We start from the raw sequence: 72,089 nt of genomic DNA, 5'->3' as shown, positions 1-72,089 counted from the left end.
TCCGGGGCCTGTGCTCCACGGCCGGAGAGGCCACAGAGGTGAGAGGCCCACGTACAGCAAAAAAAAAAAAAAAAAAAAAAAAAAAAGTATTCCTTTAAAATCTTTTCTGAAACTGAGTTGCTGGGCATAAACCTTGGGTAATATAAAACCCTTCATTCAGGGAAATGCATAAAGTTACCTGAAGAAGCGTATGAGTGCAGCTACACCTCCTCCAGCTTCCAATTGAGAGGCGCCTCACAGATTCTGACCCGCGCCTGCCTCTCTTCCGGGGACGGAGCGTCCAGTTCCCGGTTCTCGCGAGCTTACGTCACGGCTCCCGGTAGCGTATATGGGTAGCGTAGTCCTGATCCTGGGCGAGAAGCACCGAGTAGGGGCGAGTGTAGGCCGGCAAGTGCACGCGCGCGAGCGAGGCTCTGCTACCCTCAGCCCGCCAGGAGGATGTGTGCAGAAGGTGGCCCGCAGAGGCGCCCTGTCACCACACACCGCCACAGAAGGCCAAGCAGGCTGCACACGGCTGCCATTCCTCCTGAGAGCCCTGTGGCAAGTGGAGTCCCAGGGCCAGTCACTGGCCAGGTGGGCCTGTTGGAACGTCTGCAGTACGGCCACCCAGCACCGTACCCGGCTTTAGTTCACGAACTCTTTATTGACAGTGTCTATACTGCCCTCTGTCACTGCTCTACTTCCGTGCCAGTGTTTCCTTCAACCTACAGAATAAGCTACTCAAAACCAGGTAGGAGGATACGTTTCTTAGCTTACTCACCAGCACTAAGATATATTTTTAAATATTTGTTTACTTGCACAGATGGCGTAGTTTAAATCAGTTAGTTGAATGTAAATGTGAAATCTGAAGTGTTATTCTGTTGGTCAGTGATAGAACCTTTTAACTCTTGGCAGTTTGGGGCTTGTTGTTGTTTAAATAATTCCTAGGATAAGAGATAACTAAGAAAAATGGAGAGTGTTTAAAAATAAAATCTGTAGGAATATATCAGAAAACCGTCAAAGCAGAGAGGATATGATGGGTCGAGATCCTGGAGTAAAGAGTTCTTTGGACTAAGCACAGCTTATGATGTGACTTTTCTCCTTGTGTCATTTGCCAACTTGAAAACAGGGCCTTATAAGTCTGAATAGGATTTTCAGTCATCATCTGGGGCTTGGAGAATAAAAGTTGGAGTTCAGGATCTGCTGGAAAAGGGCACAGCATATAATTAATAGTAAACCATACAGTAGCATAACTCTCACAAATATTGAACTTCAGCTTTAAATCAATTCAATCATTGATGTAATAAGTTTATCTGACCCTGATGGTCAAAAGAAAATATCACTCCTATTGGAAAGCATATAACGTCATTCAGTCTTGAACAGGACACATGTTTAAACAAAATGTTCAGCAACGGATAAAAATAACCAGGTACACAAAAGACTAAAGTATAAAAAGATATAAGAGAAACAGACCCATGTAAGACCAGATATATGAGTTTAGGTAGACTTTAAAACACATGTGTTTTATCTGTTCAAAAGAGCAATTAGCGATTTCAGCTGAGAACTGGAAACTAGAAAATAAATAGACATAAAAAATTAAAAAATGTGATAGTAGAAGAACCTAGTAGAGAGATTTAATAATATGTTAGACAAAGGTGGAAAGAGCCTTAATGAGCTGAATGAAAGATCACAAAAATATCCAAACTAGAACAGTGAGAAAGAGAGAAAACTTATAGAAAATTGCAAAAAGGGACTTGGAGGATAGTTTTAATACTGAGACCCCAGAAGAACAGGAGAAAATAAGTGGTCAGAAACAAGGTTTTAAGTGATTATGGCTGGAGAAGTTTTTTAAAAAGATAGGATACTTAGCCACATATTCAAAAACATTGCAAACTCAAAGCAGAATAAATACAGAGAAAACCACATATAGACACATAATAGTAAAATAGCTATAATTTAAATTTTAAAATCTTAAAAGTAACTAGGGCAAAAAGAAAACCTTTTATGTATTGATATTTGTAGAAATAATATTAAATATTCACATTATTTGTATTACAATTTTAGTACTCATATTCTGCCAAAATCATTTATACATATTCAGACACACATTGCTTCTGTGTGTCATACTGATTGCTATGAGATAGCTGTCAAAGACATTGCTAATGCCCCACCTCTATTCCCAGCAACCTGACAACTAGAAGCAACTGCATTTCTTTCACTGAGCTCTTTAGATTGTATGTGCCCGGGATTTAATTTGTTTTAGAGACGGTCCACAACCGAGGACTGACCCAAAACACCAATTCCCTTGCCCCTTGGAGAAAGTTTTTAAAAAGATAGGTGAGTGCTCTAGTCTATAGTGACTCCTGGAGTTTTTCCTGCAGTTATAAGTTCAGACACCCAGAGTGGTACCTGACTTGATTCCACACCGTTTGTTGCCTGTGTCTCCTGACTTCTTTCAGTATTTGCCTTTCCTTTATGTAAGTAATAAACTACTCACTCAAAATCAGGTGAGTGGGTGAGTGTATACTTCTAGTATAGTAAGTAAACTAAGACAAGGATGATTTTTCTTTATTGTATCAATAATAAGGCAATCTAAAGGACATACATGTAGCATTTTTGCTATTCTGATGTCAAATTACTAGTCTAGTGATAAATAAATGATGCCTTATTGAAAGTTTAACAGTGGTTGGACTTTCAGTTTGAATTGATTTTAGTTTCAGTTCTAATTTATCACAGTGATAATGATACCTATAAATGTGATATCTTTACTTTTGGCTTATAGAGTAAAAACAGCTATGTAGAAGTTTGTTCTCATTAATAATTTAATAATAAACAATACATTATCACTATATATGTATATACTGAAATATATAGAGATATATACATACATACACATAGATAAGTGTATATATATACTTTAAAATGAACTAGTGCCACTGCAACCAGTGTTTCTCTATTAGCATTGTAATTATTCCTCAATAATTTAAATTTATGCTTTACATTATTTTTTTAAACATTTCATTGGAGTATAATTGGTTTACAATGGTGTGTTAGTTTCTGCTTTATAACAAAGTGAATCAGCTATATGTGTACATATATCCCCATATCCCTCCCTCTTGAACCTTCCTCCCACCCTCCCTATCCCACACCTCTAGGTGGTCACAAAGCACCCAGCTGATCTCCCTGTGCTATGCGGCTGCTTCCACTAGCTCTGCTTTACATTTTTAAACAATATTTTTTCAGTATGCTTTTAATGACTACACAATCCTGAAAGAAAAGCAATTGCTTTTTTCTACTACTTTTACCCAACTATTTTGTCAGCTATTTATGTACACATAAAGAAATATTGTCTCAGTAGTTTTTTAATACCTTATTACATTGGACAAAAAGTCTAAAGATATATGAAATTGATATGATTATAGAGACACCCTTTTCTCATTCCAAATGGGATATTAAATATTATACAGTATTTTGTTTTATCATTTAATGGATTTTTATTAATGTGTGTCTTTATAGAGTTTTAAAAATAAGTTATGAAATTAAGTCACTGAAATGCCTCTTTGGCATAATTGCTTTTACAAATGGTATGAAACTACCATGAAATATTCATATTTCATAAAATGGTTGTGTAAAGGCAATGTACTGTACAGGAGTGGTGTACAGAGTCTAGTGATATAATACAGAATAAAAAGCAAATTTAGAGCTTTGTTCTGATAATCTAAACAATCAATTCTCCAGAAAATTTAATGAGAAAATTGTATTTATAATGAAACAATATAAAGTACACTGACAATCTAATATAAGTTATAGTGCATCAACATATTTTCACTTTTATTAAACAGTAGAAATGAAACTCAGTTTGGGAATTTTGAGTTCTGTACCTAGGTTATATTTACTAAACAGAACTTTGGTTTTTTCCCTCAAGAAAATTTGATCCACAGTAAAGTCTTTTCTAAGCAAAGGTTTGATTAAGGTACGTAGATAGATTAATTCTTTCTGGGATAGAGGGAAAAAGACTGATCAACCTTTCTTTGCTTCAGTTTCAGTAATGTGCACCATTGAAATACGACTTCAGTTAATTTATAATAAAATCAAATAACAGGGGAAAAATGAAACAATAAAAGTGTCATCATTTGATTATTTGTCTCAAGTCATCAAACATTTAGCTCTGTGCTGGAGTATTTTATTTTTTTTATACATCGTGAGCATGAAGTTTTTATTTTTTCTCCCCTTTATTCACAATCTTAAAATCCCTTAAAATCAATTGTTTATTTCATTTGTTTCTTTTAAGTAAATTAATTTTTAAAATTTGTATTGCTCCTACAACTTAAGCTTAATTTAAAATTAAACTTATTTTCTTTCATTAAAAATAAAACTATTATCTAGCACAAATAATCTATGAATCCACTGTTAGGTGACAATGATGCACTTAAAAGTTCTCAAAGGTAAACCAGTTAAAATTGCAGTTTCAAGATATGACTTCCAAAGTTACCAGCTAAGTTTTGTATCAGGAAAAGAAGGATATTTGTAGTGTGATAATTTTTAAAATAATTTTGAATCCTCTGCTAAAGATAACATTTAATTTTGTGTAGTCTCTCTAATTATATATTTAAGGATCATAAATGAAGAATGATAAAATAATATAGGATGAGTTATCAAGCATTCAAAAAATGCTTCATCCAAAAAGTAATAAAAAATGACAAATATATTTAAGAGGTGTATCTTTTTTAGTCTTTAGGAGTATGTTGGGTATCATATAAAAATAATATTAAATGTCTTTTGTATGTATTAATGGCAGATGGAGGCTATAAATTCTAATAGAAAACTATTATCTTTTTAAATTATGGGAACATGACTTCTGTAAAGTGAGAATAACCAGAAAAATTGTCAACTGACCAATAAAACAAAAAACAAAGCAAAGTTTTGAATAATATTGTCAGATTATGCCTAAGATTCCAGCTAAAGTTTATTGAAATTCTAGATTTTTTAACAGCTTTATTGAGGTATAATTGACATATAAATATTTCATATATTTAAGGTGTACAGCTTGATATTTTGATATGTGTACATTGTGAAATGATCACATAATCAAGAAAATTAATATATCTGTCACATTCATGCAGTTCTTGTTTTCTTTTTCTTCTTTATTTTGTGGCGAGAAGACTTAATTTAAGATCTACCCTTTAAGCAGATTTGAAGTATACAATACAGTGTTGTTAGCTATAGGTACCACAATATACATTAAATATCAAGAATTTATACATCTTGCATATCCGAAACTTTGTACACTTTGACCAACATCAGCCCATATCCACCTCTCCCCAGGCCCTGGAAACCACCATTCTGTTCTGTGATTCTATAAATTTGACTATTTTAGATTCCACATATAAGCAAGATCGTGCAACATTTGTCTTTCTGCATCAGACTTGTTACACTAAGTATAATGTTCTCCAAGTTCATTCACGTTGTTGCAAATGGCATCATTTCCTTCCTTTTTAGGCTAAATAATATCTCATATTATTACAATAAATTTATATAATATGTAATAAAATATTATATATAACAAATAAGATATAATACATAATATAGCACACTTATATAATATGATAAATTTATTATATAAGTAATATTCCATATAGACCACATTTTCTTTATCCATTCATTCATTCATGGATATTTGGATTGTTTCCTTATCTTAGCTATTGTGAATAATGCTGCAGTGAACATAGGAGTGCAGATACCTCTTGAAGACCCTGATTTCAATTCCTTTGGATAAATACCTGGAAGTGAGATTGCTGGATCATATGTTACTTCTTTTTCAATTTTTTAGGAAATTCCATACTGTTTTTATAGTGATTGAACAGGTTACACCCTCACTGACAGTACACAAGGTTTCCAATTTCTCCACATCCTTGTTAACACATATTTTAAAATTTTATCTTTTTAAATAATAGTCATCCTAACAGATATAAGGTGATGTCTCATCGTGGTTTTGATTTTTGTTTCTCTGATGACAATTGATATAGAGCATCTTTTCATGTACCTGTTGGCCATCTTATATCTTCTTTGGACAAATGTCTATTCATATCTTCTGCCCATTTTTAAATTTACTTTTTGCTATTGAGTTGTATATATATACTTTTGATATTGGCCCATTTTCAGATATTTGATTTGCATACATATTCTCCTGTCTTATAGGTTGCCTTTACAATTTGTTGATTGTTTGCTGTGCAGAAGCTTTCTAGTTTGATGTAGTCCCACTTGACTATTTTTGTTTTTGTTGCCTGTGTGCTTGGTGTTATGACCATGAAATCATTGCCAAGGACAATCTCATGAAGTTTTTCCCCTAGGTTTTCTTCTAAGAGTTTTCAGGTTTTTTGGTGTTAAAGAATATTATTAAATACTGGACAGTCTGGGAAACTACTGAATGTTGAAATAATAAAACCAATGAATAACATTCTATGTTTCTTATTACTTGATTTTTATTTCATTTAGTAGTAATTTCTCAGGAAACTTCATTATATTGTGTTTAGTTCAATTATCACTAAAGCTTCATGTCATTATAACAATCCCCCGTCAATTAGAACATTAAAGTCGAAATAGCCTGAATTCTCCTCTGTACTTACAAGGATGGTAAAAACAGCAATAACACATCTTTCTGTTGTTATAGTAGCAAAGCAACTCTTTTGGAGTGTTAAGAATGTTAGAACTTTTTCAAGGATCCTATGGACATCTCATCCCTCAGTTATTTTTCTTCTTGACTACCCTCTTGTTTGCCCAGATTGGTATTAGTTCCTCAGGCAGCTGATTGTTTTTGATAAATGCTCTGAGGATAGGTCTTTTGCATCAGAGGTAACTCTCCTGAGGCAGATCAAATAATGATAAGCCCAGTGAATGGGGTCTTCCAGGGAACTTCAATACAAGTCAGAGAGTGACAGTACTCTGGGGATGGAGTTTTGGGGAAGTTCCAAACCATCATCCACCCTCCAGTGTGTGCTGAGCTTTTGGCGTATAGGCTACTATATACCTGAAGACAGGGAGGATAAGAGATAACTAAGCTCATTGTTCTAACTGAAAATCAGCAGTTTTTTGTACTTATATCATCCTTGGATTGTTGCAATCCTTTGGTAAATTTCCAGAGTTTTGAATAGGTCAACTTGACAAATTTTCCTGGTGTTTTTGCTTTTGTGGAGGAGCAGATTTTCAGTTTTTACTCTCCTATTCCAAAAATGCTTCTCTGTGATTATATTAGGATATATTTAAGCTGTTAAGGAGAGGTGAAACTAATGAATTCATTTTAATGTCTCACATCTTAAATTTGCAGTTGTTATTTGGGCAGAAAGAAAAGCATTAAGGGTTAATTTACCCATTTATTTTTTCTTTTACATAAAACAAAGTATAGACATACATTTCTGAGATTCTGGTTAAATAGGTGTTGACGAATTTGAATAGCAAATGAGAAATCTCATCATATTAGTATCATAATTGATTTAAGTTTATTTTGTGGGTGAGGAGAATTTTTAAAAGTTACAGTGTTCTTTACTTATGGAATGAAAAAGAACCCAAGCATCTACTTATTTATTCATTTCAGCTGAAAATTCTGTGACAGTTTTATTAGATTCTAAAACTCCCGAAGGAAAACATAGATATATAATGAATACATAAATATTCAAACAATCCCTTGTAAACACATGAAATATTAGTGTAATTTAAATATCCAAAGCACACACATTCTATATATAGTACAATAATAACAAAGAGATCATTACAATTCGATGCCAATTTTTCCTAAAAAAATACTACTAACATTTATCCTTGTGTGATGTATCTTAATTTTCTTGGTAATAACCAGGATTCATTATGAACGTAAGTAGGGAGAATCTGGAAAATCAAATCATCAGTAAGTTAATAAGTACTTGAAAGAACATTAATAGTACTGACAATCTAGATTATTATGAAATAAAAGTCTGTGAGAGCAGTTTATAATTTGGAAGCTATTTTTTTTCCCTAGCACCAGAATCCTTCAGTAATCAACTAGCCTACAGAAAGTTGATTTGGTTTGCCATGCCACATCAGATATGGATATGGCTTTATGTCCCCCTTACTCCCATATGCCTTTTCCCTACCTGCATACACTTTTTAAGAAACTTCAGAGCTTTCCAAGTTACTGAATCTCATGGATAATTTTCTCCAAGACAGTATAATGCAATCTTGAAAATACATTACAAATGCTACAAACATATACTAGGTACAATATGTGATATATGTTTAATTCTTTATTATCAGCCCTTTTTCACAATTCTTTTTAGCAATAGCTACATGCTTAAAAATCCACTAGTGTTCCTTTTCCAATTGAGCATTCATTTTGAAACTAAAATTCATCAGTAGTCTAGGATTCTTTCTTCTCCTGAATGGAAAGGTCTTCAGCAAGTAAAGAGAAATATGTAACATAGCGTGAATTAACATTACTCTATGTTAAAATCTATATTATGTTTTAAAATATTTATTTTAAATGTTTAAACATATTTTACATATTATTAGATTTATCATTAGTATAGCTTCAAATTTATATTTCTATTTAAGATATTTAAATCATATACACAGAAACAGTTGAACTACTATTTTATATCCATATATATAAAAATTTTCCTGGCTATTCTTACATCATAGCAAGTATTTAGCATTTCCTTTATATGTATTTTTTTTTAAAATTAGTATAAAGTAATATATTAAAAAAAGCTTTGTGACTTTTGAAACAATATATTTGGTTAGTGGGTTCCCCCATGTTTATACTAGCATTTAGGGCATGAACTAAGTGGCTACTTGATCAAGACACAGAATAACTTGTAAATTGACAGAGCAAAAAAAAAAAAAAAATTCAAGGCAAATATTTTCCTGCATTAAATAGTGAAAAAAAACAAAGCATTATAAGACAAACATTATAATGAACAAGTGAACATATATAATGTCTTTGTTTTAGGCCACATACTCTCAGACTTATTTTCTACTTGGAGTATGTTTTCTGATTTACACATAAAACTTGAATCATATCACTCGATCATGAAATCATTTTACATACAGTATTTACATACGTAATTTAAAGTAAAATATTGTGTTATGTGCTTGCAATACATAAATTTGTGTTCCACAATGCCTTGTCAAAACTTCAGAAATACAAAAGGCTCTGAAAATTATGTATTTTTTTCCATAGTTCATTTGGTAACTAAATCTAATCTCACCTGAGATTAGACCACTTATAATCTTTACTTACCCATTTAGGGTGCACATTCATAAACTTTGCTGCAGAAAAATTAATTGGTTTATTTAGTGGTAGCTCTCTGAGTTCTGATATATACATGATTTATATATATCTGAATCACTGTTCTGTACACCTGAAACTAACACAACATTGTAAATCAACTGTACTTCAATAAATATATATATATACCAAAAAACAGTATCCAGGAGTTCAGATTTCTTCATATCCATGGCAGCAGTTGTTTTCTTTTGTCAATTTAATAGACACTGTAACAAGTGTGACGTGATAGAGGTAGCTCATGGAATCTTATAGTGCATCATAAGTACTATATGGACTCTCTATGCTATTGTGAGACACTGATGCTCCTGCTTGTATCAGCAGTTAATTTTTATTATTGATATAGCTTGTAGACATCATGATTTCTCAACTGCCTCCCCCACTGCCATTAAAGCAGAGCACTTTAAAACCTATGGAAATTAGAAAGTACTTCTATAGGTATCTCAGAAAAGCAGCAGGTGTCTGTTGTGCTGAATGTCATTCAACATTTCTACAAGCGACTAGAAGTTCTGAAATAACCTCTTCTTACTTTTTTACCTCTTTAAGATTTGGCTTTTACTAACCTGGAAAATTCAAGATGTTGTTTATTTCATTATAAATAAGAATTTGAGCAAGATAATTTGAAATTATACAAATGAAACCCCATCACATTTTTAAGTTACAGTAAAATAATTTATAAGCTTATCCACTTGCCAAAATTCACTGTGGTATTGCTTAACTCTTTGAAGTGTTCTTGGGTTTTCTCTATTGTTTTCCTCCTCAGAACTATGTAATTCTAATTAGGATTTTTTAAAAGTTGGTGGGGGGGGGGAGTTATCACCATTGCCTCATTTGCATTTTAGAGTGAGTAAAGGGGACATCCCATTAGAATTACAAGTATTTAAAACTTCATGGACAAATCCGAATACAATATCATCACTAGTAAATCATAAGGACAGCTTTAGGTTACCAAATGTTTTCAGATTATTATACTTTAAGTTGTACTTTCAGTAATATCACTGGAGCCCAGCCTAATACTAACTAACTCACCTTTATTTCAGGATTTTACTTTTTTAAAAACTTTATTTTTTTAGAGGAGTTCTAGGTTTGAAACAAAATTGAGAGGGAGGTACAAAGTTTATCCATATATCCCCCCTACTGTTTCCACTTTTTGGGGAATTATGACTAATGCTTCTATAAACATTCTAGAACAAGTCTTCAATTGTGAACGTATATTTTCATTTCTTTTGGGTAAATATCTAAGATTAGAATTACTGGGTCTGTGGTGACTTCATGTTTAACTGCATAAGAAACTGCAAGACTGCATTTCAAACTTTTTATATTATTTTAAATTTCCGCAAGCAATGAATGAAAACTGCACCATGTTCTACACCATTGCTTTATATTATTAGCTTTAAAATTTTAGCAACTTAGCAGTAGTATTTCAATGTGGTTTAATTTTTATTGCTCTGATGATTAACAAGGTTGAGCAATTTTCGTTTGTACATCTTCTTTTGTGAAGTATCTAATTAACACCTTTGCCCATGTTTTATTAGGTTGTTTCTCTTGTTACTGTAACATAACATATTTAAAAATACATTCTGAATGAAATTCTTTATCAGGTATTAGTTTAGCAAGTATTGTGTTTTTCTTGTATTTTTATTTTCTGATGAGTATGTTTTAAACAGCTAATTTTAAAAATTTTGATGAAGTCTAGCTTAATGTATATATATATATATATACATACAACTTTCTGTTTATGTTATATAATTGGTATATACTATTTAAGAAATCTTTGACAAACTCAAGGTCACAAAGATTTCTCTCAGGTTTTCTTCTAAAAGTTTTATAAGTTTAATGTTCACATTTAGGCCTATGATTTATTTTGATTAAATTTTGATTATTTTGTTGAATTTTGATGTTAGGAAAGGGTAGAACTTAATTTTTCTTATAGATGTATATTCAATTTTTCAGCACCACTAGTTGACAATATTTTCTTTTTCTCTTTGCATTCCCATTATATCTTTCTTGGAAACCAAATGTTTGAGGATCTTTTTCTTCACTCTCTTTTTTTTATCCATTAATTTATGTCTGCTTTTATACCAATATTTCTTATTTGCTGGTTGCTTTTTAATGAGCCTTGAAATCAGGTAGTGTGAGTCATCCAACTTTGTTCTTTATTTTCATAGCTTTTTGATATTCTTGGTCTTTTGTGTTTTCACATAAATTTTTCAATTAGGTCACCAATTTATAAAAAAACAATTTTTTTGGTCTAGATTTTTACTACGTTATATAATGCTGGTTTTTCTCCTTTATAACTGAAGTTACATAGGGTCTGTATTCATCTTTTCATTAACATACTCTACTGTCTCTATCTAAATACTCTCTCTCAATGATATTTTACTCTACAAAGCCTTTATTCATATATCTGCAGTTTATATCTCCTGCCTGTATCTATTTCTAAAAACTAGATTCATATATCCAGTTGTCTAAGTCACATGTTATATGCCATATGTCAAAATTTCAACTTAGTTGTCTCATAGGAATCCTATCTTTAACATGTTCAAATTGAATACTATTTCTCTGTGCTTCAGTTTATTACATTTCTTGTCCATCTCATCAGAATTAATGGCACTTCTATCTATCCATCCAGATGTTCCTGCCAAATAATTAAGTATCTTTCTTGATTCTCCCCTTTGGCTGATGCTGCTTATTGTCTTGTTCAGCACTTATTCTGAATTCATTCCTGGTCAGCAGAGGCTAAAAAGCTATTACAGCTATGTCTCTAGATATGTTTTGTCAGGCTTTGAAACCACTTGTTTAGACAATGTGCCTATATAACTCTTCTGTGAAGACACTGCAGTACACTCATGTGAATGGGAATTAAAGATCTGATAAATTGGATCAGCTTATCCATGGTTTCTTGGTACTGATCATGCATTGTGCTCTAGAATTTCTCTAATTTCCTGTTGTTGGCCATATTTCTTACATATCCCTTTCTCCTCAGTCATATCCTATCATATCTAGCTGAATATTTTAAAATGCTGTGAAGGAAAAGAGCAAGATAAGAAGTTAAGTGTTTCTGTAGAATTTTGTTCACTGTTTATATAAGTATCTTTTCAGAAAATAATAAAGCCAGTAAACATGTTATACTAGATTGACAGTTTGGAGATAGGGCATCAGAATATCTAGACAACTTTCTTCATTATGAAAATGAGAAAAAAAGAAAGTATTTAAACTGAAAGGAGGCATGGGTCAAGAGGATTTTTTAGGGTGCTTATTTAATTGACTACATATTACATATCAATAAATATTGATCATATTTAAGTACAGATAAAATAGAGTTAAGAAATAAGAGAAAGTTATAAAAGGGAACTTTCCAAGTTTCTAGAAACTAAACCAGAATTTTTCTGTTTTATACTCATAATTATCCAAGAATGCTAATTATGAAAGAGAACCAACCCTGACATAATGGATATCTAACTGGGACAATCAAGCTAGGAAAAGCCTGGAAGAAAATCTTCAGATAACTCTGTGATATCATAATAAAAACTTACATGCACCCAAATATCTTGTGTCTATAATCATCATTCCTTGCCTTGAGAGACTACAGGATTTACCTATGCATCAATATTTCTGTTTTTAATAAAGGTAAATGTGTGTTATTAAGAACTTGGGTTTGAAGGCCTTTCTCTACCATGCGTTAATTTAGCAAATTCTTAGTTTGTTCATCCATAAAATAGTAATTATACAATTACCTTCCTCATATGTTTAGTCTAATGATTAAATAAGTACTTAGAATAGTTGCTGTTACATAGTCATTACTTAATAAGTGCAAATTTTTAGGTAACATTATTGATATTTTTCTACCTTCTGCTAAAAAGTCTGTGAGATAAACGTTATTTTTCTTACTATACAAATGAAGTATTTGAAAGTCAAAACTGTCAAGTGACAGAGTTAGAATTTTGAAACCATATGTGTTTGTTTTTGAAAACTATTCTTTGGGCAATAATTATAATCTAGTAGGTCAGAATAAGATTGTTATCAACAAACTAAAGCAAAGCAAGGATAGTATATATTTTAAGATAGGAAATTACATATGTGTGATGTATATGTGTGTCTGAAAGTGTGGTTAAACCAAGGTAGGTGATTCTACTAATCCATGAATAAATAGTAGAACTAAACACAGATGTTTTATACTTAAATATAACTCCAATTTGGGATATTCGTTTCGCATTTGTTTTTGTTTAATGCCATTTGTTTCCTTGTAATAATCTGTCTTTTCTGCTAATGGGAAAACATGAACAAAATGAATGAATGTTTCAAAATTTTATTTGCTAAAATTTGATATTGAGAATCTACTACCAGAAGTAATGTTTTAGTACTGTATATCGTGAAGACCTAAAAAATTAGTCATGGTAAAATATCATCGTGTCTTATCTCTACAGTACTACTTCTGATTCATTTCAAAAGAGATCTTCACTTTCTCTTCACATTAGAATACAAGTAAATTACTGTATGACAAGAAACTGCTATTTCCTTTTATAATCTTGGATGCAGTGAATACACCAAGGTGAATGGAAGTGCCATTTGGAAAGTGTTTATGAATGCATTATTAACTCATTCATATGTGAAATTTCAAAGCTCTTTATCATAAATACAAAATGTGAAATATTTTCCTAAAATGAATGGTAAAAAGCTTTTTATCTAGACAGTACTACTTGAAGATTATAATTTGAGATAATGCCTCTGCAGTTTTTATTTCACAGTTTATAGGATGCTTGCCTTGAGTCATTACAGTTTAGAAAGATACATTTTCAGCAGTTAAATTGTACCATACTGTTTTATGACAATTTAGCATGGATTTGGAAATATTTTTATCCATTATCTTTATAATCATAATTGTATTCTTGTAAAAGTTAAACTTTATGTGACGTTTCATCCAGTACAACCAAAATCAATATAGACCTTATAAACACATAACACCTGGTAATTTAATGTATACAGACTAATAACTATTTATTTTTCTGTTTTCTATAACTCCAATATGCAATTACAAGAGCAAGAAAAGTGTGGCAGAAAATCTCCAATGTGCAATTATAAGAGCATTTTGTAGAATATGTTGGGATGAGCACTGCATTCATGGGGTATTTTTACATTTTGATTTAAAAATTTAGATCTATAGTCTAATAATTTTCTACATACAAATTCTTTACCACCAAATTTATTCATTTCGTAAGATATTTTTACAACTTATTTAATTTCATCTTATGTAACTTCTTCCATTCTTTGATATGGCCATTCAGACCGACCCCTTTTTTGTATATGGGAGTTTGTTCATGCTATTTTCTCTATCCATAACCCTATTCTAAAAAAGTTTCAAGTGATTATTTCTCCTTCATCTTCTGCTAATCAGTTTACGTGTCATTTTCTCAGGAAGAACTTCTCTATCACTGAAGTATGCTGTGAAGCCCCTCCCCACATAGTAGTATTATTTTTACATCTGTACTTATATTTCACTGTCCTTAGCATATTTGTAGTTGTTTATATTAATTTAAAATGGAGGAAAAAAGGAATTTTTTTTAAAAAATTGGTGGATCTAACAGAAAATACTTCAGGAAAACAGTATGATTTTCAGAAAATATAAAACTGCAAAAACACAACTGTAGGCTTCTATCAAGAGCATTATTTTTGAGATAAGGACATGGAAAATTTTTAAAGTAAAGAAAAATAAATATATAAACACTAAACAAAACAAAGATACTGTAACTATACTAATAGTAGTCAAAGTACATTTCAAGCAAAAATGTGTCACTAAAGGACAGAGGAATATTTTGTAATTTAGAAAAAGAAACCCAACAGGAACATATCACATTTCAAAAGTTGTATACAAAACAATATAGATTTTAAATATGTAAAGCACAGATAGAAAGAAATATGTTAGATATATACATACATAAAAATATATATTTTATTATATACCATAAACATATGTATTCAAAATTCATGGGAGATATTCACATACCACACATTTAACATTTATTGTATGATAGCTAATATAACAAAGAAAAAAAAGTGCTGTAGTAGGTATGTAAGCACAAGCAGCAAATTGACAGTATTTTTTTTTTTAACATCTTTACTGGAGTATAATTGCTTTACAATGTTGTGTTAGTTTCAGCTGTATAACAAAGTGAATAAGCCATATGTGTACATATATCCCCATATCCCTCCCTCTTGCAACTCCCTCCCACCCTCCGTATCCCACCTCTCTAGGTGGTCACAAAGCACCAAGCTGATCAGCTTAGGCTTTGCAGCTGCTTCCCTCTAGCTATCTATTTTACATTTGGTAGTGTATGTATGTCAGTGCTACTCTCTCAGTTCATACCAGCTTCCCCTTCCCCTGCCCCGTGTCCTCAAGTCCATTCTCTACATCTGTGTCTTTATTCCTATCCTGCCCCTAGGTTCATCGAAACATTTTTTTTTTAGATTCCATATATATGTTAGCAGATGGTATTTGTTTTTCTCTTTCTAACTCACTCTGTATGACAGATTCTAGGTCCATCCACCTCACTACAAATACCTCAATTTCATTTCTTTTTATGGCTGAGTGATATTCCATTGTATATATGTGCCACATGTTCTTTATCCATTCATCTGTCGATGGACACTTAGGTTGCTTCCATGTCCTGGCTATTGTAAATAGTGCTGCAGTGAACATTGTGGTACATGACTCTTTTTGAATTATGATTTTCTCAGGGTATATGCCCAGTAGTGGGATTCCTGGGTCATGTGGTAATTCTATATTTAGTTTTTTTAAGGAACCTCCATATTGTTCTCCATAGTGGCTGTATCATTAGACATTCCCACCAACAGTGCAAGAGGGTTCCCTTTTCTCCACACCCTCTCAGCATTTATTGCTTGTAGATTTTCTGATGATGGCCATTCTGACTAGTGTGAGGTGATACCTCATTGTAGTTTTGATTTGCATTTTTCTAATGATTAGTGATGTTAAGCATCCTTTCATGTGTTTATTGGCAATCCGTATATCTTCTTTGGAGAAATGTCTATTTAGGTCTTCTGCCCATTTTTGGATTGGGTTGTTTGTTTTTATGATATTGAGCTGCATGAGCTGCTTATATATTTTGGAGATCAATCCTTTGTCAGTTGCTTCATTTTCAAATATTTTCTTTCATTCTGAGGGTGGTCTTTTTGTCTTGTTTATGGTTTCATTGCTGTGCAAAAGCTTTTAAGTTTCATTAGGTTCCATTTGTTTATTTTTATTTAAATTTACATCACTCTAGGAGGTGTGTCAAACAGGATTTTGCTGTAATTTATGTCACAGAATGTGCTGCCTATGTTATCCTCTAAGAGTTTTATAGTGTCTGACCTTACATTTAGGTCTTTAATCCATTATGAGTTTATTTTTTTTTATTATTTATTTATTTATTTATTTTGAGGTACTCGGGTCTCTCACTATTGTGGCCTCTCCCGTTGCGGAGCACAGACTCCGGACGCGCAGGCTCAGCGGCCATGGCTCACGGGCCCAGCCACTCCGCGGCATGTGGGATCTTCCCGGACCGGGGCACGAACCCATGTCCCCTGCATTGACAGGCGGACTCCCAACCGCTGCGCCACCAGGGAAGCCCCTATCTTTGTCAGTTTTGATAACAAAACTTACTTTTTACTTACTTTTTAAATAGAACATACAGGCAAACCTTGCATATCTTTTTTTTATATTAGTATACGTATTCCTACTAGTGTGATGTTTTAGACTTGGATTAATTTAGAATTCTCTGCAGAAATGATTCTGTGACTGTGGTCTAATGCATTGGTGGCTGCTATTTTTAAACCAAAGCACTAGAATCTGAATTTTATGAATATGTAATTCATTTATTCATTTATTGGTGTATTTATGCAAGTATCACTTTAAAGATCATTTCTTTAGCATCCATCCTTTCCCTTTAGAATTATTTTTTAATTAATTTTTATTAGTTTCTTACAGTTTTATTGAATGACAGTTTCATATCTGTGTCTAATTAAACAAAGTTTTCTTGGATTTCCTATAATTAAGGTTTGTCTAACTCAAAATGTATCCCAATGATTCCATGTCCTGGTCTTTTTACATAGAAGGAAATTCAGTCTGAAAAGTGGCAAAGACTATCATTTACTGTTTTTAGAAATTACCATTTTAAAAAAACTATAAATTCCATCAGCTCCAGGATATTTTTATCTCCATCTCTTTCTACAATTTTTATCATGTTTCATAATGCAATACTCATTTGCTTGCCATCTCCCTCCTCTGGCCACTCATTATACCACTGACTTAGAGGTATCTAATTAGGAGTATGATTTAATAACCATAATACACTGTAATATGGAAAGATATATTAATTCAATATTAATAACAAGTTACTACTTTAGAAATTATTCATTGAAAACATTTTCTCCAAACATGCTTCTTGATTGGCCCTGTATTCTTTTGCCTCAGTCCATTGTGATTTCGGTTAATTTAGTTTTGCCCCATGGTCTCAGTCTCTCAATTTTTTGTTGTTAAATTTTACACCTAACTCTGTGTGTTATTTCAATACAAAGTTGGCAGGTGGGGAATTTTTTGACACTTAACTTTATATTTTAAGTAGGAATCCCTTATCTCCTTATAGTACTCTTAACACTTAGAATTCAGTAATACGCTGATTCTCCTCCTACCTCTCTGATTATTTCAATTTCTATTATTTCTAGTATTCTGTTCTTCCTTAGAATCTTTCTTAAAATTTTCATATTATCCAAACTTAGATCTTTTACATCATTCTTATACTACACATCCCCTCTTTAGATATTTTTCTCTACCAGTGACTTTAATACTACCTATTTGCTCTTGACTTTTACATCTTTATATGCATATACATACTAAACTCTCTTACAAACTTCAGATACTTATATGCAACTACCTGATAGACATTTACCAATATTTCAAAAACCAGTGGGTGTGTGTGTGTGTGTGTGTATATATATATATATATATATATATATGTACACACACACATATATATATAAAATCATTTATACCATTTATATATGTATATATTTCATATAATTATACCATTTAAATATAGTAGTTCTTTGGGCCATACAGAAAAGAATGTATGTGCATGAACATTTTGTATGTAAAACAGGATTTATGTTTAGAAGTTCTATTACATATTTGAAGCATTTGTACATGTATAATAAATGCATAAAATCACAAAATCAGTAAAGTCTTTTTTAAAAAATTTATGATTTGCTTTTACAATGTCATTTACTAGCATAATGCATTATATTTTATCTAATATATATCTTATCATTTACAATTATTAAATATGTCAAATCTCCATTTTTAAAATGGATATTTTCATATTTATTCTCCTATTTTTTAGCAAGTTTTAGAAGAATTGGTGTGTTCCCAAATAACCTTGGTCAAGCTCAGACAGATTTCTTTCTACAAATAGGTTTTTTGTGAATTGTTGGTATGTACTTTTTTAATGCAACTTAAAATTCATTGAATTTAGAATTCACTTAATAATGGTTTTGTTCACTGTGACTTCATAACCATAATGCACATTAATATGGAAAGATACATAAATTCAATATTAAGGACACAAATTGTCACTTTAGAAGTTAACTGTTCAAAACAAATCTCTCCCAACGATGCCAAAAAGTATATCTAATCTACTTCAATTAAAAGGTAATATCTCAGTAAATATGACTAGGCTTATGGTACAAACAGTGTGGGTTGCAGCTTCTGAAACAGGCAAATGAAAAAGAAGACAATTCAGAGTACTTGCCTGGAAAATGAATGGTTCTGTCAGAAAAAAAAATTACTGAAGTACAAAAATGAAAGTGGGCATCAAGAGAAAATGCAAATGGATGAACAAAGAACTCTCTTTAAGGCAACAAATATATTCAGAATTTTAGTTATGATGAATTTTAGTAGCAAATATATTTAGATATGTTTATCATCATTATTTAATAAAATATGAGCATCTGTCATATGCAGTAGAGACTGTAGAATGCCATATACTATCATAATCATGTTTAATTTAAAGTAAGCTACAAGATGGATGGGTTTCTTTTTTTTTTTTTTTTTTGTTATCTAACAAGATTCAAGCAAAGGATAGCTTCCTAATTACCCATCTGAATATCAGTCTTGAGGAAGTGACTCACCTATAAAATTTTAATGTAATTTTCTCTTGTCTTAATATAAGATTATTTCTTATTCCATCATACTTAGGATATATTATGGTGACTATACATTTTTTCAGTACAGCTAAATACAGCAAAAAAGAAAAGAAAAAAACTAAACAGAATAACAAAAATCTAATCTCTTCTCAGTTTTCATATAGATAAGAACTTCCACGTTGTTAATGTATGTTCATTTTATGCTGATGTTTTTTAAAACTATCAACTGCATTCTGTAAAGTTGGCTTTTTGGAACATTGTGCAAAAAACTCCCTGCATAATTACTATATGAAGGAAAAAGTATACCATAGAATTTGTGAGATGAAGAAAAAGAGAAAATATATATGACTATATTTGAGCAGGCAAGTCTTATAGAAGATTTAGAAATATACCATAATTGAGAATGATGATATTGGATTAACACAGTTTTAGAATAATAAATTTTAAGTAAATATTCTCTAGACAATATTGGGTGATTAGCATTGTGTATTTCTGACTGAGGGGATATATTCATATTCGGAAAACAGATTAATATATTAAAGGGTTTCTTTATAAAGTTTGAAAAGTCTAAAATTTTCTCTTATAAGGAAATTACACTTTACTTTCCAGTTGTAACTTTTCTTAACACCAGCGTCATTACTTACTGTCATTAATTTCATCACAATGGAAGGAATGGTTAATATTTTTATTGAAATCAAATTTAATATTTCAATTAGTTTTGACAGGTCTAAAATTCTTATCAAGGTGAAGATACTTCAATTCTATATCAGAGTTGAGTTACAATGTATATTTAATAATCAGGAATTTTTTTCAGGATAATTAGGATTTTGGACCTGCAATGAAAAGAGAATGGGGTATTAAGAATAATGGTCAAAGAAAAACTTTATTGGTAAAAAAGTGTAACTATAACCAGATATCATTAGGAAAATGAAGAAGTGCTTTATTATGAGAAGGTTAAAGGCCTGAGACCATCCTCAAAGCAGATCTCTCAAGAATAATCTAAGGACATACCTCTTATATAAGCTATTGAGAAAAGCTAGAGGGAATGGAAATCCCATACCTCTCCCTGTCATCCCAGAAGTATAGCGTTAAGGAAAACCAAAGGCACTTAATCAAATAATCAGTATCTACTTTCATGATTTTTTTAAAAACAATAAAATAACATTATATCTTGTTAGTTGTAATTTGAGTAAAACGTATTTTTTCATACAAGGAAACTATGTTTTACTTTCTAAATTTAACTTTCATATCTTAAAGTAAAGTATATCACACATTAATTATTGAAATGAATTTATCACAATACAGACAATAAATTATAGTTTAATTATTTACATACTGTTAGATTGGTCTGAGCAATTTTAGGTATACAACTTGATGAGATCAACAAATGTATGCAGTCATGTAACTGCTGCCACAATAATGATGTAGGTATATATAACATTTCCATCAGTGCTCAAATTTCTCTTATAACCCTGGCAATCAATGTTCTTCCCTGAGCCCTGATTCCTGCGAAACACTAATCTCTTTTCTGCCTTTAATCTGTGAAACCTGTCTTCCGCATGCTCTGCGGACAATGATATCTGTGATCAGCTGATTTTAATTATTATTTTAAAAATTTTTAATTTTGACTTTATATAGGTCATTGCTGTGTCTGCAAAGCTTAGGTGTCAGTCACTGATTGGTCAAAGGTCTGCAAAACTTAGGTGTCAGTCACTGATTGGTCGAAGGTTGTGATTAAACACCTTGAGCCAAGTAAAATTTCTACATTTTACCAATGGATCTGTGTATAGATCAGGTTTTACATTCAAATTTCAAACAATTTTCAGTTCTACCATGAATTTTATATTTTGCTGAATCTTCTCAAGTCTTCCCTGTGCATGCTTCCAACTCATTCAGAAATGTGTGGAAAACTTTGGCCATTTCGTGTCTTCCCTGTTCCTAAGTGCAGCCAGTCAGCTGTGGGTTTGTGGAGAGCTTGGGTCCTTTCCTTTGGTTTCCCCCGTGTGTGTAGCTTCTTCAGCAGTCAAGTTAACAACATATGATAGTTATCAGCCTTTATCAATGGCTCTTTCATTTCCATGATCCGCTTGTTATATTTCTTGCTAGTTCTGCCACTGCCTTACTGGGACCACAATCTCTGGTTAAGGGAGCTGCAGGCTTCCCCTGTTTGCTGCTTTTGCAGGAGTATAGCAATGACTTTTTAGATACAACACTAAAGACAGAATTCACGAAAGAAATAATTGATAAGCTGGACTTCATTAAAATTTAAAATTTCTGCTCCGCAAAAGGCAGTATAAAAAGACTATCATAATCCACATAAATGTATGTGTCGATGCAAAATAATCAGTACGTATAGTGGCAGTTCTAAAGTACTGAGGTCTTTTAGTGGATTCATTTTTATTGGATTATTTATCTATTTATTGACATATCTATAAAGGTCTTTTTTTACAGGTAATTAAATTTAGGGATCCTAGTATTCAGTACAGCTACGTAAGTTTTAGCAATTATATAGCAAAAAGAACCAGAACATAAAATAAAACAGAATATTTACTTCACACCAGAAAATTATCTCCTGCTGCTTTTCAGTTGATCTCTGTCCCCAATTTAGGTAAACATCTTCTCACTTCTAACACCATGAATTAGTTTTGTACTCATAGAAATATTTCATACAGAAACACTTTTTTTGGGGGGAGAGGAATCTGGTTTCTATCATTTATTACCTGTTTATAGTTTCCATTTACCTGCTGAAATTATCCATCTATTCACACATATTTTTCTTCCAGTTTTATTGAGATATAATTGACATATAGCACTGTGTAAATTTAAGGTGTACAGCCTAATGATTTGACTTACATACATCATGAAATGGTTACCACAGTAATGTTAGTGAACATCATTCAGACATGTTTTTAATATTTTCCCTTAGATCATTTAGTATATTTTTCCTAATTATGTTAAATTCTTTGTATAATGGTTCTAATAGTTTGGCCACTTATGAGTTTATTTCTATTAACTATTTTTTACCGTCTTGGATATAGTTAACACTTTCCTGCTTCTTTGAATTTCTCATTACTTTTTATTATATGAGATATCATAGTCCAAAGAACAATGGAGAATTCATTAAATTTAATTTAATTTTCTCAGAAAACAGCATATACCTGTCTATGATGTTTATATGGGAAGAAAGCATGATGAGCCAGTCAGATCTATAGTGAAATCTGGGTTTTGTTGCAGCTTTATTTATATTTAGTTCAACACTGGCATTAAAAATTTTGAGGACAGGATCATTGCTTCCCTTTAAGCAGGATCTGCGTTTTTGCAGTGGTGAGCTTCCACAGAACTCTTTGTACTTTATAATCCAAGCTACTGTATACTGTACAACCAGTTTGTTCTCAGGATTTAGAATCTCTCTCTCTGGTATACAGGATGACCTCTAGACTTTAGAGTTCTTGAAGAATTCTCTTTACACAGAGACACACCTTGAACTTGCTGGTGCTTTGGTGATTTCTCTTTGTCTTGCTGGCTTCCTCCCTCACCCCACTTGTGTTTGTCCATGGCAGTTTGCTTTATGAAAGCCTAATGTACCTTGGGGGAATGTCTCTCATTTCTCCTCTCTTATTTTCATCCTTCAGATGAGGTGAAGACTCCAGGTGCCTCAGGGACAATTTTTGTCGGCTTTCCTAACAGCCTCAATCCTTTACATGTCCACAGCCTTGTATTCAGTAGAAGCACTGTGCATTTTATAGGGAGATTCTCTCTTAGCTAGATCTCCTGCACAGTTTCCAGCCTACAGAGGTTACACCATATGCTCTGAAAAGGCCAATGGAAAAGAGTTGGCAGGTGCCGGCTCATTGTGTAATTATGTCTCCTTGGGATTCCAAGTCATCTCTCCAGCACTCTCACAGTGGTTAAAAATTGGGGTGATTTCTCCTTACCACTATTTATGTTGTATTCACTCCTCTTCCTGCTGACCTTCCAGGCTTGAAAATAGCCATAGGTTGCTTATGTAATGGAAAGATACGATATTGTTCAAAACTTAATTCATTAGTTTATTTTTTTTGGAGTCTTTATCACCATGTTTGTTTTTAGATACTGAAGTTTTCTAATTTATCTGACTTGTCATTGGTGAATGAAGTGATGGTCATCAGTGAAGTTCTGCATTCTAATTGAAAATGGAAAGCCATGAAATCTGCTCTTAATTATTCTTTACATTAAACTTAATTTTGAAGTAGAGTAAGAAAGGACACTCCTGAGTTACAGAGGATGGAAAAAAATTTCACTGCCATCTGTTTAATGATACTAGTAGCCATGATCACTTCACTCTCTCATGTATATCAAGTGTAATAAAATAAAATTATGCTGGGTAATGCACAGATGATCTCTCTTTAGATGATTTCAATTGAATAATGTGCAAAATCAACTTTCCTCATAATAAGCGTATAAAATGTCCATTAAATGATTGCCATATAGCAAGGGACTGCCTAAGGGACTAGATCAAAAGAAAACCTACACACAGATATTTAAGAAAGAAAACAAAAATTCCCACCACATATATACAGTATTTAGCCAATTCTATTTATAGATATTCAGAAATCTAAAATATTTTGAAGGACTTCTTTGCTGTTTAACAATAATTAATTAAATATATTTTTTAAAGAATGTTGAACATTTCTCCATTGGTATTAGGTTTGCCATTTAGGCTTTTTGTTGTGATAGGCCAGACAGTGCTGTGGATAGGACAGAAGCAGTATTCCTAGAGGAAAATGGAATATACTTTTCAATATACTCTGAAAGAAAATGGGAAGAACACATAAATCCTTTCTTTTTGTCTGGAGGGAAAACACTTATGTAATTGTTTGAACTGTGAGCTGAATTAACTGAGTTTTTGTTTGTTATATTTTACATAGAATATCATTTTTACTAAAATGAAAATGTATGCTGATTCACATTTGGATTTTGGCAGATATTTTCTAGAAAATGACTGATGTGGATCATTTTCAGGAAAAAAAATTGGCACTATTTGTTGCCAATAATAAAATTTGAGTGTTAAAGTGAAAATTAAAATTTTGGAAAACATACATGGCACTGTATGCTTGTAAGTTTGCCAATTCTTAAACTACTTTAAAATGAGATTGTTAGTGATTTTTAAAAATGTGATTATATCAAATAATAAAATGTCAATGTATGAAAGCTCTGTACAACTCAGTGAACTAATATTTTCCAAATGACCAATGCATGCTGTTGGATAATAATACATCAGTTAAAGATCTATTCAAAGTGCAAGATAGACCAGTAGGCTATATTTAATCAGTATAGTTCCATATTCTATACCTTAATAACCTTTAATAAATGACCACTTGTCAAATTTTCGGTACTATCTCAGTATAGTCACAATCACCAGGAAAAGCAACTAACATATTCTATGCTTTTTCAACTAGGTAGTTATTTTTCCCCACCTTTATTGAGGTATGATCGACAAATAAAAGTGGTGTATATTTAAGGTGTGCAATCTGATGTTTTGATATACATCTACATTCTGAAATTGCCAATATCAAACATATACTTAGTCTTTGACTTTGATCAGAAATCTCACTCATGGAAATCTGTTTCAAAGTTACACTGACAAAAATACAAATATGCAAGTCTATTTATCATGCCATTAATTATTTTATAATGAAACTTTAATGTTAATGTAAATATAACATTACAAGATAAAGCAAATGAGAAAATATTTATTGTAGCTGGGATCTTAGATTTTAGTATGGGGGAAAGGAGAAAGATATATAAATTTAAGAATAAAAGTCTTGTAGTCTTAAGTTTGGATTGGAAGTGTCTTTGTAAACTCATGAAAATTGATTTGTAAAAATTAGGTTTTTGCTTTTCTTTTAATACCCACAAAACCAACCTTGTCTTGGGGGCACATCTGTCTCAAAGGCTCATATCTCTAAATACCATTGCCTATTTGTGAATTAGTTGATTTTTAAGGCTGGAACTACAAACATTCAAGATGACCCTGTAATATTTTGTAATTATCAAAAGCAAGGTGCTATTAATGACTATTGAGCATTTATCAGGTTGGCTCAAGAAACAACTTGAAGTGGTTCCCTGGCCAAAGATGTGGAATTTTAACATTGATAAGTTAACTGCAATGGGCTGAGCACTTTAAGTATGTAAAATCCATTGTCCAAGTGGAAAATTTAAAAAAAATAAACAGCTCATTTTCATCTCTGAATTATCCTAAGAAACCAAATTTATATTTTCAAAAGTAGCTATAAAGGAAAATAATCAGGAATCTATCCTAAAATATATATAGGAATTTTTATCAAATTGTTAATAAGGGAAAGTGTCTGTTAAGGAAGTAGTTACTGCCTTTAGATAGTAGATAGAGAAGTAGGTACTTCCTTTAGATAGAGAAGTAGGTACTTCTCTAATAGATAAAGAATAGCAGAGTTATAACATTACCATTTTTTTCCACTAAGAATGAAATGATAAATCTAAGCCATGGTCATCAGTGATTGCTAGCATTTCAAAACATGGAATACTCAGGCGTTCTATGAATGCTGACAGAAGCACAGAAAACTGAAATGAAATATCTTGACACTGAGTCACAATAAGTCTCTAGATCTGTTGAAAAGATTATTCTTTCTCCATTGAATTGTCTTTGCTCCTTTGCCAAAGATCAATGGACTATATTTGTGTGGGTCTATTTCTGGACTCTATTCCATTCCATCCATCTATATCAGCAGTTGACAACCCCCGGGCTTCAGACTGGTACCAGTCCGCGGCGTGTTAGGAACCGGGCCGCACAGCAGGAGGTGAGCGGCGGATGAGTGAGCAAAGCTTCATCTGCCGCTCCCCATCGCTTCCCAGTGCTCACATTACTGCCTGAACCACCCCTCTGCCCCCTGTCCATGAAAAAATTGTCTTCCATGAAACTGGTCCCTGGTGCCAAAAAGGTTGGGAACCACTGATCTAGATGGTCATCTTTCACTATCACGCTGTCGTGATTTCTGTAACTGTATAGTAAGTCTTGAAATCAGGCAATGTGAGTTCTCTAAATTTTTTTCTCCTTCACTATTGTGTTGACTATTCTAGGTCTTTTACTTTTTCAGAGAATTTTTAGAATTAGGTTTTCAGTATTAATAATTTGGGGGTGATTTTTAATAGAATTTCACAGATTTTATAGAACATGTTTGGGAGAATTGACATCTTAATAATATTGAATCTTTGAATTCATGAACATGGGATATCTCTTTTATTTAGATCTTCTTTGTTGTCTTCAGAGATTTTGTAATATTCTGCAAATAAAGATTGCTATATATATTGTTAGGTTTGTACCTAAGTATTTAATTTTGGGGGGCACTATTGTATTTAGTTTTCAGTGTTCATATTGTCATTTCTAACATATAGAACGTTTATTTTTTTGTCCTGTAACCTTCGTAAACCAACTTGTTAGTTGTAGGGTTTTTTTTTTTTTTTTTTTTTTGCGGTACGCAGGCCTCTCACTGTTGTGGCCTCTCCCTTTGCGGAGCACAGGCTCTGGACTCGCAGGCTCAGCAGCCATTGCTCACGGGCCCAGCCGCTCCGTGGCATGTGGGATCTTCCCAGACCGGGGCACAAACCCGTGTCCCCTGCATCGGCAGGCGGACTCTCAACCACTGCGCCAGCAGGGAAGCCCAGGTTTTTTTTTTTTTTTTTTTTGGTTGTTTCTTTAGGATTTTATACATAGACATGTCTATGTATAAAATAAAACTGTAAAGACGGTTTTATTTTTCCATTTGAATATGTATGCCTTCTATTTCCTTTCCATGCTTCATTTTACTGGCTAGAACTACCTGCCCTTTGTTGAACAAATGGTTAGAGCACACATCCTTGTCATGTTCCTAATATTAGGAGAAAGACATTCAATCTTTTATCATTAAATATAATATTAGCTATAGTATTTTTATAGATGCTTTTTTTTTTTTTTTTTTTTTTTTTTTTTTTGCGGTACGCGGGCCTCCCACTGTTGTGGCCTCTCCCGTTGCGGAGCACAGGCTCTGGACGCGCAGGCTCAGCGGCCATGGCTCACGGGCCCAGCTGCTCCGCGGCATGTGGGATCTTCCCGGACCGGGGCACGAACCCATGTCCCCTGCATCGGCAGGCGGACTCTGAACCACTGCGCCACCAGGGAAGCCCTATAGATGCTTTTTTAAAAAATTAAATTGAGGAAGTTTCCTCTATTCCTGTTTATTTGTTTTTTTCTGAGAGGTTTTTATCCTGAATGGGTCTTTCTGTTTGATGGCTTATTAAATGACATTAAATATGTTTTGTTATTTTATGATAAAATAACATGGTATTTTTATTTTACTTTAAATATAATACTTACATTTTAAAGTCACATGATAGAATAATGTAAATTTATGCTTTCTTGGACTTGTTTAAGTTAATTTAGGTTTGGGGAGATGGTCAAGCAGATGATTGACTGTAGTTGAAAACTTTTTAATTTAGGTGATGGGCCTACTGTGGGTCATTACGCCTCTCTACTTTTTAACATATTTGATTTCTTAACATAAAGTTTTATTATCCAGATTCTCATATCAATACCTTATAGCTAGTTTATAATTTATTGTTTAGGATTGTTTATAGCTAGTTTATAATTTATTGTTTAGGATTGTATCAGGTCACTTGATGCTAAATGATATTTGTTGTTTATTTGTTTGAAATGCAAGGCCATTTATGAAATAATTTTCTATTTTACTCCTTTTTTTTGAAATTCTTTTCTAAATGTATTCAACACAGTTATGGGGGGAAGAGCCATATGGCATCTTTCATGTTTTTTTTTTTTTTTTTAAAGCCCATTCTATTTCTTCTCATCTGCTGTCACTCTCTTTGAACAAGAATAAACATGATTGATTCATGGTTGGAGAACACAGGAAAAACAACTTGTCGGTCATTCTCAAAATTCTTGTATCAGTACACAGAAGTGGCTGAATGGTTGTGAAGATTCTTTTGTTAATATTATTAAATATTATTTGCTGATTTTTGTATTTTAAATATATATTTAATATTTTAATTAGAAATATTCAAATTATTCTTATATGATTTGAAATTTTTATCTAAATTATATTACAATACATTTAATTTATTCTTTCTCTTTTTCAAAATACCTCAAACCAATAGACTGATTAAAGGAATAAAAATTGAACAGAGAATGAGTAAAGGAAGTTGGGGTATAGTCCTAACTCAGCCAACCAAAATTTGTGTTTCAGCAAAATGATTTAAACCAATTGTTTTCTCCATTTCTTTACTCCACTCTACCCACACATCCCAGGGTAGTTGTAATAAATAAATATATAATAATGGAGAACAGGACAATAGAAATTACTGTAAATGAGAAGAAGTCTTGGCGTAAGGGTATAAAATAAAAAAAGGATGATTGAAAACAATTAGAATATAGGACTAGGTTAGTAAGAAATGCTTGCCAATTTGCCAATATTTTTGGACATTGAAGCTGTTCGATTTACCTGCTGAAACGTAACTTACATGATTTCATTTCAAAACAACCATAAACAATTGAAAAGGTCAAAGTCAGAAGGCCATTACTGTGGTAAACAGACATAAATTATAAAGCAATGAATAAATTACCTATCTTTCAGGTAAAAAACTGAAATTAAATTCCTACAAATGGATCAGGCACTGAAATTAAGTGTCAGGTTTCTTTTTCTTCCTCTTCAGATAATTATTGCATGCATCTAATAGCTACCATTTGTTTTGTGGAATACATATATATAAACAGGTAATAAAATGGAAACCATACTGGTGACTTTTATTTAACAGGCTTGCCAATATTTCTTGGAAGGAAAAATTTTTTAAAATCAGTTTAGTTTTAACTCTGTGGTAAATAATCTTTAGAACCAAATGTTTCATCGGTATTGCAAAGTTCACCCAAATATATAAAATAACAATAATTATTATAATGTTATTTACATAATTATTTTGGCCACATATATAGGAAATTTAATGTGACTTTACTGAGGGAATGTGACTAAACATATATATATTTAATTTCATAAATTTATATAACATTAATATTATAGATTAAAAAATATAAGTATTCGTTGTGACCTCCATTTTTATTACCATACTAATTACAAAAGACTGTAAGATCTATGTAGGAAATATATATGTATATATATATATTTTATAGCATAAAATATAAATAATGTAAAATATATATATAATACATTTATAATATAAATATATAATTAATATTTTTACATGTAACAAATTTATATATATTAATTGATATACATAATTATATAATTGATCAGAATATCCTAAAGCTTAATACAATGCCAAATATATAGTAAGTGATTAAATATAATTAAGATAGAATAATATATTGCTATAAATACTACTTTTAAGTTATTTGAAGCCCCAGAAATCATTTTTGAAACAAGGAGGTATGTGTATATTTGTGTGTGTATGTGAGACAAAGAGTGTGTATTTCTGTATGTCTTGTGTGAATGGCATCGTCTCTCTACTATACTTTTGTAAAAGTTTACTAACTACTCTCACTTTTGATCTGACAATATAGAAACCAAGTGACTTTCAAAATGTTAAGCGTATAATATTACTCGTGTCCTTCACAGCTTTGGTGTCAATTATAATGGCTAGCACATTCTTGCATGAATTGACACTCTTTTATCTGTTGTCAGGAGTGCAAAATGGATCAGCTCCTTTGGAAATCAGTTTGCCAATTTCTTAGAAAGCTAAACATACAACTACCATTTGACACAGCAATTTTATGCTTCTTAGTTATCTCCCCATGGGAAATGAAAATGTATTTTTATACAAAGACAATGATACAATTGTTTGTATCATCTTTATTCCTTAATCAGTAAAAACGGGGAAAAACACAGATATCCTTCAACCAGTTAATGGATAAACAATGGTAGTGGGAAAGGCAAAACTATAGGAATGAAATAAAAGATCAGCGATTGTTAGGATTTGAGAAGTAGGGGCAGGGATTGACTACAAAGGGTCAGCACAAAAAGTTTTGTTGTGAACCAAATGTTCCATACAGTTCTGTAACTATAGAGAATGCAGATAGTCATGGTTGAATGGCTCTACGCATTTATCTCATCTCTTAGATCTTTATACCACAAAGAGTAAATTTTAATTGATGTAAATTAAAGAAAAACAATATGTGAAAGTACCCAAGGTTCACTGAAGATTGTGACAAATGAATATAAGTATATTACAAATAAATCACTAACTTTAAGGGTCTTAGGAAGAGAGGAGCTGAAGTAACTCTGGAAGACAGTGTTCTTACAGGATAGTGAAGGCGAAGGTCAAGAAAAACTATCCACACATTGTGCTTTAAGTGGTAAAACTTTTTTCAGAATGTATGGGTTAGCAATTCTAAAACTAATTTATATGTGTAATAGTATTGAACATATGCATGTACATGTTATTGTAGAGAATAAGACCCACATTTCTGTCTTTAACAGAATGAAGTTACAAAGTTATAAATAAAGAAAGGGAAATGGCTAGAAGAAATCATGTGGTGCAGGACTGTTGTTGGAAGTATTATAATAAACTCAAGTTTTATCAAGGTAAACTCATGTTTGTATGAGTTTATATTGTTACCAGTATAAACTCTATTAGCCCTGTCTGTTGAGAAGGGCTAAAAGATGTGACACCACAGTAGCAATTTGTACACCTAGTGCCGGATCTTGGTTTCTTTTTCTTTTTTTTTCGCATCTTCAGTTTTAATAGATATTGCCAAATGAGCACTCAAAAAAGCAGTTTCAATATTCACTACTCAAAAGTGAACAAAGCCACCTAATTGCTCAGATCCTTATCAAACCCTGATAGTCTTAAACTTTTTCACTTTTGCCAGACTGATGAGAGGGAAGAAACGTTAGCTCACTGATTTAATTCACAGTCTAAAGAGCCTACAAGGGGGGTGGAGGGACAAACCAAAAATAACGCCTTGCAAATAATGAATGCAACAAACTATTTTGGAGACCGGTAAGGCACAATTAAGGGTGATGCCACTTACTGGGTGCCTGTTTTGTGCCAGGAACCAAACTTGACAATTTACAGGAGTTACCTCTGGCTCTTGCAGCACCAGGGCACTGGTGTGCCCCCTTTAGATGCAGAGATAAGGGTTCAGAACAGCGAAGTAACTTACCAAGTTCATATCACAAGCCGGGAGCTGAGATTTAGAGAGTTACTCAACCATCACCACCTTCCAGTTTTCAAATCTTTCCGTCACTCCAAAACGTTCTCTCATGCCCACTTGCTACAAATCCCTGCTCCCATGCCCAGCCCCAGGCAACTACTTTTCTGCCTTCTGTCTCCATAGATTTGTCTTTTCTGAATATTTCATACAATATGTAATCTTTTGTATCTGGCTTCTTTTGCTTAGTGTAATGTTTTTTGAGGTTCATCCATGCTGTAGCATATTATCAATAGTTCATTCCCTTCTATGGCTAGTAGTATTCCACTGGATGGATTCACCAGTTGATGGACATTTGGATTGTGCCCAGCTTTTGGCAACCATGAATAACACTGCTATGAACATTCACGTATGTGTCTCTGTGTCGACATGTGTTTTCATTCCATTTTTTTTATTTTTTTAACATCTTTATTGGAGTATAATTGCTTTACAATGATGTGTTAGTTTCTACTTTATAACAAAGTGAATCAGTTATACATATACATATGTTCCCATATCTCTTCCCTTTTGCGCCTCCCTCCCTGCCACCCTCCCTATCCCACCCCTCCAGGTGGCCACAAACCACGGAGCTGATCTCCCTGTTCTATGTGGCTGCTTCCCACTACTATCTGTTCTACGTCTGGTACTGTATATATGTACGTGCCACTCTCTCACATTGTCACAGCCTACCCTTCCCCCTCCCCATGTCCTCAAGTCCATTCTCTACTAGGTCTGTGTCTTTATTCCCGTCTTACCCCTAGGTTCTTCATGACCTTTTTTTTTCTTAGATTCCATATATATGTGTTAGCATACGGTATTTGTTTCTCTTTCTGACTTACTTAACTCTGTATGACAGACTCTAGGTCCATCCACCTCACTACAAATAACTCAATTTCGTTTCTTTTTATGGCTGAGTAATATTCTGTTCTATATATGTGCCACCTCTTCTTTATCCATTCATCTCTTGATGGACACTTACATTGCTTCCATGTCCTGGCTATTGTAAATAGAGATGCAGTGAACATTTTAGTACACGGCTCTTTTTGAATTATGGTTTTCTCAGGGTATATGCCCAGTATTGGGATTTCTGGGTTGTATGGTAACTCGATTTTTAGTTTTTTAAGGAACCTGCATGCTGTTCTCCATAGTGGCTGTATCAATTTACATTCCCACCAACAGTGCAAGAGGGTTCCCTTTCCTCCACACACTCTCCAGCATTTATTGTTTCTAGATTTTTTGATGATGGCCATTCTGACCAGTGTGAGATGATATCTCATTTTAGTTTTAATTTGCATTTCTCTAATGATTAAAGATGTTGAGCGTTCTTTCACGTGTTTGTTGGCAATCTGTATATGTTCTTTGGAGAAATGTCTATTTAGGTCTTCTGCCCATTTTTGGATTGGGTTGTTTCGTTTTTTCTTATTGAGCTGCATGAGCTGCTTGTAAATTTTTGAGATTAATCCTTTGTCGGTTGCTTCATTTGCAAATATTTTCTCCCATTTTGAGGGTTGTCCTTTTGTCTTCTTTATGGTTTCCTTTGCTGTGCAAAAGCTTTTAAGTTTCATTAGGTCCCATTTGTTTACTTTTGTTATTTTTTTTGCAGTACGTGGGCTTCTCACTGTTGTGGCCTCTCCTGTTGCGGAGCACAGGCTCCAGACGTGCAGGCTCAGCGGCGATGGCTCACGGGCCCAGCCGCTCCACGGCACGTGGGATCCTCCCAGACCGGGACATGAACCCATGTGCCCTGCACTGGCAGGCGGACTCTCACCCACTGCGCCACCAGGGAAGCCCTATTTTTGTTTTTATTTCCATTTCTCTAGGAGGTGGGTTAAAATGGATCTTGCTGTAATTTATGTCATAGAGTGTTCTGCCTATGTTTTCCTCTAAGAGTTTGGTAGTGTCAGGCCTTACATTTAGGTCTTTAATCCATTTTGAGTTTATTTTTGTGTATGGTGTTAGGGAGTGTTCTAATTTCATACTTTTACATGTACCTGTCCAGTTTTCCCAGCACCACTTATTGAAGAGTCAGTCTTTTTGCCATTGTATATTCTTACCTCCTTTATCAAAGATATGTGCATGAGTTTATCTCTGGGCTTTCTACCCTGATCCGTTGATCTATATTTCTGTTTTGGTGCCAGTACCATACTGTCTTGATTACTATAGCTTTGTACTACAGTCTGAAGTCAAGGAGCCTGATTCCTCCAGTTCCATTTTTCGTGCTCAAGATTGCTTTGCCTATTTGGGGTCTTTTGTGTTTCCATACAAATTGTGAAATTTTTTGTTTTAGTTCTTTGAAAAATGCCAGTGATAGTTTGATAGGGATTGCATTGAATCTGTAGATTGCTTTGGGTAGTAGAGTCATTTTCACAATGTTGATTCTTCCAATCCAAGAACATGGTATATCTATCCATCTATTTGTATCATCTTTCATTTCTTTCATCAGTGTCTTATAATTTTCTGCATACAGGTCTTTTGTCTCCTTAGGTAGGTTTATTCCTAGATATTTTACTCTTTTTGTTGCAATGGTAAATGGGAGTGTTTTCTTAATTTCACTTTCAGACTTTTCATCATTAGTGTATAGGAATGCCAGAGATTTCTGTGCATTAATTTTGTATCCTGCTACTTTACCAAATTCATTGATTAGCTCTAGTAGTTTTCTGGTAGCATCTTTAGGATTCTCTATGTTTAGTATCATAGTACATAGTATCACTGCATACAGTGACAGCTTTACTTCTTATTTTCCGATTTGGATTCCTTTTATTTCTTTTTCTTCTCTGATTGCTGTGGCTAAAACGTCCAAAACTATGTTGAATAATAGTGGTGAGATTGGGCAACCTTGTCTTCTTCCTGATCTTAGTGGAAATGGTTTTAGTTTTTCACCATTGAGGACAGTGTTGGCTGTGGGTTTGTCATATATGGCCTTTAGTATGTTGAAGAGAGTTCCGTCTATGCCTACTTTCTGCAGGGTTTTTAATCATAAATGGGTGTTGAATTTTGTCGAAAGCTTTCTCTGCATCTATTGAGATGATCATATGGTTTTTCTCCTTCAATTTGTTAATATGATGTATCACGTTGATTGATGGGATACAGCAAAAGCAGTTCTAAGAGGGAAGTTTATAGCAATACAATCCTACCTTAACAAACAGGAAACATCTCATAAACAACCTAACCTTGCACCTAAAGCAATTAGAGAAAGAAGAACAAAAAACCCCCAAAGTTAGCAGAGGGAAAGAAATCATAAAGATCAGATCAGAAATAAATGAAAAAGAAATGAAGGAAATGATAGCAAAGATCAATAAAACTAAAAGCTGGTTCTTTGAGGAGATAAACAAAATTCATAAACCATTAGCCAAACTCATCAGGAAAAAAAGGGAGAAGACTCAAATCAATAGAATTAGAAATGAAAAAGGAGAAGTAACAACTGACACTGCAGACATACAAAGGATCATGAGAGATTACTACAAGCAACTCTATACCAATAAATGGGACAACCTGGAAAAAACTGACAAATTCTTAGAAATGCACAGCCCGCTGAGACTGAACCAGGAAGAAATGGAAAATATGAATAGACCAATCACAAGCACTGAAATTGAAACTGTGATTAAAAATGTTCCAACAAACAAAAGCCCAGGATCAGATGGCTTCACAGGCGAATTCTATCAAACATTTAGAGAAGAGCTAACACCTATCCTTCTCAAACTCTTCCAAAATATAGCAGAGGAAGGAACACTCCCAAAATCATTCTACGAGGCCACCGTCACCCTGATAGCAAAACCAATCAAAGATGTCACAAAGAGATCTACAGGCCAATATCACTGATGAACATAGATGCAAAAATCCTCAACAAAATACTAGCAAACAGAATCCAACAGCACATTAAAAGGATCATACACCATGATCAAGTGGGGTTTATTCTAGGAATGCAAGGATTCTTCAATATATACAGATCTTGGTTTCTTTTTTTTTTTCTTTTTTTTTTTGGTGTAGAGATTTTTTATTAAATTATGCTCTATGATATCACTTCATATGGTAATACTGATATTGTGATTTTTCTCTTTTGTCTTAATTACTGTCAGCAAAACATTACAAATGAAATATTTAGAATTTTCTTTTTTTTTCTTCTTTTTTTTTTATTAATCTCTGCTTTACCACAAAGTGAATCAGTCATACATATACACCTGTTCCCACATCCCCTCCCTCCTGCATCTCCCTCCCTCCCACCCTCCCCATCCCACCCCCCCAGGCGGCCGCAAAGCACCAGGCCGATCCCCCCGCGCCACGCAGCCACCCCCCCACCATCCATCCACCCCACGCCCGGCAGTGTATACACGTCCATGCCTCTCCCCTGCCCCGTCACAGCCCCCCCCCATATCCCCAAGCCCACCCCCAGTAGGTCTGTGCCTCTATTCCTGTTTTACCCCTAAGTTCTTCATGACATTCTTTTTTCTTAAATTCCATATATATGTGTTAGCATACGGTATTTGTCTTTCTCTTTCTGATTTACTTCACTCTGTATGACAGGCTCTAGATCTATCCACCTCATTACAAAGAGCTCAGTTTCGTTTCTTTTTATGGCTGAGTAATATTCCATTGTATATATGTGCCACATCTTCTTTATCCATTCATCCGATGATGGACACTTAGGTTGTTTCCATCTCCAGGCTATTGTGAATAGAGCTACAATGAACATTTTGGTACATGTCTCTTTTTGAATTATGGTTTTCTCAGGGTATATGCCTAGTAGTTCGATTGCTGGGTCATATGGTAGTTCTATTTTTAGTTTTTTAAGGAACCTCCATACTGTTCTCCGTAGTGGTTGTACCAATTCACATTCCCACCAGCAGTGCAAGAGTGTTCCCTTTTCTCCACACCCTCTCAGCATTTATTGTTTCTAGATTTCTTGATGATGGCCATTCTGACTGGTGTGAGATGATATCTCATTGTAGTTTTGATTTGCATTTCTCTAATGATTAATGATGTTGAGCATTCTTTCATGTGTTTGTTGGCAGTCTGTATATTTTCTTTGGAGAAATGCCTATTTAAGTCTTCTGCCCATTTTTGGATTGGGTTGTTTGTTTTTTTGCTATTGAGCTGCATGAGCTGCTTATAAATTTTGGAGATTAATCCTTTGTCAGTTGCTTCATTTGCAAATATTTTCTCCCATTCTGAGGGTTGTCTTTTCGTCTTGTTTATGGTTTCCTTTGCTGTGCAAAAGCTTTGAAGTTTCATTAGGTTCCATTTGTTTATCTTTGTTTTTATTTCCATTTCTCTAAGAGGTGGGTCCAAAAGGATCTTGCCGTGATTTATGTCATAGAGTGTTTTGCCTATGTTTTCCTCTAAGAGTTTGATAGTTTCTGGCCTTACATTTAGGTCTTTAATCCATTTTGAGCTTATTTTTGTGTATGGTGTTAGGGAATGATCTAATCTCATACTTTTACATGTCCCTGTCCAGTTTTGCCAGCACCACTTATTGAAGAGGCTGTCCTTTCTCCACTGTACATTCCTGCCTCCTTTATCAAAGATAAGTTGTCCATATGTGCGTGGGTTTATCTCTGGGATTTCTATCCTGTTCCATTGATCTATCTTTCTGTTTTTGTGCCAGTACCACACTGTCTTGATTACTGTAGCTTTGTAGTATAGTCTGAAGTCAGGGAGCCTGATTCCTCCAGCTCCGTTTTTCGTTCTCAAGATTGCTTTGGCTATTCGGGGTCTTTTGTTTTTCCAAACAAATTTTGAAATTTTTTGTTCTAGTTCTCTGAAAAATGCCAGTGGTAGTTTGATAGGGATTGCATTGAATCTGTAGATTGCTTTGGGTAGTAGAGTCATTTTCACAATATTGATTCTTCCAATCCAGGAGCATGGTATATCTCTCCATCTATTTGTATCATCTTTAATTTCTTTCATCAGTGTCTTATAATTTTCTGCATACAGGTCTTTTGTCTCCTTAGGTAGGTTTATTCCTAGATATTTTATTCTTTTTGTTGCAATGGTAAATGGGAGTGTTTTCTTGATTTCATTCTCAGATTTTTCATCATTAGTGTACAGGAATGCCAGAGATTTCTGTGCATTAATTTTGTATCCTGCTACTTTACCAAATTCATTGATTAGCTCTAGTCGTTTTCTGGTAGCATCTTTAGGATTCTCTATGTATAGTATCATGTCATCTGCAAACAGTGACAACTTACTTCTTTTCCAATTTGGATTCCTTTTATTTCTTTTTCTTCTCTGATTGCTGTGGCTAAAACTTCCAAAACTAAGTTGAATAAGAGTGGTGAGAGTGGGCAGCCTTGTCTTGTTCCTGATCTTAGTGGAAATGGTTTCAGTTTTTCACCATTGAGGACGATGTTGGCTGTGGGTTTGTCATATATGGCCTTTATTATGTTGAGGAAAGTTCCCTCCATGGCTACTTTCTGCAGGGTTTTTATCATAAATGGGTGTTGAATTTTGTTGAAAGCTTTCTCTGCATCTGTTGAGATGATCATATGGTTTTTCTTCTTCAATTTGTTAATATGGTGTATCACATTGATTGATTTGTGTATATTGAAGAATCCTTGCATTCCTGGAATAAACCCCACTTGATCATGGTGTATGATCTTTTTAATGTGCTGTTGGATTCTGTTTGCTAGTATTTTGTTGAGGATTTTTGCATCTATGTTCATCAGTGATATTGGCCTGTAGTTTTCTTTCTTTGTGACATTCTTGCCTGGTTTTGGTATCAAGGTGATGGTGGCCTCGTAGAATGAGCTTGGGAGTGCTCCTCCCTCTGCTATATTTTGGAAGAGTTTGAGAAGGATAGGTGTTAGCTCTTCTCTAAATGTTTGATAGAATTCGCCTGTGAAGCCATCTGGTCCTGGGCTTTTGTTTGTTGGAAGATTTTTAGTCACAGTTTCAATTTCAGTGCTTGTGATTGGTCTATTCATATTTTCTATTTCTTCCTGATTCAGTCTTGGCAGGTTGTGCATTTCTAAGAATTTCTCCATTTCTTCCAGGTTGTCCATTTTATTGGCATAGAGTTGCTTGTAGTAATCTCTCATGATCTTTTGTGTTTCTGCAGTGTCAGTTCTTACTTCTCCTTTTTCTTTTCTATTTCTATTGATTTGAGTCTTCTCCCTTTTTTTCTTGATGAGTCTGGCTAATGGTTTGTCAATTTTGTTTATCTTCTCAAAGAACCAGCTTTTAGTTTTATTGATCTTTGCTATCGTTTCCTTCATTTCTTTTTCATTTATTTCTGATCTGATCTTTATGATTTCTTTCCTTCTGCTAACTTTGGGGGTTTTTTGTTCTTCTTTCTCTAATTGCTTTAGGTGCAGTGTCAGGTTGTTTACTCGAGATGTTTCCTGTTTCTTAACGTGGGATTGTCTTGCTATAAACTGCCCCCTTAGAACTGCTTTTGCTGTATCCCATAGGTTTTGGGTCGTCGTGTATTCATTGTCATTTGTTTCTAGGTATTTTTTTATTTCCTCTTTGATTAGATCTTGGTTTCTTAATATCATTCTCCAATAAAAGAATCTTTGTGGTTCCCTGAGAAACTGGTTGATTCTAAGGATGGAGTAGCGATAATAAAAGATGATCCTATATCATCTTGTATTGCCAGAAAGCAAGGAACTGTTCAAAACAAAACAAAACAGAAAAGGATGAGGGCATTTCAGTAGATCACAGGAGCCTATCTGAAGGTCAGAGTGGCTGAAGCTAAGACAATTTGTGCAGCAAAATAAATAACCATTGAATTGGATTATAGCTTAATTAAATATCCTTAAGTCCTTCCTGATATATTCTGAGGGAAAAAGGACAGCATTCTTATTGAAAGATAATTCTGATTAATAAATTTAAAAGAAATGAGTAAAATAGAAATCTGCCTTTTCAGAACATTATAATAATAATCACTACTGGCAAGATCCACTGGTGGTTGATGAAATCATTTGGTACACAGTGAAGGAGAAACAGGGTCTTTGTATATACTCAAAGTATCTTCTCCAAAACAAATATTTATTGATTAAAAATGGAAAATAGAATATATACAATGTAGAAATTGGAAAGTTTAGCATCGCCAATAATAAGATATATTGATATGTCCCCTTGATGTTGTACACAGAGAAGGGCAGATTATCTTGTGGTATTCTTCCCAGTAATGTATACCCTCAGAGTAATTGTGAGAAAACATCAGAGAAACACAGACTGATGGACATCCTACAAAATATCTGACCAGTATTCGTCACAAATCTTAAGATCATAAAAGCAAGGATTCCATGCACAAACTAATCTATGGCGACAATGGTCAAAATGGATATTAAGTCTGAAGGGGAAAATTGACTTGGAGGGATTAGAAGGGAGACTTCTAATGTTCTGGAAAGGATAGCTAGCTAGCTGATAGGTATAGATAGATCTGAATTATAGTTCAATGTTTCATATTTAAAAATTAGTCAAATTCTTTTCTTAAGATTTGTGAATTATAACAATATGTAAGTTGTACCAGAATAATTTTTAATGTAATGAAAAATTTAAAAAAATGAAAAATTAAAAAAAAAAAACTTTTGTAAGGTCCAGAGGACCTGTGACCAATGTGTCTTCTAATTTTTACTTAACTCCATCCTACTGATTTGGAGAGCCTTAGTTTTCAGGAGGAAGTGTTACGTACATATCCTTCATAATCTACCACTGCCTGGCCTGTTTAGATTTATTTTCTACTCCTCGTCTCTTATGATATAATTTTTGTTTTAAAATGTTTTAAAAATAGTTTACCAAATACGTTTAAAAGGTAATTCTGTACCTTACCATTCAATTATTCATTTGACAAATATTTATTGAATATTTGTTTCTACAATCCAATTACTGTTCTAGGCACTTGGGATATAGTTTAACTAGACCCACAGTCTTCTTGTAACTTTACATTCTGGTGATGGGAGAAAAACAGATAATAGCTGTGCAGGAAATTAAATAGAGCAATATGGTAGTTATTAAATAGATTATTAGGGTAGATGCTGGGAAGAGGTCTCTTTAAAAAAGTAACATTTATTTTGAATTCCAAATGATGAGAGAAAGCCAGCTGACACCAGGTGGAAGAGCACGGCAGGCTATAAGAATGGCGACTGTAAACTTTGGAACAATCTTAGCAAAGGAGAGGGTTCTAAAGACAAGTGTCTAGAGCACAAAAAGAGCAAGAGAAAGTTGTGTGATAAGAAGGTAGCAGTACTATATCACATAGCATTTTGTAAGATAAGGAAATAAGACATTTTTGTTTATGTTTTGTCTGTTTATTTTTAGTAATTATAAGTGTAATTTGGAATAAACTGAGTAATTTTAAGCAGGGAGGAAACATGACCTACTTTATATGTTTAAATGCTTTCTCGAGCTACTGTTTGGAAAGATTATTTCAAGGTAGACAGAAAAGAAGTTAAGAAACTTGATAGAAAGCTTTGGCAGTATGCTAAGCACTATGTGATAACTGTGTGACCTAGAGGAGAAGAGGTGGAGATGACAAGTATAAATTTTCCAGCTTTATTTTTAGAGGTATAGATGACAGAGCATATTAATGAATTAAATATGGAGGTATGAGATACAGGGGCATTAAATATACCTAATTTCATGGTTTGAGCAACTCTGTGGAAGACAGTGCCATTTATTAAGATGTCTTTTTATGTGATGCTTCCTAATTATACTTCTGATAAACTCTTGTTATTCATCAGACTGGACAGTGTCCTCCCTTACTTAAATTGATGATTATCTAACCAGTGCTACCTCTCATACCTAACATATACCTTAGATACCTATAAATGCATTTATTTCACTGTTTTGTGCATTTTTAAATGACTGTTTTTATTATGAGGATGAAATCATGTTGAGGGAAAGGCAGATTAAAAAAAAAGATCTGTGTTTCTGTATCTTCCAGTCTTTGCAAGATTTCATGACACATAATACAGCTATTCTGTATAATATACTAGCCACTAGCCACATATAGGTAATTCAATTTAAATTTCAATTAATAAAATTAAGTTCCTTAGTTACACAAGCCAGTTTTAAGTGCTCAATTGCCATGTGTGGCTAGTGGCTATTATATCTTTGACAGAACACATATAGAAAATTTTCAATTAAACAGTGCGGTTAATTGAGTGTCAGTAAATAGATGGTAAATTGAAATTAAGTATAATTGTCAAGTTGTGGCACAGCACTATTCTCTAAGAAATCTGTAATTATCTTACCTCTATAAGCATAAATTACCTTATAAAGTATGTTTGGTTTTATTGTTCAACCATGTCTCATTTGTTTATTATAAATGCTGCCATTTTTAAGATGTAACAGTGTGAAAAATTTATAAAATAGTAATCATAGAAAATACATAATATAAATGTGGATATATGTATGTGTATATTTAGTGAATTTTCTCTGTGAACTATATAGACATCCAATTTAATTTCACATATACGTATAGATAATTAAAGAAAATGGCAAATCTGTCAATTTGGAATGTAGAAAGGCCCACATATTTCCATTTGTCACACTTTACCAAGTCTGAAAAATTTAGTCTTTCATTAGGAATAATTTACTTATATTTAATGGAATTATTGAAATAGCTGACTTTACATCTGCTATCTTACTGTTTGTTTTCTATATGAACCACTTTTATGTTATTTTTATCTATGTTTTGTCAATATTATTTTGTGAGCCTATTTTTCTTCCATAAACTTGTTAATTAAAAAGTCTTCCTGTTCTTTTAGTAGGTACTTTAGTGATCACAACATGTAACCTTAACCTTATTTCAGTCCACCACAAAATATTGCTCTTATTACTTCCCTAATAACCATAGAAACTTATAATACTTTTAACTTCATTTATTCACCTCTTATCTTTTACAGTATTATTTTCATGCATTTAGTTATATTTTAAACCCTATGATCCCTTATTATTGTTTTATACAGTTAATGTTTGCCCAACATTCATTATATTTACCTTTTTGGTGCTCTTTATTCCTTCCCACATGTCATTTTTCTCTCCTGTTCTAGCAGAAGGAAGAGTAAATCCCACTACACTTCTTGAAGGAAGAAAGCATCATCTGGAGTCTCATTTCTTTAATAGACATGCCAAAAGGCAAAACCACATGTTCAAGAGTATACAGAAAAAAGAAACACAGATCATAAAAGCTAATACATTGTAGTCCAGATTATAGAGGTTATTAACAAGGCCTTAAAAGTAGTTCTTAATAATATATTATAGAAAATGGAGGATAAAATTAACAAAATAGATGAGAATATGGAGCACATCACCAGATAATTGAAATATATAAAATAGTCATATTAAAAGTTTAGAATGTAAAATGCAATATCTAAAATTAATACCTCTTTAGATAAACACAGCAGAACTGAAAATGCTAGAGCTGTGATTAGAGAATTGGAAAACAGGTTGATAGCCAATATCTAAAATGAAGTGCAGAAAAAGTAGGAATTTAAAAATACAGAAAAGAATGCTAGAAACCTTTGGGATAAAGTCAAAATATCTACCATGCTTGTAATTGGAGTGCCAAAGAGAGAAGAGATTGAGTGCCAACAGTTCCTCTCAATGCAGATAAAGACTACACAGTTTCAAGCCTGGTTATCAGTCCAGGTAAGGTTGAAGCTACCTTGGCTTCACTCTTTGTCCTCCCGGATTGGCAACTAAAGCACTCATCTATTTTTTTTTTTTTTTTTTTCCTCACAGGAGTGCTGTTAAAGTCTGTTTTCTAGAAAACTTTTTGATTAAATATCTGGTGTCCAGATTCCTCCACCTCCTGAGGGAAAAGCAAGCATATGCTTGAGACCTTCACAGTCCCTGTCTACATTTTATTTGTCATCCAGCAACAGCTCCCTGTGGCATAGTCTGAACTTTCACCCTCTTGCTTGTGTAATGTTTTAGCCTTCTATTGAGGCCATAGCAAATTATCATAAATTTTTTAGCTTAAAACAACACAAATTTTTTGTCTTACAATTCTGTAGGATAGAAATCAGACACAGGTCTCACTGGGCTAAAATCAAGGAGCTGTCAGGGCTGTGTTCCTTTCTAGAAGCAATAGGGGAGAATCTGTTTCCTAGACTTTTCTAGCTTCTAGGGGCTGCTTGTATTTCTTAACTTATTGCATGCTCAGTTCATCTTCAGAAGCAGTGTCATAGCATCTCTGTGACTCTTCTTCCAACTTTACTTCCCCTTTGACCACATTCAGGAAAGGTTCTCTGCTTTTAGAGACTTAACAGTTTTGGGCCCACCTGGATAATTCAGGATAATCTCTCTATTTTAGTGTTAGCTGATTACCAGTCCCAAATGCATCTGCAACCTTATTTCCCCTTCACACATTCCAAGGGCTATTATTTTACTTTGCTTGAGTTTGGGCACATATGGTCTTATAGGCAGCCATTTGACATAAAAGCTAGAAAACTCAATTGTCCCTCTGTGTCCTAAAATTGTTTCCCAATTGTGTATTCCTGAATGGTTTTTTGAAAGGGAAAATGAAGACTGGCTGGCCACAATATTTCTTTAACAATATTTACTAAGACATGCCCAGAATTGCCGCACGTGCCCTGGTTAAGTCTGTAAAAGTCAGTTCACCTCACTGGGGTCTCCCCTCTTTGCCGTCTTTCCTCCTCAAGGTCTCCACCTTTTGAGTTCTCTATCTTCGACCAGTTGATCTCTATGTTTTAAATATATTTTTCTAGTGGTTTGATAGGAGTGCTAGTCCTCTGCTAGCTAATAATCCCTCGTAGAAGTTGAAGTCTTCCTTTATCATTTTATTTTTCAACCTAAAAATATGTAACACAATCTTTTAAATTTGCAGTTGAAAAACAAGCAAAGAAAACAACAAAAAGTCCAGCAATGGCCTGTCTGCTACTGTGGAGTTTAGGTGATAAAACTAGTACCCTCTTGATGTTTAGATTGTAACTTTTCACATTAGACCACTCTGACAAAAATAACATAATTCAGTCTTTGCTTATATAAAGTGCTCAGAAAATTAAAGAGCACTTTATAACTTACTACCTAAAAATTCCACAAGTTCAGGACAGGACATTCATCACTGGTCAAATGATAGTTTGTCCTGTAACAGATGCCTTAAAATATTTTCTTTCTATTTTAAGTGTTCCATAAGTGAACAATACTAACTGGAAATTAAATTAGCAAAGAACTATATTATCAGATTATATATTATTTATAGCTCAGGTAATAAAACACTGTAGAATTTTTTTTTAAATCTAAAAGCCCTTAAGAATTTAAATTTTTGTGTAATATGTATAATAATGAATACAGCATTGGTTTAATATTCTATTTTCTTGAAATGTCAGTAGCTAAAGGATGAGAGTCATGAAGAGTTTAGATCAATAATTTAACTTTTCACAAAAGCACAAATAATCCTGAAGTGCCCAGATGATGATCCTCAACTCAGCTTTATCCTCACAATTCAAGCCTTTGACATCCCTTTAGGAATTCTCTAATCATTTCTATAAACCCTTCATATGATCAAGTTATTTAAAAGCTACTATTTTGTCCTTAATGTGAATTTATATTCCATTGCTTGAGGTTGGGCCAGTGTGGTAGAAAAGGGCCTTTTAAGCAGCCATTTGAGATAAACACCAGAAAATTCAATTGTCCCTCTTTATGTCCTGAATTATTGCTCAGTTGTAGGTTGTTTTTAGAAATAAAACAGGTTCTTTATTGGATCTTAAAACATAGAGGTATATAAAATAAAAAGTGAAATGTCCACTGTTTCTTGGAAGTAACCATTTTTAAACAGTGTATGTGTTCAGTAACATATATGAACAAGTGTTCATATATCTTTATATTGATTTTTTTAAACAAAACTGTTGTCATACCATTATATATATTATTTTCCAATTTGCTTTTGTTCGCACTTACTAGTGTATTTGGGATATTTTCCTAAAAGCACATATCGTCTTCATTTTTTTTTTTTCTGAGTCAACTTCTACTTTTTAGTTTTTTTAACATCTTTATTAGAGTATAATTGCTTTACAATGTTGCGTTAGTTTCTGCTGTATAACAAAGTGAATCAGCTCTACGTATACATATATCCCCATATCCCCTCCCTCTTGCATCACTCTTCCGCCCTCCCTATCCCACCCCTTAGGGTGGTCACAAAGCACAGAGCTGATCTCCCTGTGCTCTATGGTTGCTTCCCACTAGACATCTATTTTACATTTGGTAGTTTATATATGTCAATGCCACTCTTTCACTTCGTCCCAGCTTACCCTTCCCCCTCCCAGGGTCCTCAAGTTTATTATCTATGTCTGCGTCTTTATTTCTGTCCTGCCCCTAGGCTCTGCAGAACCATTTTTTATTTCAGATTTCATATATGTGTGTTAGCATACGGTATTTGTTGTTCTCTTTCTGACTTACTTCACTCTGTAAGACAGACTCTAGTGCCATCCACCTCACTACAAATAACTCAATTTCATTTCTTTTATGACTGAGTAATATTCCATTGTATATATATGCCACATCTTCTTTATGCACTCATCTGTCGATGGACACTTAGGTAGCTTCCATGTCCTGACTATTGCAAACAGTGCTGCAGTGAACATTGTGGTACATGACTCCTTTTGAATTATGGTGTTCTCAGGGTATATGCCCAGTAATGGGATTGCTGGGTTGTATGGTAGTTCTATTTTTAGTTTTTTAAGGAACCTCTATACTGTTCTCCATAGTGGCTGTATAAATTTACATTCCCACCGACAGCGCAAGAGGGTTCCCTTTTCTCCACACACTCTCCAGCATTTATTGTTTGTAGGTTTTGTTTGTTTGTTTTTGTTATTTTTAACACATTTTTTAAATTTAATTTTTTTAACATCATTATTGGAGTATAACTGCTTTACAATGGTGTGTTTCTGATTTATAAGTGAATCAGTGATACATATACATATATCACCATATCTCCTCCCTCTTGCGTCTCCCTCCCACCCTCCCTATCCCACCCCCCTAGGTGGACACAAAGCACTGAGCTGATCTCCCTGTGCTATGTGGCTGCTTCCCACTAGCTATCTGTTTTACATTTGGTAGTGTATATATGTCCGTGCCACTCTCACATTTCGTCCCAGCTTGCCCTTCCCACTCCCCATGTCCTCAAGTCCATTATCTGTGTCTGCGTCTTTATTCCTGTCCTGCCCCTAGGTTCTTCAGAACCATTTTTATTTTTTAGATTCCATATATATGTGTTAGCATGTGGTATTTGATTTTCTCTTTCTGATGTACTTCACTCTCAATGACAGATTCTAGGTCCATCCACCTCACTGCAAATAACTCAATTTCATTTCTTTTATGACTGAGTAATATTCCACTGTATATATATGCCACGTCTTCTTTATCCATTCATCTGTCGATGAACATTTTGGTTGCTTCCATGTCCTGGCTATTGTAAATAGAGCTGCAACATTGTGGTACATGACTCTTTTTGAATTATGGTTTTCACAGGGTATATGCCCAGTAGTGGGACTGCTGGTTTGTATGATAGCTCTATTTTTAGTTTTATAAGGAACCTCCATACTGTTTTCCATAGTGGCTGTATCAATTTACATTCCCACCAACAGTGCAAGAGGGTTCCCTTTTCTCCACACCCTCTCCAGCATTTATTGTTTGTAGACATTTTGATGATGGTCATTCTGACCAGTGTGAGGTGATACATCATTGTAGTTTTGATTTGCATTTCTCTAATGATTAGTGATGTTGAGAATACTTTCATGTGTTTGTTGGCAATCTGTATATCTTCTTTGGAGAAATGTCTGTTTAGGTCTTCTCCCCATTTTTGGATTGGGTTGTTTCTTTTTTTATATTGATCTCTGCATGAGCAGCTTATATATTTTGTAGATTAATCCTTTGTCAGTTGCTTTGTTTGCAAATATTTTTTTCCATTCTGAGAGTTGTCCTTTCACTTGTTTATGCTTTCCTTTGCTGTGCAAAACTTTTAACTTTCATTAGGTCCCAATTGTTTATTTTTGTTTTTAATTCCATTTCTCTAGGAGGTGGGTCAAAAAGGAACTTACTGTGATTTATGTCACAGAGTGTTGTGCCTATGTTTTCCTCTAAGAGTTTTATAGTGTCTTTCCTTACATTTAGGTCCTTAATCCATTTTGAGTTTATTTTTTTGTATGGTGTTAGGGAGTGTTCTAATTTCTTTCTTTTATATAACTGTCCAGTTTTCCCAGCACCACTTATTGAAAAGTCAGTCTTTTTGCCATTGTATATTCTTGCCTCCTTTATCAAAAATAAGGTGAACATATGTGCATGGGTTTATCTCTGGGCTTTCTATCCTGTTCCATTGATCTACATTTCTGTTTTTGTGCCAGTAGCATACTGTCTTGATTACTGTAGCTTTGTAGTATAGTCTGAAGTCCAGGAGCTTGATTCCTCCAGCTCCGTTTTTCTTTCTAAGATTGCTTTGGCTATTCGGGGTCTTTTGTGTTTCCATACAAATTGTGAAATTTTTTGTTCTAGTTCTGTGAAAAATGCCAGTGGTAGTTTGATAGGAATTGCATTGAACCTGTAGATTTCTTTGGGTAGTAGAGTCATTTTCACAATGTTGATTCTTCCAATCCAAGAACATGGTATATCTCTCCATCTGTTTGTATCATCTTTAATTTCATTCATCAGTGTCTTATAGTTTTCTGCATACAGGTCGTTTGTCTCCTTGGGTAAATTTATTCCTAGGTATTTTATTATTTTTGTTGCAGTGGTAAGTGGCAGTGTTTCCTTAATTTCTCTTTCAGGTTTTTCATCATTAGTGTATAGGAATGCCAGAGATTTCTGTGGATTAATTTTGTATCCTATTACTTTACCAAATTCATTGATTAACTCTAGTAGTTAGAAAACTTTAGCATCTTTAGGATTCTCTATGTATAGTATCATGTCATGTGCAAACAATGACAGTTTTACTTCTTTGTTTCTGATTTGGATTCCTTTTATTTCTTTTTCTTCTCTGATTGCTGTGGCTAAAGCTTGCAAAACTCTATTGAATAATATTGATGAGAGTAGGCAACCTTGCCTTTATCCTGATCTTAGAGGAAATGGTTTCAGTTTTTCACCATTGAGAATGATGTTGGCTGTGGGTTTTGTCATATATGGCCTTTACTGTGTTGAAGTAAGTTCCCTCTGTGCCTACTTTCCGGAGGATTTTATCCATAAATGGGTATTGTATTTTGTCGAAAGCTTTTTCTCCATCTATTGAGATTATCATATGGTTTTTATCCTTCAATTTGTTAATATGGTATATCACTTTGATTGATTTGCATATGTTGAAGAATCCTTGTATTCCTGGGATAAACGCCACTTGATCATGGTGTGTGATCCTTTTAATGTGCTTTTTGATTCTGTTTGCTAGTGTTTTGCTGAAGATTTTTGCATGTATGTTCATCAGTGATATTGGCCTGTAATTTTCTCTTTTTGTGACATATTTGTCTGGTTTTGGTATCTGGGTTATGGTGGCCTCATAGAATGACTTTATGAGTTTTCCTCCCTCTGCTATATTTTGGAAGAGTTTGAGAAGGATAGTTATTTGCTCTTCTGTAAATATTTGATAGAAGTCACCTGTGAAGCCACCTGGTCCTGGGCTTTTGTTTGTTGGAAGATTTTTAATCACAGTTCAATTTCAGTGCTTGTGATTCATCTGTTTATATTTTCTATTTCTTCCTGGTTCATTCTCAGAAGCTTGTGCTTTTCTAAGAATTTGTCCATTTCTTCCTGGTTGTCCATTTTATTGGCATATAGTTGCTTGTAGTAATCTCTCATGAACCTTTGTATTTCTGCAGTGTCACTTGTTACTTCTTTTTGATTTCTAATTCTGTTGATTTGAGTCTTTTCCCTTTGTTTCTTGTTGAGTCAGGCTAATGTGTTATTAATTTTGTTTATCTTCTCAAAGAACCAGCTTTTAGTTTTATTGATCTTTGCTATTTTTTCCTTCATTTCTTTTTATTTATTTCTGATCTGATTCTTATGATTTCTTTACTTCGCTAACTTTGGGGTTTTCTTGTTCTGTTTTCTCTAATTGCTTTATGTGTAAGATTAGGTTGTTTATTTGATATTTTTATTATTTCTCGAGGTAAGATTGTATCGCTATAAACTTCCGTCTTTCAACTGCTTTTGCTGCATCCCATAGGTTTTATGTTGTCGTGTTTTTATTGTCACTGTTTCTAGGTATTTTTTGATTTCCTCTTTGACTCTTCAGTCATCTCTTGGTTATTTAGTACTGTATAGTTTAGCCTCCATGTATTTGCATTTTTTACATTTTTTTCCCTGTAATTAATATTTATTCTCATAGTGTTGTGGTTGGAAAAGATACTTGATATGATTTCAATTTTGTTATATTCACCAAGGCTTGATTTGTGACCTAAGATATGATCTATCCTGGAAAATGTTCCATGAGTAATTGAGAAGAAAGTGTATTCTGTTGTTTTTGGATGGAATGTCCTATAAATATCAATTAAGTCCATCATGTTTATTGTGTCATTTAAAGCTTGTTTTTCCTTATTTATTTTCATTTTGGATGATCTGCCCTTTGGTGAAAGTGGGGTGTTAAAATCCCCTACTATGATCATGTTACTGTCTATTTCCCATTTTATGGATGTTAACATTTCCCTTATGTATTTAGGGGCTCCTATGTTGGGTGCATAAACATTTCCAATTGCTATATATTCTTCTTGAATTGATACCTTGATCATTTAATGTAGTGTTCTTCTTTGTCTCTTGTAATAGTCTTTATTTTAAAGTCTTATTTTGTCTGCTTTGAGAATTGCTACTGCAGCTTTCTTTTGTTTTCCATATTCATGGAATATCTTTTTCCATCCCTCCACTTTCAGTGTGTATGTGTCCCTAGGTCTGAAGTGCATCTCCTTTAAACAGTACATATACAGGTCTTCTTTTTGTATCCATTCAGGCAGTCTGTTTCTTTTGGGCATTTAATCCTTTTACTTTTTTTTTTTTTTTTTTTTGTGATACGCGGACCTCTCACTGTTGTGGCCTCTCCCGTTGTGGAGCACAGGCTCCGGATGCGCAGGCTCAGAGGCCATGGCTCACGGGCCCAGCCGCTCCGCGGCATGTGGGGTCCCCCCAGACCGGGGCATGAACCCGTGTCCCCTGCATCGGCAGGTGTACTCTCAACCACTGCACCACCAGGGAAGCCCAATCCTTTTACATTTAAAGTAATTATTGATGTGAATGTTCCTATTACCATTTTCTTAATTGTTCTGGGTTTGTTATTGTTGGTCTTTTCCATCTCTCGTGTTTCCTGCCTAGAGAATTTCCTCTAGCATTTGTTGTAAATCTGGTTTGGTGGTGCTGAATTCTCTTAGCTTTTGCTTGTCTGTAAAGTTTTTAATTGCTCTGTCAATACTGAATGAGATCCTTGCTGGGTAGAGTAATCTTCGTTGTATCTTTTTCCTTGTCATCACTTTAAATATGTCCTGCCACTCCCTTCTGGCTTGCAGAGTTTCTGCTGAAAGATCAGCTTTTAACCTTATGGGGATTCCCTTGTATATGATTTGCTTTTCCCTTGCTGTTTTAAATATTTTTTCTTTGCATTTAATTTTTGATAGTTTGATTAATATGTATCTTGGCATGTTTCTCCTTGGATTTATCCTGTATGGGACTCTCTGTGCTTCCTGGACTTGATTGACCATTTCCTTTCCCATATTAGGGAAGTTTTAAACTATAATCTCTTCAAATATTTTCTCAGCCCCTTATCCTCTTTCTTTTTCTCTTCTTCTTCTGTGATGCCTATAATTCAAATGTTGGTGCATTTCATGTTGTCCCAGAGGTCTCTGAGACCGTGCTCAATTCTTTTCATTCTTTTTTCTTTATTCTGCTCTGCACTAGTTATTTCCACTATTTTATCTTCCAGGTCACTTATCTGTTTTTGTGCCTCAGTTATTGTGCTATTTATTCCTTCTAGAGAATCTTGAATTCCTTTATTATGTTGTTCATCATTGTTTGTTTGCTTTTAGTTCCTCTAGGTCCTTGTTAAACATTTCTTGTATTTTCTCCATTCTAATTCCAAGATTTTGGATCATCTTTACTATCATTGCTCTGAATTCTTTTTCAGGTAGACTGCCTATTTCCCCTTCACTTGTTTGGTCTGGTGGGTTTTTACTTTTCTCCTTCTCTGTTGTGTTTCTCTGTCTTCTCATTTTGCTTAACTTACTGTGTTTGGGGTCTCCTTTTCCCAGACTGCAGGTTCGTAGTTCCTCTTATTTCTGGTGTCTGCCCCCAGTGGTAAGGTTATTTCAGTGAGTTGTGTAGGCTTCCTCGTGGAAGAGACTGGTACCTGTGTTCTGTTGGATGAGGCTGGATCTTGTCTTTTTGGTCGGCAGGACCACATCCATTGGTGTGTTTTGGGGTGTCTGTGACCTTATTATGATTTTACACAGCCTCTCTGCTAATGAGTGGGGTTGTGTTCCTGTCTTGCTAGTTGTTTGGCATAGGGTGCCCTGCCCTGGAGCTTGCTGCTCGTTGAGTGGAGCTGGGTCTTAGCGTTGAGACAAGGATCTCTGAGAGAGCTCTCGCCGATTGATATTATGTGGGGCTGATATTGATATTTCGAGTTATCCGGTGGTCCAATGTCCTGAACTCTGCTCTCCCGGCTCAGTGGCTCAAGCCTGACACCAGGCAGGAGCACCAAAACCGTGTCAGCCACACAGCTCACACGAAACGTGAGGAAATAAATAAATAATAATAAAATAAAATAGTTATTAAAATAAAAAATATTTTTAAAATAAAAAAATTTAAAAAGTAATAAAAGGGGAGAGCCACCAAAGCAATAAACAAATCCACCAATGATAACAAGCGCTAAAAACTATACTAAGATAAACATAAAAATCAGAAACTAGTCTGTTGCCTACAGCAATCCCAAAGTCTACAGTTGCTCCCAAAGTCCACTGCCTCAATTTTGGAATGATTTGTTGTCTATTCAGGTAATTCCACAGATGCAAGGAACATCAAATTGATTGTCAGGATTTAATTTGCTGCTTCTGAGGCTGCACAGGGAAATTTCCCTTTCTCTTCTTTGTTCTCACAACTCCTGGGTTTCAGCTTTGGATGTGGCCCCGCCTCTGCATGTAGGTCACCCTCTGGTGTCTGTTCTTCACCCAAATAGGGGGTTAAAGAAGAGGCTGATTAGGGGGCTCTGGCTCACTCGGTAGGGGTGGTGGGAGGGAGGGGTATGGAATGCGGGGTGAGCCTATGGCATCAGAGGCCGGCATGACATGCAACAGCCTGAGGAATGTCGTGTGTTCTCCTGGGGAAGTTGTCCCTGGATCACAGGACTCTGGCAGTGGCGGGCTGCACAGGCTCCCGGGAGGTGTGGATAGTGACCTGTACTTGCACACAGGTTTCTTTGTGGCTGCAGCAACAGCCTTAGCGTTTCATACCCGTCTCTGGCGTCGGTGCTGATAGTCACAGCTCACGCAGGTCTCTGGAGCTCAGTTAGGTGGTTCTCTGAATCCCCTCTCCTCGTGCACCTCAAAACAATGGTCTCTTGCCTCTTAAGCAGTTCCAGACTTTTTCCTGGACTCCCTCTCGACTAGCTTTGTCTCACTAGCCCCCTCAGGCTGTGTTCATGCAGCCAACCCCAGTCCTCTCCCTGGGATCTGACCTCCAAAGACCGAGCCTCAGCTCCCAGCCCCAAAGTGCCCCGGCAGGTGAGGAGACAAGCCTCTCAGGCTGGTGAGTGCTGGTCAACACCGATCCTCTATTCAGGAATCTGCCTCGCCATCTGCACCACTACTGCTGCGTTCTCCTCCGTGGCTCCGAAGCTTCCCCTCTGCCACGCCACCATCGCCCGCCCCCCGCCACCGTCTCCACCAGTAAAGGGGCTTCCTAGTGTATAGAAGCTTTTCCTCCTTCACAGCTCCCTCCCAGAGGTGTAGGTCCCATCCCTATCCTTTTGGCTCTGTTTTTTCTTTTTTCTTTTGCCCTACCCAGGTACGTGGGTGTTTTCTTGCCTTTTGGGAAGTCTGAGATCTTCTGCCAGCATTCAGTAGGTGTTCTGTAGGAATTGTTCCACATGTAGATGTATTTTTAATATATTTGTGTGGAGGAAGGTGATCTCCACATCTTACTCCTCTGCCATTTTGAAGGTCCTCCTCCCCAGAATGCTTTTTTTTTTCTTTTTTTTTCTTTTTTGCGGTACGCGGGCCTCTCACTGTTGTGGCCTCTCCCGTTGTGGAACACAGGCTCCAGAGGTGCAGGCTCAGTGCCATAGCCCACGGGCCCAGCTGCTCCGTGGCATGTGGGATCTTCCCGGACCGGAACACGAACCCCTGTCCTCTGCATCGGCAGGCGATCTCTCAACCACTGCGCCACCAGGGAAGCCCCCAGAATGCTTTTTTGAAAGAGATAATGAAGGGTGGCTGGACACAACATTTCTTTCACTATATTTACTAATTCTTTTCAAATGTACTACCTTAGAGATGCACAATCTTCAGTCTTAATCTGCCCCTTTGTGAAAAGAATGCCGATAAAAATCTCATTTGCTGAAAACTAAATGCAAAGACAGTGTTGCTGATTCCTTCTGATATTGTATTCTGAAGGTTTAAAAATTCAAATTGTTCCCTATAAAGCAATAGAGAATAATGCATAAGAACAAAGAGGCTGGAAGCCAGATAGCATATAATGCAGTCCCTGCACTCCATCTATTGATTGTGTGACTTTGGCACGTTTCTTAACTGCCCAGTTCTTAGTTTCTCCATTTGTGAACAGAGGTAACAATAGTAACTTATTTCATTGGTTTATTGCAAGAATTAAATAATTTAAGATTTTAAATCTCTTATTACTTAACACATAGTAAGTGCTCAAGAAGTGATAGTTGTTTTCTGATGTATGGTGTGTGCTTGAAAAGCTGCTGACAGCACATCAGCAGTGCTTCTCCACCTTAGTAAAGGCACTGGGTAGCACCACCTAATTGAAGACGACTTTTTTGATGACAGACACCAAATATTTAATATCACACATATACATACACACACATTTACACTTTAATGTTGTATGACCATTATGCTAAATATATATGTATACAGTGTTTAAGCCATAGTCCTCCTCCTCCTCATCATCATATTTATCTGTGCTGACAAGTATTGAATGCTTACCATGCTTACCATTTGCCAGGCACTATGCTAAGTGTTTTGCATTAATATCTGTTTTTACCCTTAGAACAACTGTTTGAGATGGGAACTATTATTATGACTATATTAATGAGGCACAGAGAGCTCAAGTAACTTAATTGTCATATATCTAGAAATAACGAGGCAAGGATTCAAACTGAGTCCCTACCTGAGCCTAAAGCCAGTTCTCATAACCATTTCACTGCCTAGGCAATGGAAAGGTCAGTTTATACAGGAAAACTGTTGGATTAATTAAGTGGAAAAAGTTAATTTAATTGTTAAAAGTCTTATAAGAAATTGTATTCTGCTGCTGCTAATGAAAAAAGTACTAAATTATAATTTCCAAAGAGCAAGGATGTTTTTTCCACTTCTCTTTGACTAACTTGGACAAAATGTATTTGATAACTACTCCCTAGTCTTACTTTGGCAAGCTAATTTTGGCTTTTTACACTTGCATTTATCCATATTTTTGGAACTTTTGACAAAATTTGGATTTTTTATACCATTTACTCTGCAGAAATCATTTTCCAGGGTAAAATAAATTGCTATTCCCTCTCACTCACATTCTCTTCAGCTTTTCACAGGTACTGTCTTTTTCAACTTGTTTTTCAACTCTGAGCAGCACTTGACATGTATTGGAAAATCAATTTTTTTCTTTTAAGCAAAGAGACTTGCTGGCAGTAGCATTAAAACCTGCAAATCAAAAAAAAAAAAAAAAAGAAAAAGAAAAAAAGAAAAAAAAAAAACCCTGCAAATCACCAAAGAATTCTGAAATTTTACGCTCTAAAGAGACAGACTTTATTTACCTAGTTAATAACATATGATACTTCATGGCTCCTCCAGAAAGAAGATTGGTTGGGCTGGACTACATTTTATTGATACTGACACAGATTAAATAAATAAAAAGAAAACAATGAGGAGTATCATATTCTATCTTCCAAGTTAGTATTTACAGAAAGAATGATAATCAAGTATTTTCTCCACAAAATAACTTTTATTAAAATTCATTTTAATAGTTTTAGAAAACCTTACATTAACATTCTATACTTGAAGAAGAAATGATACAGTGTGATGAAATGACAGTGATATACATCTCTTAAAGAGTAAAGGAGAAACTGATTTGAGATTTATTTATTCATTTATTTATTCACTTACTAATTTATTGTCTAATATTTAAAGTAACCTTGGGAAATGATCTAATCATCCTGGGCTCCATTTCTTTTTCTGTTAAAATAGACTGCCCTAGAATATGTTCTATACATTCCTGACTCTTCTGATTCCTTTCCTTCTGTGCATGAAACATAAATGCCATAGCATTGTGATTAATTAAGTGTTATATGGGCAAGAAGCCCTTTGCTTATCATGTAATCGGGTGAGGTGAAAAATTGACTGCACAGCAGACCTTTTTAAATATGTTACTACAATCCTAATATAGCACTTACGGGAAGGAACCTTTAGAATATGGAATTAAAATCAACATTTGTGAGTGAAGCAAGCAAGAATTAAGGAATTACAGATAGCATTAAGCATCTGTCTAAGAAGCTCATTCTAAGAAAAAGCTGGAGAATGTGTGGTTGGTGAAGATTTTGCAATAATTCAAGACAGTGTACTCAGGTGCAGGTTTAGGAATGAACTACAGTTAAAGACCTGGATGAAGAGTTTAAGATGGATGGATTTCAGCATCAAATAGACCTGGATTCAAAACTTAGCATGTTCACCTTCCCACTTCATGGAAGGTTAAATTTGTCCAGTAGAGTTTCCTCTGTAGGTGATTTTTTTTGTCTATTTTTATTCAAAGGTGGACATCAGTTTGTCACAAGTCCCGTCACTCACTGGAGCCATGTGTCTTGCCTGGAACACTTAACACTTTCAGTTAACCATATTTTGTGATCCATGCAGGGTCACTGCCTCACCTCCTCTTAATCTTCTAGTTACTAGTATGAATAAAGTTAAGAACACTAGAAAAATAATTAAGTAAGCATATTAAGATTCATATTTAGTCCACTTTAACATAATTCTGAAAGAGGATAATAGATTGGAAAATATACTCTCTATTCATATGTTTATGCAATTTTTTTTTTTTTTTTGGCGATATGCGGGCCTCTCACTGCTGTGGCCTCTCCCATTGCAGAGCACAGGCTCCAGACCTGGAGGCCCAGCAGCCATGGCTCACGGGCCCAGCCGGTCCACGGCATGTGGGATCTTCCTGGACCGGGTCACGACCCCGTGTCCCCTGCATCAGCAGGCAGACTCTCAACCACTGCGCCACCAGGGAAGCCCCGTTTATGCAATTTTAATACATCAAAAGTTTTTTAAGATGTTATAGAAGGAATACATTATTTCAAAAAGATTCAGACTACTCAAAAATTAGTATCTTGCTTGAAGTCTTACATGATTTTGAGGGAATTGTAAGACCCCCTGAAATAGAAAGTACATTTATTTATCACGGAATCTTTAATGAGATGACAAAATGCCATATACTAGTAGGTGCTCAAAAAATAAAAGAAAACTTAAGTAATTAGTAATCTCATCAAATCATTACCTAATTTATCTATTTCTAATATGTAACCACATTCCAAAATATTATTTCAGGGGCCTATAAAATTCATAGAATAGAAGTAAACATATTGGTAAATTAGAGGAAACTACTACAACCTGGAGAGTCATATCAGGATGGATATAGTTGATTTGACCAAGAGTAGAGCTGTGTTCTTAAGCACAAGAGCTGGCCAGGTAGCAAATGGCAACAGACATAGGATCTTTTCAATGAGTTAGCATTCTCTGGGGATTACCTGAGAAAATGAACAAAGAGAACCTAGTATACTTGACTTCCTAGAGCCAGTCGATATTCTATAATAACCTAAATGGGAGAAGAATTTGAAAAAGAATAGATACATGTATATTTAAAACTTAATCACTTTGATGTACACCTGAAACTAACACAAACACTATTAATCAACTATACTGCAATATAAAATAATTTTTTTTTAAAACTTAAATAAATGGAAGTGTTGCTTTGCTAAGTGGAGAAATTGAAAGCCAATATGTTTTGAAGGCATGCTTATTTGAAAATGATTTTATTATAATAGGAGATAACATGTCAATATTTTCTTGTGTAGCTCATTATTTATGTCTGTAGTACCTTATATAAAGAATAATAGAACTATCTTATAGAAGGTGATTGTAGTGTAAAGTGACTAATTGCAGTTGCAAAATTCCAGACATTGCTCTTAATCCTTTGCATATATTATCTCATTGAATTCTCACATATATTTCATAAAGTAGGTACTCATTATACAGAGGGTAAACAGACACAGAGAAAAATATGTGCAAGCTCACAGATTCAGACAGTGGTGGTGCCGGTACCTACTAAAGCTTTATCTACTAAAGGCAGTCTTTCCTAAAGCTATTTCACTCCCTGGTATATACCAAACAGTAATGAGTGCTTATGTTCATCGGAAGATTTTAATAGTAAAACTAGTAGAACTCATAACTATATGTGATACATTAAAACAAAGTGCCACAAGCAATGAAAAAGAGCAGACTGTTTCTGTGTATAATAACATGGATTTGTTAAAGGTAGATGGTGGGTTTAAGAATTGTTCTAATGAAATCATCTATATTTTTCTAAGGGCTTTAATTTTTTTCTGACAGTGATACTAAATATTATTTAAATTACTTTAAATTGACAGATTATTAATATCTTTCGTTATTTGTCATTAAATCTTCCCATCAATTAATTCTCCATTTTTTCAGTTTTTCTTTTATGTCCTCAGATCCTCAAAAATGTATTTGAAAGTCCTAAGTGTGAGTAATTTATGTGTGTGTGTGTGTATTTTATATATATATATGTATGTATATATATATATGTATATATATAGTCTCTAATTCCAAGAAATATTTCTGGGTCAAATGAGATATGTTTAGTCTTTTTAAAATTTTGCTATGTTACTTTCATGGATGTTGTACCATGAAATAGTAACAATATACTGTTATTATCATAGCAATATACAAGGGAACCTAATTTCCAACTTAATATGCTACCAAACAATTAGAACTTAGTTGCTCTAGCTGGCTGAAAATATATTTGTTTTTAAAAAATATTCATTTCTCTTTCATAAGTGACATTAAGTATTATCATATCATATTTAAGAGCCATCTTTGCCTCTTAGTAAATTTACTGTTTAAAACCATTTTCAACTTGTTACTCACCCATTGACCTTTTTTTATTGATTTCAAATTCTTTATCATTTAGTGAAATTATCCTTTTTAGTGTATGTTGCAAATGTTTTTCCAGTTTGCTTTTGTCTCTTCAAGTATTGTGACTTTCATTCCCCATATGCAATTATTTAAAAAATATTGTATATTAAATTTTTCAATCTTAGAATTTCTGTAATTTTTTTAAAATTTTTGTCTAGTGAGAAAAGCCTTTCACATTCTGAGATTAATAATTTTACCATGGTTTCTTCCATGTTTTTAATTATTTGTCTTCTCCTCTCCTCTTTCTTTTCCTGTCTTCTTCTACAGTTCTCCTCCCCTTCTCCTTCTTTTCTTTAACATTGCTTTAATCTAATTAGAATTTATCTTAGTTTGGGGTTGAGATATGTATTCACAATATCCTTTTTGTTAAATTAATACCCAAAAGGACTTACCCTATTTTTGTAAATGTTTCTTCATTTCCCATTGATCACAAGCATCAACTTTATCATATATTGATGGCTTTATGCATCTGCAGATACTTAAAATCTTTATTCTTTAGCTTATTAATCTGTCTATTCATGTAGCAGTATCACATGATTTAATTATTATAGCACTATAATATATTTTGTTGTCTGCTATGACTAGCATTGCTTTATTATTCTTAATTTTCAGAATTTTCCCAGATGGTTTTACTTGGTTTTATTTTTCCCACAAAATTTAGAATCATCTTTTCTAGTCAAAAACTCTTCTGTAAGTTTCATTGAGGGTACATTAGATGTATTAACTGATATAGGGAGAATTGTTATTTTAGCTGTTTCGAATCTTTCTGTCTATAAACCTAATTTATGTACATCTTTGTGCTGTTCTTTATTTTAGGAGATATTAAAATATTTTATAGATTTTTATATAGACATATAATTCTATTTATTGATTTATTCTTTATATGTATTTTATCCTTTTTTGCTTTATTATTATAAATAAAATTTTTATTTTATTTTCTAATTCATGGTTGTTTCTACATGAGAAGCTTGTTGATTCCTGAGTAGTAGTATTTTTTAATCAGCCAGCTTCCTCTAGTCTCTTAATCTTTTTTTTTGAATTGTTTTAGTTAATACTCTTTGATTTTCCAATTATCAAAAAAATTACAGGCAAGTAATAAACATTAAAACTCTTCCTTTCCAACTTATGTCTCTCATTGCATTGTCTTGACAGAAGATACTGTCTAGGACTTCCAGGGCATTGTTGAATAATAATAATAATGGCTGCAAAACATATCTATGTTCTAAATTCAGTGGTACTGCTTCTGGTATTCTAATTAAGCATGACATTAGCATTTTTGTTGTTGCTGTTGTTAAACTAAATATGTTTTCTATTTTTAAAACATTCTTCTGTTATTATTTTACTTAGCTTTTTCTTTCTTATCAATAACCTAATGAGGGATAATAAAAAACGTCTCTCCAGAATATATAGAAATAGACCACATATGGTTCTTTCTTCTCTTTAGAATATTTGTCATGTCCCATTTTCTGACTCCTTAGTATCTTTTGATACTCTCATTTGGGGGAATTCTCAGTCTTTATGATAGCCATCCCCTACCATATTAGAATCCACAAGACTTAGTTACTTAGTGAGGACCAATTTTAGGTCTAGGTCACACAGAACTAAGAATTCATCAATACACCTACTTCCAAAGACTTTTGTGAGGTCAGCAACTTGAATATTCAGAATCTCTGTATATTTTGTTGGCAGAAGTACCTAAGTTTCAGTATCAACGGTAGTAGAAGAAAAGAAGTCATCTTATCAAGGCAATTTCATAGCATTGTTTTGGGTATTATACATGGTAGCTAAATTCAAGCTTTCTACTTCAGCTTTCCAGTGATTAAACAAGCTATGCAATACCCTTTTCTGTTTAATTGGCTACCACAAATGATATATGTTTATTAAAGTTAATTACTCTGGATCTATTTAATTTGGTGGCAGGTATGAATAGAAAGTAACTCACTCTCATGGTACTTTTGGAGATCTGGAACTGGTCTTCTGACCTACTTTGGAATTCTGTCACTTATAAACATATTAAGTTATGTGACTCACAACAACCCATGGCATGCATCAGCAAGTAACTAAATTACCATCTATGGATAACTGGAATAAAGTCCAAGTGAAGCTGTTTCCATAGAAAAATATAAAGACATGAGGAATCCAAGGAATATGTGTGCTGAGCTTTCCTTTACTTATACTGGATCTTAAAGAAAGAGAATGTTTAGCCATTGTTAATTACAGAAATTATTATATGTTAAACTTAGGTTACTAATAAAGTATATGAAAGAGTATAAACATGAAAAGAGAAATGGCTGCACAGGGGAATAAGTAGATTGCTGGAGTACTCCAAAGCCCCACCAACCACACCTCCCTTGTCAGCAGAAGCAGCCTTACCTCCCCAGGGTCTCATGAGACTGTTCTTGCCTTGTTGAAGACTCTAAAACAACCCCTGGAGCAATCAAACCTTCTCATGCACAACTCCACTAACTCTAATTTTATCATTTTATCCAGATCTGTAATGAGACAGAATCTAGCATTCCCCAGGGGGCCGGTTATAGGTAACCTGGGAGAAAAAAAGTAAAAACATTGGAAAGCTTTGTTAATTTATATTGGATGAAATCCATGCATGATATTTGTGTGTATGGATTCTGAGAGCATTTGACCAAAGAGAAAGAAACATAATTTTAGTAAAGCTGATTTTTTAAAGAGTACATTGATTGAGAACTTTATATTCCACCTGGAAACAGGAATGGTTCTAGCTGTTTGTTTACTGTTCTTTGAACTCAAAGTTATCTCTCACTAAATGAGGATGAGATGCTAGAAATTCCTTGGTCTAATGTAGTGGAAGAAATAGAAAAATTAATATTTATCAGTGTCAAAATGGATTTAAGATGTGCAGTCTACTCCTAACTAGTTCCTAACTAATGTCCCCAGAGGTGTTTCATTTAAGCATTAAGAACTGTATTTTTATGAGAATGATAATATTGTTGAAATGTATTGTAGGGGTATTTCTGTGAAAGTCAGAGATGTTGTTAGTAGATTATACTTTTTAAAATATGTTCCCTGATCTTTGGGATGAAGTAACCACAGGGTAATAAATGCCAAAAAACTTCATATAAATGCAAAAACTATTAAGCGATTATGGAGTTCCTGGTACTGAAAGAGGAAAGACATTAAAGTCCAATTGGATTATAGGAGTAAAGAGTTGTACAAAAATAAACAAAATAAACAATATAAATCTAGATCTGGCAACCAGAGGTTTATTCTGAATCAATATAATAGGAACTTAAAGTATCTTAACCAGTTCTCAAAAATGTGTCATTTCACAATCCCAGGTCCTCTTTAATGCAGTTGAATCTAAGTAACAAAGAGAAAGCGTCCTGCACTAGCATAATAAGTGTATATTATAAATCTTCATTTTTGCCTTTCCCAAAGCGACCTGTCAGTTGTGTACCACTGTAATTGCTAGGGATTTCAGGGATTGTCGGACATATGTCTAAGTGAAGGCAAATTCTTGGGACACAGAATAACATTGTGTTCCGAAGATAAAGATAGAGGATTAGCATGGTCTAGTGATAGAGTTTTACTCATGGTTGATATATAGTTGGTCCACAGAGTCTCAAACATGTTCTTTGATTACTTTTTCAATGCTTGAATACAGAATTTTAATAAATTCACTTGGTAATTGGTATATTAGCTTACTGATTTCTGGAGCAAGGGCTATTATGCTATGAAGGAGCTTATGCTCTGTAGGTTAGTTTATCCCTCAAAGATCCCTGTTTAATTTACTATGGAACTATACAGAATACAGATAGAGCTTGGGAAACACCTTGGATTATAATACATTAATTGAGTGGTAGTCCTAGTTGAAGCTTCCATCTGGATGTATTCTATATTGTAGTAAGTTAACACAACCAGCATTATTTACTTTATTGCTCTGGAAGTTACCTTGTTACCTTGTTTTTTCCTACTAAAATAAGCTAAAATTCCTTTGGTGGACTTATATTCCTAAAGCTTCTATAAATTGGACATTTTTCTTAGAAAAAATTATATATGTATATATTAATATAGAGTTGATAAGGCATCTCTCGGGGATATGTAAAGAGCGGTATAATTGAGGAGTCCTGAAATTAAGCTTCATTAGCTTCATGAAAAATCTGTCTCTGAGCTCATCATCACTATTTTGCTTCAGGACTCCATGAACTCTCCTGCTGTCTTACACAGTGTAGTCTGAAGGAGCCTCCCTGTAACAGGGAAGAGCCAAATCTGACTACATGTTGGACCTGTTTATTTTACTTTAACCTTTGCTTTCTGCTGCTTTTGTTCACTAAAAGGATACTGTCTATACATAATGGCCTGCCTCGGGGAACCCTACCCCTCTGCCTGAATGTTAAACCAAAGTGCCTTTGTTCAGGGAAACATCCAGACCCTGTCCACCTGTGGATGGTTGCAAGAAAGAAGAAATTAACACATCCCCTCCCAAAGGCTGACCATTCCAGGGGACATTTGCAAATCTTATGGCCTTCTTACTTGACTTCATCTCCTCCCCCCTCTCTGTTCTATAAAAGAAACTGGCATCCAAACCCTGATAAGATGGTTATTTTGAGACATTATTCTGACGTCTTCTCGGTCTCCTGGCTTTCCAGATAGTCATATTCCTTGCCTCAACACCTCGTCTCTGATTTATTGGCGTGAGTGCGGCAAGCAGAGCGAGCTTGGACTCAGTAACATTCCTAATCTCCATATTCTGTGAAGCATAATGGAGGCCCAGTAAATGATCTGATATTTTGTGTGTAGATCCTTGGGTAAATGAAGTTGGTGTTTTGAGGAGAGACTTGTATGCTCAAGTTAGAAGGTAATTCCCAAGGAAATACTCCATTTGAGCTTGTCATCTCAATCAAATTCTGGAGTTCTGTGGCTTAGGACATAGTAGATAATCCCTCTAAAGGATATTTGCAATACAGTTATGAATGCAGAATCACTATGCATGGTAGGTATAAGTAAAGATAACAACAAACGTTTCTCCTCTTCTCTTCTCTCCCAGTGTATATGGGCCTTAATTTTGCCTTTGTCTAATTATTAGAAACCTGAGAAAAGTAGAATTTCAACTGTTTCACCAGGCAACATTGTTTAGGACAAAAAAAAAAAAAAAAGAAGTGCTGACTACTAAACCACATCTAGACTAGCGGACTATTAAAAAATAAACTAGTAAAAATCTGGGTGAAGCCATAGCTTTGGGTTTTCCACAGCTTGGCGATTGAGTCTGTTCCTCTTTTGGTAAATTGGAAGCTAAGCTTATGAAACTGTTAGAAGAGAGATTGATTCCTATATGGAGCTCTCAGAATTTCTAAGTCATTGTGAATCCCCCACACCATTCCATGGTCTCATTCCCCCACATAGAGCTGTCAGTTTTTAAGGCTAACAAATGGCTCCTGGGAATTTGCAAGCGCTGTCAGGGAAGCACTGCTCTCGATGCCAGCATGCTGGGTTTCCTGTTCTGTGTTTTTCTATAATCTGAGAAATCTAGTGCTGGATATGACCTCTTTCAATCTTCTGAGTGTGAAATTTCCAATTGAACCTAAAATTGTCAAGATTGGCTGTTGCAATTGACATTTCAGGAATTTGAGGGTAACATATCACATCTGGGAATACTGTTCAGAACACTGTATTAAACAACCAGCAAGACTGCCAGGTTTGAATGCTGTCTAGAGGGCAGAGGCTCTTTGCTGAATAGAGACTATAGTGTGTCTATAACTTGCTACTTTATCCTTTTGTTTCAGCTGATCAAATGTTGATATGTGTGTGGAAAAGGAAGGGGCTGAATGAAAATGTGCCAAACACTAATAAGAGGGGTACCTAGGAGACCTTTAGGGTACTGGAGTGATGCCTTCTTTGGTAAGTAACTTTCCTCATTTTGAAACATACATATGTTTGCTCTTGGTTTAAGTGACTAGTTAATCATGGTTTGCAAGGTGATTATGGTGGTTGAGCTACCAATTATAAACTGTGTTATATAATCCACTGACATCTACTCTTACTTTCATAAATCCCTTCCTTTTGTTTCTCTTACCCTTATTCTGTTGTTCTTTTCTAGTATCTTATATTTGATGTTTAATATAACTATATTACTTGAGTTATTACTGTTAACACACAAGGCCTTAAGTTGTCTTTTAAACACTAATTTAACTATGTCAAGATTCTGATATTCAGGTTTTCATATTATTCTAGCTCTTGTATTTTTAAAAATATTTTAACTTTGACCCAAAATATGTATAGGAGGGAATTTAGTTAATCTGTTTAATGTAACTTCCTTGAGAGAGGGCCTTTTCTGATTTTTGGTTTTTCTCTAATTTTGTCATATTGTGATAAGGTAATATCGTCTATACCTACAACTTTTCTTTATTCATTTTAGTTTACAGCCTAATATATGATCAATTTTCATGAATATTCCTTTGCCACTAAAAAGTTTTATTCTTTTTTTCATTTGTGTTATTGATGTCTGCCTATTTATTTTGTGATTTAGCTTCTTTATATTCTTACCTAAATATCTTTAATTATTTAGTTCATCTGTCATTGACTGAGAGGAAATTGAAGTCTACTATTAAAGTATTTGTCTACTCCAACTCCTGTATTTTTTGCTTTTTAATATTTATGTTATTATTAACCTGAAAACATATTAATTAATTATATCTTTTTAATAAACTGTTCTCCTAAGCATCATAAAGTAATAAACGCCTTTCTGAGTCAGAAGCTCTCAGTGTATGGCCCAACAGTCTGTGTTTTAATACTCTTCTGGCAATTTCAATGTAAAATAAAGTTTGCAAATCACAGCCTTAAGGAATTGCCCTTGTTGGCATGGTTAAAATTGGCCCCCTGCCTTATCCAAATTCAAGCTTAGAGTTAATGGCAAATGCCCAATGTACAGCAAAAGTAGATTGTCTTCAATCTGGAGAGCATCCCCAAAGTGCACACACTATCTACTGCTTATAATCCGATGGTTCAAACTTATAGGGTCATATCTAGTTAACTAAAGGGAGACTTACTGGTATGGACTGAATGTTTGTATCCCACCCCCCCCAGATTCATATGGGAAGCCCTAACTCCCAATATGATGGTATTTGGAGATGGACTTTTGTGAGGTAATTAGAGTTAGATGAGGTCATAAGGATGGCGCCCTGACCCCATGGATTAATGCTCTTATAAGAAGAGACACTAGAGAGCTTGCTCTTTTTCCATGTGCACAAAGAAAAGCTCACGTGAAGACATAGTAAGGATGTGGCCATCTGCCAGCTAGGAAGAGATTCCTCACCAGGAACTGATTCAGCTCTGCCTTGATTTTTTTTTAATACATCTTTATTGGAGTATAATTGCTTCACAATACCATGTTAGTTTCTGTTGCACAACAAAGCAAAGCAGCCATATGCATACACATGTCCCCATATCCCCTCCCTTTTGAGCTTCCCTCCCATCCTCCCTATCCCACCCCTCTAGGTCATCGCAAAACACAGAGCTGATCTCCCTGTGCTATGCTGCTGCTTCCCACCAGCCAACTATTTTACATTTGGTAGTGTATATACATCGATGCTACTCTCACTTCGCCCCAGCTTTGCCCTCCCACTCCATGTCCTCAAGTCCATTCTCTATGTCTACCTCTTTATTCCTGCCCTGCAACTAGGTTCATCTGCCTTGATCTTAACTTCCCAGTCTTCAGAATTGTGAGAAAAATTTCTGTTATTTAAATCACCCAGCCTGTGATATTTTGGTATGGCAAACTGAGTTAACCAATACACTTAGAAACGTAGAATCTAGTTAGTCAGATGTGTGGCTAGGCAGAGTCACTGTGTGTGACTACACACCTTGGCCAACATTGCATGTAATCTGTAGTCTTAAAATTAACACTATTCAAGTTATACTCCACAGTTGCCCTGTGGTAGGAATAAGATGATAACTGATTTGAGGAAACAACTAGCGGTCCACAACAATTAGTTATGGTACATTTTAGTGTCTTTTTTTTTCTAAATATGCAAACATGTTCATATATATGTACATATATACACACACACACGCACATATGTTCTTGACTTTATAGATTTAAATAATACCTTTCAAACTAAAGAGTAATGGTGAGGAAAGCAACATGGACAGTTCTCTGACCTCATTTCCCATCAATCTCCAGCTTGTTCACTCTGCTCCAGGCATACCAGCCCCTTGTGGCTTCTCAAGGAGTTCAGGGATGCACCTACCTTAGGATTTTTGTTTTCCTTGGTTTCATTGTCAGAATGCCATTCTTGCAATTATCTGCTTGGAAAATTCACTCACTTTCTTGGTGTCTATGCTCCAGTCTCACCTACTTCATCACACTGCCAGCCAACCTTATCCTGATATATTGACCTTGTTTTACATATTATTTCTTGCTTTCTTACATAGTACATCATTTATATATTTATCTTTCCAGCTTCTCTCTATCTTATCAACTCCATCACAATAAGGGTATTTGTCAGTTTTGTTTCCTGATGTATCTTAAGTTGCTCAAACAATGCCTGTCATAGGACCTCAGCAATTGTGTGGTAAATAAAATATTTGTTGAGTGAAATAAATTCACTTTTTTCTGAGCTCATTCACTCATACATTTAAAATCTCTATGACTTTACTATTTTTTCTTGAGTTCTTATGTTTCTGCTTTATGCTGGTGATTCATAGGGATGGTGACTGTATTAAGCATATGATTTTACTTCTCTATTTTCATAAACATGTAACAAAATATTTTTAGTAACTATTTTTTGTCTGTTTTCTTAAAAGTTGTCTTCCCTTGTAATATCTTTGTACTGCCTGTCTGAACGCTCATTGTCGTAGGAGGGGAACATTCCTTAGGTTATATATTTGTAGGAGTTCCAAGTAGGAAAATGATTAGAATCACTAGTATAAAGGTTAATTGTTATTTATTTATTTTGGCCTCAGGATTTTGAAGGTAAATTTGTTTATCATTTCTTCTCACCTGTCAAAGAGGATAACAACTCTACCCCTCTGACATGGAGACAGGCTTCAGCCTGAATACATGGCCTTCCTGCATGTTTCCTTTGCCTCCTATTTCTAAGGCGCAAACTGGTTCCAGAGAAGTTCATGATGCTATATGCCATTGTCTTTCCCTGTTAAACAAAAGGAATTCACTGCAGATTTGGCCATCACCTTTAAAAAGCCTATTTTTCTGATTACTTCTGAGATTGATTGCCATAATTCTTTCTGTTTCCTAAAACAATCACTACTATTTGAAGCTTACTGCATTTGGCTGCATTTCTACTCACTTTTTAATATGTTTTTCAGGGCCATTTAGCTGTGTCTGAATTTTTCTGTACTGAAAGTTACATTTCTATTTCTCATTTTCTTATTACTTTTACACAATTTCTGAGGAAAAACTCCTTTCTTCAAAGCATAGTATTTCTAAGAGCTTCCTGAGTTGAAAAATATAATTCATTTAAGCTAAAACTTTGTTATGCTTTTTTCTAAGCACCTGTATTTAATTGTTTTTATTTAAGTGCTGCGTTAGTGGCATCCTATAATATTGATACACAACAAACAGATTTTAAATCAGTTCTAAATAGTGTATTAGTTTTCTGTTTGCTGCAGTAACAAGTTACCATAAACTGGATGGCTTAAAACAACACAAATTTATTCTCTTACATTTCTGGATGTCAGAAATTCCATACCTTTCTCACTAGGTTAAGATCAATTGTCTGCAAAATTTTATTCCCTTTTGGAGGCTGTAGGGGAAAATTCCTTTCCTTGCTTTTTACAGCTTCAAGAAGCTACCCATATTCCTTGGTTTTTGGCCTCCTTCCTACATTTTTAAAGCCAGCAAAATAGCATCCCTGTTTCTATTGTCACATCTCTTTCACTGACTCTGACTCCTTTTCTGCCACCCTCTTCCATTATTAAGGACCCTTATGATTACATTGGGGCCACCTAGGTAATCCAGGATAATGTCCATGTTTTAAGGTCAACTGTTTAGCAAACTTAATTTTATCGGCAACCTTAATTCCCCTTTGCCATATAATTTCAAGTAGTCACAAGTTCTGAATTTTAGGAATTAGGCATTGTGGAGAGGAGGGGCAGCATTATTCTGCCTAGAACAATAATTTCTTGTTTTAGTTGGACTTGACATATCATGCATGTCTTTAGGCATATACTTTCAGTTTATAAGCATATAGTATTTTGCTGAATACAAAATTTAAAAACTCAAAATTAATGCAAAAAGTTCATAATGAACAACTGTAAAGTGAAAACTATAAAAATTTGAAATAAGGACAGGGTTTGTTTTATTACCTCAAATTATTGTGCATTGGGAACAATCTTTTCAATAATCCTGTACTTCTGGATTTATGAGGGTTGACAATGACTAGAGAATGGATTGGGCAGCATGGGGCTTTGTATATCATAATGTTTTCTGATTAACCAGTATTAATTCACTTTTTCCTCTTGGTCAAAATGTAGAAAACATTTTGCTAAGTGTATATCAGGGCACCGTTTTTCCTTTTGCCTCAGGCCCTAATAAGGCTTGGCATGGTCCTGTCCTTCTATCTCACCCCCAGGCCTGGGTGAGGGCTATGCTTTGCAATGTCTATTTGCTTTTTAGTCCTCTTTCAAAAATGAGAAGAACCTTCTCATACCACTTTTATCCTGCCCTCCATCCCTTGATTTCAAAAAATGAGAGTAGATCTTATTTCTTATCCTCACTAAATTTCTGCATGCTACTACCTACTTCTGTAATGAAAGCAAAGCAGAAGTGGCTTTAGCACTGATCACTGTGGTGTATTCTGATGTCTGGAAATATATATCTTGATTTGGAGCCCATCTCTGTCATTTAATTTTCTATTTTTATAAACTTTATGAACCATTTCTATATGTTTGGAAGAGAGGAGACACATGAAGAATGAGAACTTACTGAGTTACTTTGATCAATAGTCCATATTTTTAACACGTGGTGAAACTGCATTCTAGACAGATTATAGTTTTTGTAATGAAGATGCCAGTGATGATATATCATGTCACATCTTTTACTTCTCATACATGCTTTTACTTAGGCTTCTGCTTACTAGAAACTAATTAGAAAATACAAAGAAATAATACTAAAGCACATGTAACTAGGGCAATTTGCTGTATCTCTGACTGTCCTTCTGTTATCAAGAATTGAATACTTTTACAAGGTTATTTTTCCCCTTATGGTAGTTAATTTGATTATACAAACCTATAAAGGAAAATGTTATTTATTAGGTGTACATTTCTTTCTACTTTCCTCCTGCAGTGTGATTCATGCAGTAGAGCAACACTGGCATAGCTTTTCTATTATAAGAAACTATTAATATATTTGGTTCTTTTCTCAGTTTGTTATAAAAGACTGAAAAACAGCTTCTTCCATTTCAAATATTTTCCTTAAATTGCAAAAGTTAAAATGCCAATGTTTATCTTAGGTGTGCCTTAAATTAATATTTAACAGTTCATTAAATGCAAAATAGTTTGAAACATATATCATGCATGTATTTGAAAATCTTTTAGTGTAAGTTCATGGAAAATATGTTTACTTTCATTATTTTTAAGTTTAGAAAAAGTGATAGTCTGAAGAAACAAGGCAATTTCTAAGTGATGTATAGTCTAAAAATACCATTTTGGCCATTTTGGTAAATGTAGCTTGTTGGTGTTTAATTTTTTGTTTTAAGACAAGAAAGATTTTCTAAGTTTATAGATAGTAAGAATGCCCATTTCCTACAAAGAAAACTGAAGGAGAGTTATTAAATTTTAAATAAGAACAGAAAAAAATATGATTAGCACTGTTAATATTCATTTTTACCCGTCATATTATGACAGCTGTGATCCTTAAAACCACTTCACCATGGATTGTGGTACTGCATGTTTTTTAGATTAAACTATAACTCAAGTGCAATTAGCTTTCTAAAGAATATACATTTTCATCAGAGAGTCCATATTCTGCAGGACGTGGTTAGAAGTGTTTCTATTTTCTTTACCATGATCAGTGCTTTCTTAATTAGCATGGTGAATTTGAGAAATGGGTTTTAATGGTGCAAATAGTGAACTGTTAATGAGCATGTTGAATATTAGAAATGAGCTCTCATTTATAAAGTCAGTGAAAAATGCAGTTTGGGTAAATTATTTTAGATACTTCCTGCCCTTGGCTGAACAGACGATACAGCAGTAAAACCTATCCCTATTACCCTTATAGATGATATCCTAGGCTAACCTCTGAATGGCCCTGTGCCAGCCTTGAACCTGGTAATTCTAGATGCCTGATTCTTGTTAAGAGAGTAGTGAAACTCTGCCTTTGGAATTTTGGTGTGTCTGCTTTGAGTGAACATTTACATAGGTAGTTCTCTAAATACCTGAAAGGACAGGAAGCTGGGGCTTGGTTGAGGTTTAATGAAGAGGTTGCAGGAAGTACTTTAGTGATTGCCTGCTAGTAAATGTTCAGTTAATTAAATGTATGATTATTGGCAGAATAGTCTGAAACACTTTCACTAAAAATTTTTAGAGGGAAATAGCTAATTCTAAAGATCCTCAAAAATTTTCTGTGGCTGTAATATTAGCACACACAAAAAAGTAAAGTTGTGTTGGCTCAGGTCAGTTCACTATGTGACAACTTTTATTTATTTCATAAACATATATTCATTATTTATCATTAGTACAAAAGGCTGAGAATAGGTTGAGATAGATAAACCTGACAAAGTTTAAAAGAAAACATAAACTTTTTCAAATGTTGATCATGAAAGCAGATGTATTCCATTTGCCTTTAGGCATATGTATCAATGTGTATTATTTTAGAACCTGTTTGATACAAAATAAAAGCAAGCATTAATTATTAATGATGATGCAGATACATAAAACTTTCATCCCTGTGTCATAAGTTTTATATAGTAATATTGACCTGCAATGTTAATTTTGATTTTTCATGGCTAATATTATATGCTTTTAATTATACTTTTAGCATTTGTTTACAAACAATTGATAACAAAAAACTGGTCTTTCAGAAAAATTG

This window comes from Hyperoodon ampullatus, assembly GCF_949752795.1.
Source record: "Hyperoodon ampullatus genome assembly, chromosome: 3".
Classification (NCBI taxonomy): domain Eukaryota; kingdom Metazoa; phylum Chordata; class Mammalia; order Artiodactyla; family Ziphiidae; genus Hyperoodon; species Hyperoodon ampullatus.
This window is presented reverse-complemented; position numbering follows the sequence as displayed.